The 57178-nt window shown below is 41.5% G+C and overlaps 1 protein-coding gene across 3 annotated transcripts; it reads right to left on the reverse strand.

The window, feature by feature from the left end:
* Positions 1–248: 248 nt before the first annotated feature.
* Positions 249–53586, reverse strand: plcb3 (phospholipase C, beta 3 (phosphatidylinositol-specific)). 3 transcript variants are annotated; one of them, XM_056369235.1, is made up of 34 exons: positions 52906–53586; positions 37332–37418; positions 21737–21805; positions 19457–19594; positions 18989–19068; positions 18845–18898; positions 18480–18552; positions 16468–16568; positions 16098–16264; positions 15028–15174; positions 14745–14902; positions 14030–14112; positions 13673–13757; positions 12533–12680; positions 12310–12411; positions 12143–12216; positions 11963–12059; positions 11652–11736; positions 11300–11424; positions 10621–10775; positions 10354–10515; positions 10174–10273; positions 9865–9969; positions 9105–9199; positions 8850–8988; positions 8168–8209; positions 7878–7987; positions 7522–7622; positions 7084–7243; positions 6739–6815; positions 6398–6487; positions 6239–6296; positions 5742–5828; positions 249–5321 (listed from the first exon to the last, which is right to left on the reverse strand). In XM_056369235.1, the coding sequence occupies exons 1-34, from the start codon at positions 53002–53004 to the stop codon at positions 5007–5009; spliced, it is 3768 nt and encodes a 1255-aa protein (XP_056225210.1). In that variant the 5' UTR covers positions 53005–53586; the 3' UTR covers positions 249–5006. The 3 variants fall into 3 exon arrangements, with proteins under 3 accessions (XP_056225210.1, XP_056225209.1, XP_056225211.1); XM_056369234.1 differs by having other exon boundaries at positions 7522–7631; XM_056369236.1 differs by lacking the exon at positions 8168–8209 and having other exon boundaries at positions 7522–7631.
* Between the last annotated feature and the right edge of the window lie 3592 nt (positions 53587–57178).

A 57178-nucleotide genomic window follows, 5' to 3' on the forward strand; every position in this document is an offset into this window, starting at 1 on the left:
GCCTTTAAACCTAGTCTGTCAAATTTAGTTAACTCAAAACACATTACATAGCAAAAAGTGTTAAATAATAGACACTTTTCATTACAAATGAATGGGAGATAAGCACTCAAAAAGTCTGAAACTCTAAAAAAAAAAAACAACATATTACCCAGAAAGCACAGTCCTGACAAATAAACCTGAAGATAAAGATGTAGAAGATCTACTTAACAAACTGTCATCATCACAAAAGAAAAACCAAAAAACAGCAGTTTCAGCACTGAAAGAGGATGTTGGAAGTTTATTACTGAATTTTCACTCATATACTTATATTAATTATGAAGGAACAATAAAATATTACATCTGGATCATTGTATAGTATTCCCTTTGTATCCAACAATCATATATTCTACAGATACAGTGTCAACAAATGTCACTACATACCTTTTCTAATGTATATCGCATGCTGTCTTCACTATCTGAAGTGTACAAACACGGCTGCTGCTTTTTATTTATTTAACTAGTCCAACAGTAAAAGATGGGCTCATTATTGGGTGAAACTGGAGGCAAGGAAATGGGACAGTGGGGAAGAAAGAGGGAGAAAAAAGAGGGAGAGAAGACATGACAGCCAGAGGCCTCAGGGTGGGCCCGGGGGAGACTAGTCACACCAAATGTCTAATAAGAGTAAAGTCAAGGAGAGCTCGTGTGCATGATGCTGAAGTGAGCCTGGTGTCTAATGGTACACTGCTGTGTTTGTGTCAGAGTATGATGTTGTGCGTGGCTGTTTAAATGTGTGTTTTCAACATAAACAGGACAGAAATAACAGAGGTTAAAGCTCATGGCTGACAAGAAACAACCCCCAGGCTCCTTCTGGTGGGTAGGAAACTAGCTAACGGCGTTAGCATACCGACTTCTCTCTCCTCTCTCTGTGTGCCATGGCAGCACAGGCCAACGTCTGAACATGCACTCAAGGAAATACAACTAAAGCTGCCCTTATTAGTGTCATGGGTTTGGAGTGAAAATCATTAAAGATTGATTCACAAGCTAATGTCCAATAATTTTGCCTCAGTGGCTATATTGACCTTTTGGGAGTTTGAATTAACTCAGGTGGACAGTAATACATCAGTGCACATGCTAACCATTTAGCATGTAGTTTAAGTAATGCTAGAGCTAGAACTTATTATTCCAAATTTCCCGGTGATATTTCCTGCTCAGCAACAATTGCATATTGTATATCCACATCCAACAGACACAGTGACATTAGCATTCATTTGAAGTCATGTTTTCAGCCACAACACGTGAGCAGAATAGTAACTCATCTTTTAGCTCTGTTTTGGTCTCCACCAACTCATTAGGACAAAGTCTGCATATTAAGTTGATAATTCTCTGTGGGGTTTTCATTATAACACAGTCATTTGTTCCATCATCAATATAGAGATTTTGATTTGTGCAGTTTTACGTCTAATATTAATTAACAGTTCTGTCATTTTAAAGGTCAAACTCCCAAAATGTTATTGCAGTCCACTTACATGAAACAATATTAGACCGTCACCAAGTGACCACAAAGTACCTCTGGTAGGCTACATACAGTTCATCTGAACATATCCAGCAGTTCCACCTGTAAACTGTGCTGGCACCTTTATTCTTTCCAGACCTACGAAGACTGTATGTCTACATTTAAAGCCACTGACAGCTAGAACCAAGAATATATACCTGTATGGTGGAGTAAGAGTCTACAGGTCAAGAGTTACTTGAAAAAGCCATTTTTAAATGTGAAATACATGTGGTTTGAGTATTTTTCATATGCAATATATATATTACACTATCTAAAGGTTGGTCATGTTCGTCTTTTTGTCTTCTAACAGACTTTTCATCACATTAGCACCTGTGGAAATGGTCTGAAACTGATGCACTACACAACACTAATACTGGCTATCTGTACTATAGGTGCAGTTATTGTATTGGACAAGGGTAGGGTACTTAGTAGTTTAGTTAAACAGTTAAATTTATGGAGAGGTTACCACAGGTTTTGGCGAAGATGTTTTATCCTATTTATCTCATCATCCAGTATCAAAAAAACCTTTCCCTAATGAAACAAGAACCAAAAAATCCAAGCTCAAAGTGCAAAGAATAAAAACCTTCCTTGTGCCTTGTTGAATATTTAAAATGCGCTCAACGACTCTCTTGCTAAAAGCACTCGACCTCCAGTGACCAACTAGTGGTACAAGTGCATTTAAAAATACATTTAAAACTGAAAGATGAAACAAGATCTTTCACCTCAAAAATGAGAGTAAAAAAAACCCTTGTGGTAATAAGTACGTGGTAATAACGAACAAACTCGTCTTTAAAAACAGCAGAATATGTGAGTTTGAATACTTGCCACTAGATCTGGAATGGCTTGGACCAGCTCGACCCTAAACGCAGACAGCCTGTGAGGAATGTGTCGACTTTTTTTTGGCAAATAAACCTTTGGGTTTGAGAAGACTGGAGGCAGTTTCACCTCCGAGTCCACTGCTCATCCTCTGACTCTGCAGCACAGTGTATACATTAGTGTCCAAAATGAGATAGGTGAGCAAAAACATTTACATACTGTATGCAGCGTGGCACGGTGGGAGCAGGACAGCCAGAGGTGAACAGGCTGGTAATCTATGGCTGTTTCATCAGAGATCAAGAGGTCAGTGTATTCATTTCAAGAAAGTGCAGAACCCAGCAAGTGTATGGTGGCGTTGTTGTCCTCTTAATGACCAATTAAACTATTTATTAACTGTTATTGGATTCAAGCTTCTTTCCTTATGGTGCCCAACTTAAAATACCCTGTTGTATTGTATGTATCTCCATGATGATTTCAGGCACATCAAAATACTAAATGCACATTGAACTTGCAAGGGCGAAAACCTTTTACACTCTGCAAACTGTTAAAGCAGCCTGAACCTTCATCCATCAATAAACACAACATTAAATAACCACAAAAGAAAAAGTTGTTAAAATTCAATTTAAATAGATAATAGTTTACAAAGGTGTGGGTGTGTATGGGTGTGTGTGTGTGTGTGTGCGCGTGTGTGTGTGTGTATGTGTGTATGTGTGTGTGTGTGTGTGTGTGTGTGTGTGTGAGGGGGGATAATCAGACAGACAGGCAGCCAGTGCTCATCGAAGGAGGGAGACAGGAGAGGACGAGAAAGGACTCACTACAGCTCTCGACTTTCCTCAACCTCTCCCATCCTCCGTCTCTCCAGCACTTGTGGTCAGTAGTAAAATTCACGTACAGCTAAACATATACACAGAATAAACATACAGAGTGCCAACATTTTACCCCTCAAAGTGGACAAGACAAGAACAAAAAAACATCAACATTTTTCTGTTTAAAAAAAAAAAAAAAAACGGCAAGAAAACAAAGAGCGAAGAAGCTTTGATGCAGACGCTGTTTAAATTAAAGTACCGTTTAGTTTGGGCACCAAAATGCTACATTCAGTATTTCAATCTAACATGCGGTGTGGGATGTTTTAAAGGTAAAATAAAACGTACATAAGCTGTTCCTGTCTGATGCCAATTCTGGAAAGCAGAGAACTGAACTACACATGAAGGCAAGAGGAGGTAATGCTTTAGATTTTGAAACTTCAGCGAAGTTAAAGCATCAGAAAACTGCAGACTTAGCTAAAAATACACAATAATGATTTCTCAAATTGAGTAAATCAGTGTTTCAATTAGAAGAGGAGGGAAAACCCTGGTGTGTTTTCTTCAAATGGTGATTTAAACTTAAAAGGCATTTTTACATTAAAATGTCACAGTGCAGCTGTACATCATCATCTGAAGACTGTCTCCTACAGTGGTGTCCCTCCGTAGGCTGCCAAAGTAGCAAAATATCTGCACCAACACACATGGACGCATGGACACACACACACACACACACACACACACACACACACACACAAAAAATGCTAAATCAGTGCAAAATAGAGCATCAAGAGTGTGTTATGTCACTTAAACCCTTCCTCATTTACACTGAAACCTACACACACACACACACACACACACACACACACACACACACACACACACACACACACACACACACACACACACACACACACACACACACACACACACGTTTTCTAGCTAGACGGATGTCTGCTCACCATCCCTTCTGCAACCTTGATTGGATTCTGACTGGAGGTTAAAGGCCAGAAACTTTATCCCAATCAATGATGCAAATCCTGGAGACAGGTGCAGGTGTGTGTGTGTGTGTGTGTGTGTGTGTGTGTGTGTCGAGGTGCAGTATATGAAGATAAGCAGGCTACATGAATGGGCAGCTAAAAACCACAAACTGGAAAAAAAAAAAAAAAAACAGTGAGGCTGCAGCACCACTTACTGGTCAGCTACTGACATTACAGTTAAAACTTCAGATCTGAAACCTTTTTTAAAATCAGGTTAACAATTGAGTCCTCTTTTCCTCCATATTCCCTCTCGATGCTCATTTCTGGAACATACATGTGGAAAGTGGAATATATTGCACTTATTGTAGCACAGACAGTAAAATCACTGGTCAAATGTTGCTAAAAACAAAATATCAAAAATTTGTCGTGAGAATTATATTTCTTTCCTCGACAAAGGCCTTTTCTGACCCTCTTCATCTCCCTACAGTTTGAATCTTTGCATCAAAAAAGAGGATAAAGCTGTTACAAACAGAAAGTAGGTGTGAACAGAAAGCTGGGGGTGTCACAAGACTGTACCAAAGCTTACTGACCAGACCAAAATGAAAAAGATGCAAAGAAAAAGGTATGAAAGGACAAAAAAATGTAAAAAAAACAAATGTAAAAACAAATGTTTGGTTATGATTCTTATGAAATCATCATGTGTCATCTGACAAAAACTGCAAAATAAAAAATAATATAGCTCTGTAGACATGAACAAAACAGTCTGTAATAAAAAAAAGGAATAAAATTAGTAAATAATCTATATCATTACTATCCCACATATTAATCATTATAAACCCCAGTTGAATGTATGTTTTTTCCTTTTTACAAGAAATAATTTTAACTGAACGACATCTCTGCTTCTGACAGGACGGGAGTGGACGAGGAAGTGGAATCAGCCAATGAGGCAATGCTATTGTCCATGCTCCTGTTCCAGGTGCTCCGATTGGGCGTTGACGGGAAAGAGGGCGTGGAGCAGTTGGACGGCGGGCCCGACCCCGAGCTGGGGCTGGAGCTGCTGTGATTGGAGAAGGGCGAGAACAGGGCGTCCTGTCGGAGACCTTTGTTCTGGAGCTCCAACTGTAGGTGTTGGCAGATTTCTTCCGGTAGTCGCTGATGCTCTTCCTCCAGTTCCCTCTCCAACTGAGCCTTCAGCTGGACAGGAAACACCAGGAAAACATGAAGAAATGTTCAAGTGTTCAAGTAACAGTTGGCGATTTCAGGAAATTCACTTCATTTGTTTTCTTGCCAAGAGTTAGACACATAATTGTACAGACATGAGAGTGGTACCAATTTTCACTTCTCCTTTTCGAGCATATATATATATATATATATATATACATACACACACACATACATACATACATAAAGTAAAGTTAGTTTTACTTTTTACTGAGGCTGGCTGTTGCTATCTCATCAGCTAGCTTTAGCTTGGTGTGGCTCCAGCTGGCTGACAGAGAGAGCAGTAAGTGCAACAGTGGTGTGTTTTTCCTTTAGGGCAGAGTGGAGTACAACAGAACAGTTTCTGCCCTTGAATGGGTTAGTTTGTGTGTGAGTCAGTGTGCGCTGCCTCACCAGGGGAAGTTCCTCGTCTATGTGCTGCAGCAACTCCCGCTGCCTCAATATCAGCTTCTCTTGTCTCCTGCTCTGAGCCTCCTCCAGCTGCGGTGCGAGGAAAGAGAGGTGACAGGAGAGGAAGATTTGGGAAGGAGGTAACGGAGGATGGGAGGAAAATTTGATGAAAATGTGGGGGAAGAAGGAGGAAAGCAGGGAAGAAGAAACAGATAGTACATAAGGGACAAGGAATACAATGCAAGAAGAGAAGAATTGAGGGTTTTAAGTGAAAACAGCAAAAAAACAGAAATTATACAGATGAGGGAAGGAAGGATGGCAACATTGGATTAGGAGGCAAAAAGATAGGCAAGTAAGAGAGGAAGGGAAAAGAAGATAATGTGAGAGAAGATTGGAGTAAAGTTGATGACAACAGCAGAAAAATGTACTATAAAGTAGATAAATGGACATTCTCAAGGACTGCTGGTGATAAGAGTGCATGTGCTAATGTGGACTCTTACCCCGCGGATTAAGGCGACAGAATCTTGAATATGTTTCCTGTTGATCTCATTCAGCTCCCTACAGAGTGAGACAGGAAGATGAAGAAAAAAGGTCTGACCGCCCAAATATCCAATAATCATATCAACGTCTGTGCATGAACACAGAAACGAGTTTATTACGTTTCAGCCTTGTCTTTGTCGCGGGTCTTGGCTTCGCTGATGCTATTTTGTCGCTTCCTGTCCAGGATCTTCTGGAGCTCTTTCTTCTCCCTGCAGATGCAGTTACACATCACCATTACATCCAAAGAAAGAGCAAGATTTAGAGAAACATTTTATATTTTTGTAGATGTTATTGAAAAAACCCAGATGCTTGTGGTGAATTCAATGTCTGGGAAAAAAGGGACAAAGGCTGTTTTAAAATCTATAGAACCGTCACTGTGACATAAACTAATGCAGAAAGTCATTTTGGGGTCCAAGTTCCTCTTCTCCAAACTATTGCAAGGTGAAACAGCCACACTTACTTCTCACACAGTTCCTTGAGCTTCTTCAGCTGAACTGCTTGGCATTCATAGGCCGTCTCCTTTAACTTCTGGAAGGCCTAAAAACACACCACAGCAGACGACCACCTGTCAGAGAATCACTGTGCAGATGTACGGAGGTCCCACAAAGTTTCTTGGAGGTCACTTAGAGATGAACTCTGTGTTAATGTTTGTGTGTGTTTGTTTGTGTGTGTGTGTGTGTGTGTGTGTGTGTGTGTGTGTGTTGTGTGTGTATTTAAGAATTCAAAGGAGGAAGCCAAATGTTGTTCCAAGTGTCACCTTGACTGTGCATAAGTGTGCAAAGACTGGGGTGTGCGTTGTTGTTACCTCTTGTAGGTGTGTTTGTTGCTTCTCTCTCTCCAGTGAGTGAAGCTCTTGTCGAAGTTTCAGCAGCTCCTGCATCTGCCATTCCCTCAGCTGGACCGTCTGCTTCTCCAGCTCCTGATCCAACGCTGTCAGCTCGCGCTGCACCGGCTCCTGGGGCTCGCTGAGCACACACACACGCACACACACACACACACACACACAATGACACAGATAATTAGGCCAGGTGCAACTTCAACACAAGTGTGTATTTAAGAGACCTTTTCGCCCTCTGTCATCAGCTTTTTCTTCCTCTTCTGAAGTCTATTACCTTAGTCTACCTATTTCCATCATCATCATTCTATCCAGGTATTTTATAAGATTAGTTTTCCTCGTTTCCTCCTCCCGCATTAATTGATATTTACATTTATTTATACTCCCCATATATCCATCCATCCTTACTTTTTCTTGATGCTTAGTTTGAGATGTTTCTCCATCCTACTGCGTCTCCTCTGGGAGTCAGATTGAAGCTGGCTACTCCGATTCTTCTGCTCCTTACTCAGCTGCCACACCTGTGTGTACACACACACACACACACACACACACACACACACACACACACACACACACACACACACACACACACAGACACACACAAATTTGTTTTGCGGCACACAAGCAAAAGAAAGTGATTTTTCTGTATCTGAAGCAAGGAGTGAAAAATTAAATATAATATAATATATATGGCTTTAAATATCAGTGTTTCCGTTCTGTTAGACATATATTGTGGGTGTGTGTGTGTGTGTGTGTGTGTCTACCTTCTTGAGGTGTTTCTTGCGCATGTCTTTGAGCTCTTTGCTCTGTTTCTTCAGCAGCTTCATATAGCTCTTCTGCTGCTTCAGCTCCTCTATAGAGTGGACCTGGACGTCTGAGGGACAGACACACACACACAGACAGAATTATAGCAAATCGCCAGTGCAAATCTTCAGGTCAACCAGCCACTTAAAAGAATGACAGAAGACATTTTCTACATGCAGCTCGACACTGTATGTGACACACAAGTCATTTCACTCATTTCTGTGTGGAAACAGATGCGCTGGGACCTTACCTGTCAGAACAGCGGCTATTAGGTCCTCCTTCTGACTTTGTGCTACACACGCGCACACACACACGCACACACACACAAATACATACAGTAGGATAAGCACACAGACAGTATGCATGAAATGAATGAAGGAACATTTAAAAAAATTCAATGAAATACTAAGATCCCTCATGAAAACCTGACATTTTGGGAGATGAATATTGTGTCACTTGTTTCTAGTGAAAAATATAAAAAAAAAATGCTCATAGTTTTCACACACTGCACAAAATCATTACATTAAAAATATGACAGACATGGACATTTTACATTAGCTAGCAGCTCCTTGAAGCAGGTTGGTACAAATACACTGCACATGGGAGGGAGACAGACATACAATGCAGCAACTTTTTCACTGTTAAACTTGCTCTGTAACCAAACTGGCAACCCACCACACTACTGCAAGTCTAAAACAGATGATGGGAGTTGTCTTACACAGTACTAACACAGTCTAGCAGACTGTTTTCTGTGCTGTCAGAGAGTAAATGAACTAGTAGTGTTACTGCAAAGTGTCTGATTATGTATTCATTTAGGATAACAAGTGAGGATTAATGCAGATAAACGACAGGTGTAGGTATTCATAAAGTATTCACACGTCTTACACGTAGACATTAAGACAATGTTTGTGGCAGCTTGTGGATGTGTCTACCTGGTGGGGCTAATTTCATCTCACTGGCTTCATCCAATGGGTAGGGAGGGGGGTTGTGGAAGGGGGAAGGATGTCGAACTCCTGGAATGATGTCACTCTCTTTCTTGGTCTCGCCATTGTTGGGCTGGTCGGGGACATGCTGCAACAAAAGCATCAGACAACGCATAGTGAATAACTAACTACTGACTCAGTGGGGTACAGATATTTCAAAAATGGGGGGGTGTGGGAAACGTTTGGGTCACAGATGTGGCTCACCTCACTGTTGTCCTCGAGGAGAACAGCCAGCTGTGTCTCTCTCTTGTGCAGCTGACTGATATGCTTAATGGGGTTGGTCAGAGCCTCTGCGTACTCTGAGAATAAACAGACACAAAACAAAACAAATAGTATCTTAATGTCATGGATACCATCAGGTTCATACTTCATACCAAGTTAAAGACCAGAGTCACATCTATTGAAGCCTTGAGCCTGTCAGAGCAAGCATCAAGTATTCAAGTACATCGCAAAGTGAAAGTGTGGGACTCCTTCAGCTCGCCTTTTCATGGCAGTGCGCTGGTTGGTGAGGCTGCAACTTGTTGTTTTTACACAGATGTGCCTAATAATCAAAGTAGATTAATGGTGTTAATGAGCTTTAGAAGAACTGGCAGGTGAATGTTAATACTGCTGGACAGAGGCTAGCCGTTTCCCCCTGTTCCCAGTCTATGTGCTAAGCTAAGCTAACCGGCTGTTTCATATTTACCATACAGACATGAGCGTGGTATTGATCTTGGCTTCATAAGATTCCATTTAGCCAATCTGCAAATTATTTCAACTGTTTATCCATTACTTTTAAACTAAATAAATAAATAAATAATCAAACATTAAAAAACATAACGGATAAGCAGTTGAAATAGATAGATAAAAGTAATAGTATTTCCCAAACTATTGTGTAATGGTGGGAAGTTTACAGTAAGTCCAGACTGAGTTACGTAAAGCGGCCTGAGTGGGTCGTGTGCTGTTGTTAATGTGATGTTCTTACCCTGGTGTTCATTGGGGATGTAGTCCTGGGCCTCAGTGTAAACCAGCAGGGAGGACAGGAGCAGGGACTGGTTCAGCTCAGTCTTCAGGTTGATGTAGTGGTAGCCTGGAAGGAAGGAAGAAACAAATAAATGAATAACTCCTGCAGAGTGGTGCTGGGTACAGCAGCATGTAAATGAATGGAGGTTTCCACTGAGTGTTAACAGGCAGTGCATCAGTGGTTGGTTCTTCTTCAACTTAAAAAAAATGGACCTCTCTAAATGCTTAAAAGTATGAGTGTGTTTATGAGTGTTTGTGTGTGTGTACTGACCAGGTCTAATAGCCGACACAGGGAGGATGCGGTGGCCAATGAACTTGCCGTTTTCTTCAAACACTGCTATCCTCAGAGAGGCCAGGGTGGGGAGGACCACCTGTAGGGGGAGGTGGTAATGTTCACGCCACATTTATGTCCATTTAACAACAGAAAATGATGTGAGAAAGACAGAGTTACCTTATTGAAGACAAACATTTCATCATCCCACACGGGGTCCAGAGAGTTCCCATTGGATGTTTTGGTTCTGTACTTCCTCTTTGTATCAGCGGGAAGTCCGAATATGTCCACTTCCACATACACGCCCACCTTTTTGTCTGTCAGAAACTGGCCTGAGATCACCTGGTGGTATTTAAATGATAAATGTTTATTATGGCAACTTTTGCAAACGTCCAAACGATCCCTTTAAACACACAGTTACACACATCAAGCGCGCTTTGCTCTCACCCTGATTTTGACTGTATTGGCGACGATCCCGTCCACTATGTTCTCCGTAAAAGGGTCAAAGTGTTTGTCTGTCCTCCTCATGAACTCTGGTTTCAGCAGGTAGCCGCTGCGGCCGTTGTACTCAAACACCCCCACGTTGAGCTGCATAGGAAGGTCTGGGAGAGAGGAATGAAGGGATGAAGAAGAGAGGGGGAGAAAGAGGGATGAGAATACGATAGAGGACGGTGCGAGAACGCCAATAAAAAAGAGGAATGGAGGGATTTAGAGAGATAAAGATGAGTTGAGAAGCTTTAAGTTGGCCTCTCTGAGTGTTAAATTATTTATAAGGCTGAGGAGACTTTATATTATCATTATTTACCACAGCATCTGCCAGCTTTAGAAAGCCAGACTGTTCATTATAAAGACCCTGTTTATGTCTTGGAATTCAATCAGATAGTTAATCTAAAAGCAATTTAAAAATGAAAACGTGGAAAGAGAAACACGGTGGAACAAGTCTGTTTATCATTTTATGTAATGTGGGAGTGTTCTGAAAATATAAAAGGAAAACACAGACAAGTGAAATATTTATACTTAGCACAAACATTTAAAAGATCCTGTGGATATTTAAAGTTACACTGTTCACCAAACTGCTGAGGCCGTCTAGTTCCTTGCTGTCTGAGAATAAAATAACAGGACTTACCAAGAGTCTGAAAGTTAAGCGCCACCATCTGGCAACCGACGTTCCAGAAGAGCTGAGGCATGTAGTTGGAGCTGTCCACCCTCGTGCCTTTAGGGTAGATTCGGCTCAGCTGGTTCTTATTGTACCTAGAGGAGTGTTGTTAAGGAATCGCGCTGCACATAGATGTAGGGTGGCGTGTGTCTGCCCACGCGGTTTCTTACAAGTTGGAAATTGCAGCAGATAAAAGGCAAACATCACTTTTCCAGATTTTTAGGTCAGAGGTCAAGAGGTCAAGAGCCTGCATCCTGATTATCCACATACACACAAGCTGTATCCCTCAGGTTCTCAATTAATCACAAGCCTCCAAGGATACTCGACGAACTCAATAGGTGAGCTCTTCAGGGTGTCCATGCCTTTGGTCTCCACAAATGATGACATCTCAAAGAACTTCTTCCTCTCTGGAGGACGGGAGAGGAGAGAGAAAATGAAGAAAAGAAAGAGTGGAGATCAACACAGGTACAGGGATTGATTAAGATCATTTATGTGAGACAAGACGGATCATTAACCACAAACGAGTCCATGCAGGCAACCTGTCCGACTAATGAGCTCCACACGAGAGTCATTTAGAGCTAACAAGGCTGCAAGGTCTCCGTCTCTCTCTGCGTCACTCCCACACACACTTACTGGTTGCCACCTCGAAGCTCTTGAATTTGACAGGTTCAATGTAGTTGACAAGAGTTGACATCTCCTCGGTGGCGTTCACCTCACTGCTGGCTGTACCCTGAGGGAGGCATATACTACTGATCAATCAATCAGCCCATCAGCCAGTCAAACATTATCAGTGCTGCTCCTGATGCATCTTACCTCATCAGTGTTTGGCTTTTTCAGATCTGTCACTGGTTCATCCTCCTCATCCTCCTCGCTTTCTCCCTCACCTCCTGGATGGATGTGACAAAAACAAATAATACAAAATCAGCCGTGCACTTGCAGCCTCCGTAAACCATCCAGTGCATTCTTCTTCTTCAACCCACCAAGGGATTTGCGAGGCTCCAAGTCTTTGACCATCCTTTCAGCTAGCTTCTCCTCCCCGTTGGACAGGAGCTGGCTCCCCTCAATGTCTGTCAGAGGACAGTCTACAACAAACACAGCACATCGATGTGTAGTAGCTATATATAGTCGAACTTTACAGATTTTCATTCCTCCAAACAGAAGCTGATTTTTACCAGTTATTACAACCAGAGAAGTTGAACCTACCGTTGTGGGGCGACGACTGCTCCTCCAGCTCTCTGCGTCGTATGCTGCCGCCACTCGAGGGCCGGTGGTGGTGGTGCTTCTTCTTGTTTTTAATGAGAATCTTCCCCAGCATCTCCTGAGGTGATGGGAGAGCCTGACCGGGGACCAGCTAAAGCCACGTAGGAGATACAGTAGAAAACAGATTTTGAAAAAGAGGAAAAATAAAGTAGATCTTTAATGGTGCGAGAGCTGAGCAGGGACAGGTCAGCAACTCTGGAATGTGACAAGAACATCAGAAACCTTTGAACAGAAGAGATCAAGGGATGAAAGAAAAAACACAGACTGACAGAGGAACAACTTGTTTTGGTCTGTGAGTAATCATGAGGCCCTGTGATAAAGGTCACAGTAGACTAGCAGCCACAACATATTATCCAAATTTAATACTGCGACATCACAGGACTCACAGAACCACAGTGTTTCATAAATCTAAATAAACACAACCCAAACTCATTCCAAATCAACAACAACTTTGCTGTTTTTTTAAAACTGTGAATGATTGTGTTTAGTTTAACAGTCGTATCGCTCGCCCACATGGAGGATGACTCCTGAAACACAAAGATATAATTGCTTCAGACACAAAACAGCACATCTTGTACATGTGCCCACAAATCTCTATTTAGCCCGTGTAGCCAAGCTCTAAACACTAGAGTGAAACATATATGTCCCGTCACATCATGACATGTAACATCAATCCCCTGTCACCAGTAGAAATTAAAGTATCTATTAAACTGTCTCAGAGCCGCGACACTCAGTCTGGGTCATCGGTCAGGTGTCGTTTTGATGAGCCTTTTATTTCATGAACTTTGTTTTGTGCTGTGAGGTGAAACGCTTTGCTTCACATGTTGTGTTTTGGTATAAAAGGATCAAGATCATAAGCCAATCTGCATATCACACGCAGTTTGATCGTATTTGATGGTGGTAAGTTGGTTAACGCCACGACTGTGGAGTAAAAGGATATTAGTGTGTAGTGAATCTTCTTTGAGCAAGGGCAGTGAGAATCACTCTCAATGCGTGTAATGCAGACTAAAGTTGTAAATGGTATTTATGTTAATAAAGTATAAAGTATATTGAAAGTGAAGTATAACACAGGATCTGTCTTACCGGATATTTCTCCAGTGGATCAATGAGCAGAGCGTCTCCAAAGATGGTCCTGCAGTATTCTGCCATCTTGGCCTGCTGCTTGGCTCTGACAGGACAACACACATGTTAGTTCCTGATTTTCTCTGAACTGCCAAAATGAGACACGTCAGTTAAACTACACTCATCAACTGCCATTTTAACATCACGTTTTCAAGAAAACATTTCATCAAAAGCTTTGAATTTTAGCATCTGGTCTGGTTATCAGTACATCAGACTAAACTGCAAACTGTAAAAAAGAATGGATGAACCAAAATACACAAGAGTCTGGAGCAAACTAGTTGATCTGAATCCATGCACATACACACTGACGTGACTTACGAATCCACGTGGTTTTCAAAGGAAAGGATGACGGGGTACGGCGAGGTCTTGAACGCACTCTCTGCTATCGCTTCAATCACCTCCTGCGGTCGTGGAGAGAATCAGACAATTAAAAACTAACCTAAATTTCTCATTGAAATGAACATTTCCTCAGATTGTTGGGCACTTCATGAGTGCCAATAACCAAAACATACCAACTCATAGCTTAAAAATTGATCAGCAGAACTTTGCATTGTTCACAGTTATAAAACAAGGGGTTGTTAACTTTCTGTGATAGACGGTGGAAATGTAATTATCTGAATAAAACGGCAACATACTCCACAGAGTTTTGTTTCAATTTAACAGTCTGTGGTCGCTGCCTTCACATCCAGTATCTCTGCATAAAGAATTTGCAGCACACAGCAAATTTCTGTATATATTTCTATATTTTCAGAGAAATTGCTTGTCAGGGCTTTTTAATGTGTATATAAAAGTCAATAAACAATCAACTAAATTTAAAGAGTAGGCATAAAAATAAGATGAAATCTGTGATTTATTGAATCATTTTTATATGGTGCCAGAGATAAGATAAAAAAAATAAAAAGACATTTACATAAAGGGAAAACTCACATAAACATTTCATACCCTTAGTAAACACCCAGAGTAAATGTTACATCAGAGCAAGAACCTAAACAAACTCAACCTGATCAAACCGTCAAAACGTAGTGACTCCCACCTTGAAGGGGATCTCTGTGGTCATGGTGAACCCGTGGGTGATGTAGGGCTCCTCATCTTGCGGTCGACCCTTCCAGCAGTCCAGCTCGACGCAGCGACAGCCGGTCAGAAGCACCTGCCTGTACATCTCCACTGAGGATAGACCAGTCAGCTGACCCACTGAGAGCGGAAACACAAACGGGAGGGAAATGTGGTTTCACATCCGAAAGATTAAGTATAAAGCTAGATACCACTATGTGTGTCATTAGATGTGATGTACGTGTGTTGTGTGACTGTGCTTTTACCTGTGAGGTATGTGTTGTGTGAGGAGTTGATAAAGTAGTGAGACAACGGTTGGTTCATATCGTCGATGATGTCCAGCCTCTCCGGAGGAACGATGCTGTTTTCCTCTCCCCCCAGGTACCGACTGAAAGCCTGTAAACTGATCTGGTCTGCAGGAGAGACGGAGGGGACAGAGCTCACATACTTCAATAATAAAACAGTCAAACTGGTTTCTGACAGCTGGTTCAATTGGTCTGACCAGCATCCATCTGCTGAATGACTGATTTGATTTGAAGGGCAAGGACTGGAAGATTTGAATTTACGTCATCCGATCTAACAGACAGTAAAACTACCTATAACCGAAGAAAGCTCCTGTTTTTAGGACAGACAGTCAACAGACTCGGAGGGCAGCTTCAGGTTGGGTCTGTGCCCTGGATAGTGGATCATCTTACAGATTTTGGCTTAACTGTGTCCTCGCAGAGTTGCCTACGGTTGCCATGACTCCAATTCTCCCCAAGTTTTGTACATTTTATCAACAGATGACATGTAGAGGGACAATTAATCAGATTTGTGAATGACTCCCACATTCTGGATGTTTTACAACGGATGCAAAGTGGGAAACAGCCTTGGTCAGTCCATGGCCTAGATTTTTGGAAGAGGGCGACCTCTGCTCCTCGTTGCTGTAATAAAAGTCAAGGATTTAATGATAGCTATAAAGCTGTAATTATCTAAAGGACTGCTGCTGCTGCTGATAAACCTCACTTCAGGACAAACAGATACAATCGACAAGACGACACAGCAACACGTACTTAAAATTATTCTTATCTAGCAAAATGACATGATTTAATTAGTCTGGAGTCTTCTTAAGGCTAAGGTTATTTGAGGAGGTCCTGGTCACTTCCTTAGAGAGAACCGGATGATCTTTTGGGATCACAATGAAGGCAAAAGAACCAGAAACTGATTCTTCTCTGCAATAATTCACAGCAAATGAAATCCACATGTTTTAAACTGCTGTGGATATGAGCATATAAATGCCTGAAATGTAAATAGAAAGATGACTTTAAGCAAAACGCACACACACACGCTTACTAACCCCTCTCCAACTGGCTGGTGTTGGTCTCATATTTCTCCATGATCTGTCGGACCTGCTCTCTTTTCAGCGGGGGGTACAGCACCTCGTTCAGTCTGGAGTCTCGCTGCCTGCGGTTGATGAAGTCCATGAGCTGGTCCAGAGAGATGAACGGTTTCCTTTTGGAGCCACTGGAGCAAAGAGAGAAGTGTATTGAAAAGAGTGTGTGTGTATATAGGCTGCAAGTATCACTGAGAAACTGAAAAATAAAAGTCATCATGAAAGGACTGAAGGTGGAAGTCGAAATTTTATTCTGGCAAAAGGGAATGGGGAAAAAACCTAAATGGAAAATCTCAGCATGTGTTTGTTAAAGCGTTATTTATGTGTCACATACCTTTCCTCAAAGATGCTTTGTATCTCAGGCCGCAGACAGAGGCTGTCGAGAAACTTCTGGAAGGCCTCCCATGAGAAATCATCTGGCTTTATTCCCTCTGACTGCAGGAAGAGAACATAGAGGGCCATGTACAAAGGTAATGGAGGGAGAGAGAAAATAACCACACTGAGGATACAATGCAAAGTTTAACACATGTAAATGTTGGATCCAACAAGCCACTGTGTCTGTGAAAATAATTCAGGTCTTCACTGCTGATCCCAAAGACATTAAACCCCTGCTTTGTTGCTGGATTTCCTCAAAAACAAGAGGGGCATTTTGCTGCTATTTCCTGTCTTCGTTTATAGACTTCTCATTTTTGTTAGATTTACAGATTTAAAGTCTCTGTGGGACAGTGAAGAGGTCGACACACTAACACAGAGGCATAGTAGCTGCAGAGACAGTTAGATCCTGTTGACAGTCAGTCAGCCTCTCAGCAGCCATCTGCCTTCAACTACACCCTGACATCCAACTTACTCCAACTGGAAGTTTAAAAAAAAAACAAAAGACATACGTACACTAAACTGTTAAGTATTGTAAACTCTATAGCCTCTATTTGCTTTCTAAAGCACCATGATTTTAGGTCGTGGCTCAGATCCTTCTCTTCCCACTGCATGTCTTCTTCTATGTAACCAGCCGAGGGCGCAATAGCTGAACACTATATGGAGAAATGCTGACAGTGCAGTTTGCACAATCTGGTCTCTTATTCTAAAAGAAATGTCTTGTGACTCCAAACTGATTTTTGGGAAAGATTGCAATGACTGATCAAAACACAAGAAACCTTGTTTTACCTACCAAACCACAGGCCTGTGGTACCTTACACTGCAAACACGAGCAAAGATTTTGACAATGCAGACGATGTAGAGCACAGAACTAATATTTTCATTGGACTCTCATGTTTGAAAGAATGAATGAAGTTATAAACCACCTTTGCTCTTTCTGGGAAGTCAAAACTTTGGAAAAACTGATTGATCATTCTGATTTTCTTTTTTTGTGCTTAAAACTAATTAAATTCATCTTGCAGGAGTCTCAGTTTAAACAATGAACTTGTTTAAGGAGCCAGATTTGACTGTTTTCCCCTGATCCTCAACTTTGACAGACAAGACAAAAATATCTGACCCTTGTTGACACATAAACCTGATGAAAAGTATCAGTGAGGCCAGATATCAGTGGAGATAAGTTTGTCTTACATCCCACATCCCTATCAGAGGAGCCCATCTCTCATGTTCCAAATGTGTTCAATTGAACAGATTTTTAAGTGGATGTTATAATATTATTACCTTTTGTTTCATACAATTAAATATGTATTGATGTCAGTATCAGTGTTCAGTTGCTTTAGTCAAGTGTGCATTTCTAGCTTAAAACTAGCTTAAAAAAACAGTTGAAACTCTGAATTTCAGCTGTTTTAAACTAATATGTTTATAAATTACTTCTAAGTAACTAAAAATCCATTCATTCATTCATTAGTTTTAGCTAACAATGTTAACTTCTCTGCTTGTTTGCTTACTAGCTTTTATGCAATCTCAGAGTCAACAAGTAGCTTTGAAGGAATAGAATGAAATTTTGTGAAATATGCTTATTTTTGCTTTCCTGCCAAAAGTTAGAGGATAAGACTGATATCACATTCATGTCTGCACAGTGATCGTGACGCTGCAGCCAGGAGACAGTTAGCTTAGCTTAGCTTAGCCTTTGTCAGTCTTAAGGTAGCCAGTGCCTCTAAAGCCCATGAACTAAGGTGCACAAAAATCAAAAATCAAAACTTGTCACTTTCGTTGGCAGTTAATTAAAATGCAATTTTCTCATTTTATTTTATTTTTTACCTTTCTTGCAAAGGCATTCAAGGAATGCTCTGTAACACCCTAGAGTGAAAGACTTGGTTGCATCTTTTTCGACCTGTTGTTGTCATGAATGAACCAACACAATACACACACATATCTTGAGTAGCTCTGTGGTCAGTGATTGCTTTTGATGATTACCCTGTTATTGACGAGAATGCACTGCTCCAGAGCCGTCTCCACTCTCTTTTTATCTGAAAACATCTTGAGAATACTGAAAGACAGAGAGAGTTTGGAGAGATAAGGGTAAGAGTTAAAACCTCTCATCATGCTGAGGATATCTCATCATAAAAATCAGGTCAGAAGAGTCTGAGAGGATCAGATTTGTATGTGTCAGCATCAAGTGTCAGACAGTGTGAACAGAGATAAATTAGAGGTGAACTTAAGAAGAGCCGAGAGAAAGTGAAAGAGAGACAGAGAAGAGGAAAAGAAAGCAGAAGTGAAGGGCACTGGTGTTTAAAATTATGTATAGAGTTTAATAAGTGGTTGGTGTGCGTGTTTCTCACTTCTTCACTGGAATCTTCCCATCCTGATTCACCTGCAGCTTTAACTTAGTGTATCTGAAACAGACAGAAAACGTGAGCATAGAAAAATACTGATCCCAAATCTAACAGCTGCCTAAGGTCAAGATAAGGCACACAACGTCTTACGCTTTCAGGAGGAAGGTGTTCCGTGATGCATTCTGGGAAAGTATGTTTGTGGCCAAAGTGAACAGCTCATCAGTCCAAATCTGGAAACACACACACAAACACATACACATACACACACACACAGAGGCAGGAATGAGAAGATAAAACAGGCTTGTTTGACTGTTCGTCTGATGTCAAAACTACGTGAAACAGTTTCTATATACAATATACAACACACATGCTCACACACACACACACACAGAGGAAATAATCCCTCTTTACAACTCCTAAACATGTACGCCTCTGTGTCAACATCGTAAATGGAGTAATCAGCATATGGCCTGAGGAAAGAAAGTCAACTAGAGGGGGGAAACAAGGAAGAAAGGACATGAAAGGAAGAAAATAAGGAAGGAAGAGAAAAAGGAAGAAATATAATATGCAAATATAAGTAAAATGAGTAGATTATAGAATAGTGGCTTCCATGGTTACCTTGGCTGTATCTTCCTGCATGGCCTGGAAGTTGAGGAAGGAGATGTTGACCAGGTCGTTGCCATGGACGACGGTTACCAGTTTCCCTTCTACATTGTCGCCCTTACCAAAGCCCAGCACCTCTCGCAGCTTCGGTTCCTTACACACACAAACACACACACCGGTATTTTTATGTACGTTTTGGGACATTTTATTACACTGAATTTAAAGATGACGCACACTCTTCATTGACCTTAACCTGGTTTGACTCATGCATACGAATTCTACATCCTTCATTCTACATCCGATCTTCGCCCATCTCTCTGTCTCCTGAGAACAGTAAATGTGATGCATGTGGTGTAGCACTCTGATCTAATTAACCAAACGACTCTTTCCTCCCTTTTAGACGACTCTCTCTCTCTACCACCAAGTCGCTTGAACACTCAATGTCTCCCTATCAATTATGCATTCTCTCCATCACACCCTCTCTATCATGTCTCTCTTTCATTTCAATTAAATAAATTAACATGGATGACTGCCAGAGCAGTGTACAAAATGTACAGTGTCATTAAACAGCAAGCAAGAGTTTAAAGGATCCGTTTACCCAAAATGACTAAATAAAAAAAAATTAAAAACATCAACAGTGACCTGTCTTTCCAGAAAATGTCTGTTACTGAAGATAATCCACAGGCTTCATTATGAACAATTTTCTTTGGAACTACTTTCCACCAAACAAATCATCCTCGTAAAACTGTTGACAGTGTTCTTGGGATTTTCCAGAGTGACAGGAACCCCTGCTTCTGGATGTAAATGTTGCTTTTGAACTTTTTGAACCTGTATTAACTGACTGAAGACCAAAGAGCTGAAAATACAACAATGAAATATCATCATCTTACAAAAGCTGACATGGTGAACTTAGTGAACACTTGCTAATTTACACAACCAGCAGTTATGAAACAACATAAGAAATTAATTCTGCTCAATATTCACTCTGATCTCTACCGGCTCCTGAGGGAAAAGTCTGGCTCTTTAGCTGCTAAATGCTCCACTACCTCCATCAGCTCATCGCCAGTGTCTGTCTGCTGTTTGCTGCTGGGCTGGCAGCATACAGTCAATTTATGAGAGCTTTTTTCAGCTGTGGCTTTAAACAATGCTAATGAGAGCGGTGAAGTTGCACACCATACAACCAAAACAATGAGTTAAAGAGCTAAGGCTCAACATAACTGTTATGATCCATTGTGAACATAAAAATATTGATTATAGCAGCATAAAACTTATTTTTTAATGCTGTGAATATAGAAAAAGTTGCATTTGGGTGGAGGCAGAAATCTCATCTGATAACCTGGGCAAACCAAAACCAAAGGGATCTGCAGAGCCAGATATCACTAGTGATAGGTGAGGGGTTTTTTTTACTTGGGTAAATATGTTTAATTTTTTTGCCGTAGCTCTCCTGAATGCTGCCTTTTAACATTACTCAGCCGTTTACTCAGTAACATTTCATCACCATATTACAGCCATAAACTTCACTTTTTACACAACACCCTTAAGTGTCACACAGTCGCTACCTAAAGTCCTGAACATGCAGTTTTTCATACATAATAAAAGGCTTCTACCCTTTTATATGCTGACTGAAAGCAAAACAAGATTTTAGTGTTTATTCCTTTAATTACAGATTCATAAAATGGAATTAAAGTAATAATGTAAAAGCACTTTGTTATATCTTTTCCCAAACAAATCCACGAGCCTGCACTATGTCAACACATCCATGTTTGAACTGTTTACCACTAATTTATATCAGTGTCCCTGTCAGCCAGTTCTACGCTCTTACACAATGACTTCCTCGTCAACAGTCCCTGGTTATATCACTTCCTGTCTGACAGTCCATCTGTCAGCAGGCTCATTAGCACTCTGTCACCTTTGCACCATCAGCTGAGAGAGGAAACATACACATACAGTGGACACACACACACATCTTTTGGTGACAGTGACACTTGAGCATTACATTGCTGGTCAGAGCACAAAGTTATCCACAGCAGGAGGTGACAGCTTCCGTCCCTCTCTCTCTCCCTCTCTCTCTCTCACACACTCTCTCACACACTCTCACACACACTCTCTCACACACACACACACACACACACACACACTCTCACACTCTCACACTCTCACACACACACACACACACACACACACACACACACACACACACACACACACACACACACACACACACACACACACACACACACACACACACACACACACACACACACACACACACACACACACACACACACAACCAACCTTTGGTTGTTTGGCGTACTTTCCTGTTCTGGTGTCTCTGATGTTGCTGATGTCCAGAATCTCCACCTCCTAAAAGACAGATGACAGAAGATGTTATCACTTGTGGAGTAGAAGAGTTTGTGGAGGACAGAAAACCACCATTAGCATTAGTAATCTCTAAATATATGAATATGTTACTAGGGCGTATTATTCATGTCCCTGGGTGACAATAAAGGGAAGAGGAAGAAGTGAGAGTATGCTCAGGGGAAGAGTGGTTCATTTCCTTTTTAAAATCATACTGTACGTACACCATATTTTAGCCATGCTGCTGTAGGGATGGTAGTGTCAGTCAGTTGGTCCACCACTTTGGTCCTGACATAAATATCTCAGTTACATACATTCATGGTTCCAAGACCAGGTACTATTCAGACTTTGGTGATCCCCGTTTTTCTCTTTTTCGCACCACTATGAGGTTGATTTTATGGTTTTAAGTGAAATGTCTCAACAATTATTGGATTGACTGCCATGAAATTTGTCACCGACCTTCATGTCCCGCTCAAGATGAATTGTCACTGTGGTGATCACTAAACTTATAGCATCAGCATCAGGTGAAAATTTGACCAAATACCTACAAAACTAGGGGCATTCCCACCGGCCTCAGGTGTGCAGTATGTCAAGTACTAATTGGCACGTTTGTAAAGATAGTCACCGCGGTAACAGTATACAGTGCCTGCTAAACAGGTTAGCACTGTCATTATGAACATGTTAGCATGCTGATGTTGGCATTTTGCTCCAAGCACTGCTGACCTGAAATGCTAACTTCTTTAATGTTCCCATTATCATTAAAGTGACACTGAAACAAGTGAGCAGTTTACAGGTATGATAGCATTTAGCTCAAAGGCAACACTGTGCCTATGTACAGCTTCATGGCGCTGCTAGCGTGGCTGTAGATGCTTGAGTCTAATCTATTTGTATGAGATAAAGACTGAGCTGGAGGCTATTTGCTCCAAACTTCAGATAATTTATGAAACATTTACAAAAAAAGGAACAGAGGACTTATAATGGGGGCAAGCATGTTTATGCAGCATGCTGGTGTGAGATGCCAGTTTTATGCTGATTTGTGTGAGAAGCAGAAAATGCCAGTGGAGTCTGTTTTTAGATGGATGGGCAAAAGAAGAAAACTTGAATAAAAGTCTGTGTTGAAATTAATTCCTCAGGCTAAAAGCTAATGCTCTGTCTAGCCTTTCTCCTCCCTCCATAAAATCCTCTTTTATTTATCTTTTATCAGACTTCCCTGGTTCTCTAGACATAAAACACAACCACTGACATATGAACTCTGTGTGTGTGTTTGTGTGAGACAGTTGAAAACAGACAGAGAAATAGTTGATATTTATAGAGAACATTTGGAGAACTCTGCGCACACACGAGAGCAAATCTGCATGACTGATGCTGCAACAAAAATGTTCACACATGCAAACAGGCCAAAAAGACACACACACACACACACACACACACACACACACACACACACACACACACACACACACACACACACACACACACACACACACACACACACACACACACACACACACACACACACACACAACTGCCCGTTCAACCTGTGAGGATAATGCTGTCTGGTAGTAGAGAGGAAGAGAGAGACGAAAATGGCAGGGATGGACAGGAGGTGTGGTGAGTGTGGTCATAAACCTAGCCATAAACACAGAGCAGGATGCACTGTAAATATTTGTTTAGCCCTGCACTCACTCCCTGAGCTGTCTTACTTCATCCATATCACTCATCTTCTATTTTCTTTCTCTCCTCATCTTCCTCTCCATCTCTGTGTGGCCTTGCTGTGGGATTCAGTGCATCTTTAGGACATAATTGATTTTTTTTCATGTATAATAACATGTTTCATTAATGAAAAAGAAACCATTAAATGTTTACGCCCGTCTTCCTGTTATTCTTTATCTGAGTGTGACTGTTTGTCACTTTGTCAAACTTGTTTTATCCATGTTCTACCCATATTTTCTTTCCAAAAACAACAACAAAGACAAACTCATAAAGTCACTTTCCTTGGCTGAAGTATTGCAATTCACGTCTTCCTCATTCCTTCTTTCGTTATTTCACTCTAGGCGTGACGTCATCGCCCTGCAGGCGCTCTGCTCCCCTGGGGTTGGCGAGTAATAAAGGTCAGAAGTGTTGGACCAATTGCATTAAACTCTGTACTTTGATTGGCCTATCGAGAGTAACTTACTTCCTGGGGGAATAAAGTGCTTCTGGGTCTGAAGGACGCACGCACACACACACACGTGCGCACACACACGCGTGCGCACACACACACACACACACACACACACACACCTCCTCTCCCACAGGCCGTGGTTTCATTCTGCTATTGCCATAGTGACTCCTTGGAGACCACAGTAATGAGACTACAACTTTGACTGCGGCCTGTGTGTGTGTGTTTGACAGTTAACATTTTCTCAGAGGCTAGTAATGTACTCACAGACACATACAGATGCAGCAATATGCACACAGGCATATCCTCGAAATGCAGGTCCTGACTTGTGAAACATCCTGACCCGTTGAGCAAGATAGGGTGTGTGTGTGTGTGTGTGTGTGTGTGTGTGTGTGTGTGTGTGTGTGTGTGTGTGTGTGTGTGTGTGGAAAAGCCTTGTCAGTGCACAATAGATAGTGACACAGAAGTGTGAGCAATTCTTCATGAGCAAATCTTCACCCAAGACGAGAACAAATGTGTCAGCATGTGATCAGAAAAGTGTGTGAATGTGAAGTGGAATGTGTGTGTTTTTGCACATAGCTGTGTATCTGAGCACAGGGTGTGTGTGCATGTGTCCGTGTGAAGGTCGGTCATCACCGAGAGCACATTCCTAACATATTCCGGCCTTCTGCTCAGTTAGCGTGTGTGTATCTGTGTGTTTCACTGTGTAATATTTAGCTAGTCATGGCAGCTGTAGCGCTCCATTCATCTCTCAGTGCAAAGCCCAAACACAACTCGCTCCATTTATCACTTCAGACTCGGCTGCAGGCTCATTATTGCTCCAAATGAGTCTGGGTGAGAGTTTTCCAGGAGTCACGTCGTGATAAAGTGCTATAATTTACTTTAATTTACTGTTTTTGTGGACCAACTTTCCCTCAGCATGCCTCGTGGACTTCTGTCTCAGTTAGTGGTTTCCTACATTTCCCAGAATGCACTCCCACACCCCTTCTGCAGATTGTTGTGAACTTGTTGCACCAAGCTGTGGATTACAGGGACAGGTTAGCTGATAAAGGAGTTTTTCCAGCTGAGAAAAGCTGAGTCACACCCTTTGCTCGAAACAAAGTGCGTCTTGCTGCAGAGCATTCAGCTCTTACTGAGTCCAGAAGAAGTTCAGTCTCCCTCTTTGATTCTCAGGATGTGATATCAAAACCATCACTGCTGATGTTTTTACATTATTGAATTATTTAAATATACCACTCCTCTGATCCACTCAGACTGTTTTTGCAATTGCTGTTTCAAAGAATAAGAATGAACTGAGTCTTAATGACATGAAGACATTTCAAGTAATCAACATTCACCCAGTGTCCCTCACTCGTATAAGTTTGAGTACAGACGTTCACTGATTTGCACTGAAATTAAATAATAAATACCAGATGAGCACACTGAACATTTAATATTTAATAGCGTTTAAAGTGCCAGACGAGAGATAAAATGCTCCAACCTCTAGAAACATTAATCCCACCATGACACTCAAAGGAATAGCTTTACATTTTGGCAGGTATGCTTATTCCCTTTCTTACTGAGTTAGATGAGACGATCGGTACTACTCTGATGTCTGTGCAGTAAATATGGAGCTGACGATTAGCTTAGCGTAGGATAAAGACTGGAAACAGCCTGGCTCTAACGGTAATGAAAATTCACCCAAAAAAATTCCTGTAGTTCTCCGCTAAACTATCTTGTTTGTTTAATCCGTAGAAAAATCAAAGTGTAAAAACAGCAAGTTGAGATTTCCTTCCTCCCAGAGGTCACTGCACACCGCCAAGAAATAGTCCCACAAATACCCTCCTGGTAAAAATGCAACTCTTTATTTTTACACTTTGGTTTTTATATGGATTAAATAAACAAGATATGTAACATGTAATGTCGCGAGTGAGCTTGAGACGTGCTCCAGTCATGATACTGTGCTAACCGGCTGTTGGCTGTAGCCTCATGTTTATCCGGATTAATCCTCTCATTTCACTCTCTACAAGAAAGTGAATAAGCGTATTTCCCAAAATGTTGGACCGTTGCTTTGGATAACAATTTCTCACACGGTATCTTCCAAAGTATCTAACTTGTTGTTGTTCAAAAGTTTCATGCATGGGTGGTTTTGATCCAGCAATTGTTATTAGGTTAGTCTATATTTAGGCACTAAACACAAGTACGGTAAATGTTACTGCACTTTGATTAGGCCTTCACTCACTAACTCTTTTCCTTCCTTCATTTCTTTGATTGACTTTCCACTTCCCCTCCTCCCTCCTGCCCTGCCACTCTACTCCATTCATTTTCCCAAGATTAGAAAAATATGAAAGGGCAACTAAACAATCAAGAGAGCACCACTCCTTTCCTGTGACGCGCCAGTGTGAGTGTGTGTGTGTGTGTGTGTGTGTGTGTGTGTGTGTGTGTTTGTGTGTGTGTTTGAAAGATGACCACAGCTAAATATGTCTTGAATGACCAATCACGGCACTTATCAAATGGCACATGATGACGGCATACAGAAAACTGATCCTTGTGAACAGACACACACACACACACACACACACACACACACACACACACACACACACGGTGCCAGGACAACATACGTCTCCACCCTGTACCACTTGGCTGCGACCCAACCGGCCAATCAGTGCAGAGGAGAGGAGAGGGGAGGGGAGGGGAGGGGAGGAGAGGAGAGGGGAGGAGAGGAGAGGAGAGGAGAGGAGAGGACTTTAAAGAACACAGAAACATCGTAGAACTAGAACAAAGAGAACTGTTTTATGGCTGCGATGGGAGAGTTGGCAAGGTGTTTAGAGAAGGAGAAGGATGGAGACACTTAATACCCCTGTGAAGCATGGGACAGCTCTATAACTCTGTCTCTGTCACCTTGTAATATTTCCTCTGTGTATATCAATAGGATGTCACTCTCCCCCTCTGCCCCTCCTCCTCTATCGCTCCTTCCTTTATCTGTTTATCTCTCTCTCTTGCTCTTTGTCTCTCTTCCTCACTCAGTTGTTTCATACTTCTGTGGTCTGGAGAGAGCGAAAATGAAGAGAGTGAACAAGTGAGAGTACATTAATGTTCACATTTTAACCACTCATTTGACAAACTGACCCAGAGTGATTTGTAATCAGTGAAATATTAGAGTCTACACAGAGAAGAAGACAGAGAGAGAGAGACAATAAAACATGAAAGAGAGGTGACATCTAAATATATGAGGATGGAAAAACATCACCATTTATGAGAAGAAAGGCAAAAACAAGTTGAACATCAATAGAATGAGCGCACACATAAACAAAACAGTCATTCCAAATGTCTAAAATGCAAATAAATACAAGCTGAACTGGGTTTCTCTCTCACACACACACACACACACACACACCAAAAATAGTTGCAAGAATCATAAATCATTCACAAAGCACAAACACACATAGATCAGTAGGGGTGAAGTAACTACACAAACCTGAGTGTGCTGCTGCCTGCAGCCCACTAACACACATACACAGACACACACAGACGCACACACAAAAGCAAAACATGAAAAGTAGTCAGAGAAGGCGGGAAGAAAGCACAGCTATGTGCGAGTGTGTGAAGTTAAAAGGAATAGCTCAGCATTTAAGGAAATACGCTTATTTTCTTTCTTGCCTAGAGACGGATGAGAAAACTGATGCTCGCAAGCTGAATATGAAGCCGGAGATAGCAGCCAGCTAGCTTAGCTAAGCACAGACACTGGAAGCAGCGAGTGACGAGAAGACTCCAGAAGTCACTGTCCCAGCGAGAAACAGCCCCAGCAGCATGTGGAAACTATGACTTGTTGTTTTTACACTTTGGTTTTTGTACAAATTTGGAGGAAAAAAACAAGATATATTTTCTCAATTAATGAGCTCTGGTGTATTCAGACAGAACACATATAGCCCTCCAGTGCATGGTACCGGCTACTTGCCTTTTTTGGTTTTCCATCGGGCAAAAGTTGTGGATAGTAGCTGGTGTAGCTGTTTTTTTTTTTTTGTTTGTTTGTTGAACCTCCACCACGGTTCCAAGCGAGCTGAGGCGATACCAAAGAGTGGCATGTAAACACTGCAGCTAGTAAGGATTGTCAATGTTGAGCCAATTTGGTCTGTATACTGTGATTAATGTTTACAACAGATACATACCAAGTTCACCTAATAATTTACATAATCATTTTTTATATTGTTACCAATGATACAGATCTCATCAGTAAACTTTGTGAGTGACCTGTTATTAGTTTTGACAGAAATTATCATCAAAACTATGAAAATAAAACCAAAGTTGTCAAAAAACTGAAATACACTTTAAAGTTGTGTAATTTTCAGCCATGCCACTGACACACACATTGTCACAGCTTCATTAGCTAGGCAGAGATAAAAACAGGACACTGTGCACACACCCACACAGAAACACAAATTTTGGAGGAAGCATCTGCTTAAACAATGGATTCGATACCATGCAGTGTGTCTCAGTTCATCATACAGTGAAGAAGTGAATTTTCATGCTGTTTGTGTGAGCTTGTGTGTGTGTGCGTGCGTGCGTGCATGTGTGAGGAAGAGAGAGAGTGAAAATGAGGACCGCTCTGCCATGTGCACTGACAGATAATGTCAACAGAAAATAAAACGTGACCAAGCGAAAGTAAAGAAACCAAAAGGAGTTTGGAGAAAGAGGGAGGAAGCTGTCACATTATCGACTGACACACTCAACTTCCCCTGCAAACTGCTCCCTGGGTGTCTGCGCAAGAATGACCTCCTGCGTGTGTGTGTGTGTGCATGTGTGTTATGTAAACCCTTGTTCCAAGTTAATTCCTTCTGGATGTTTGACTTGAGCCAGGGAGATAATCTCTAGTAGATCTCTACTTCTACCTGCCAACAATCATCCTAACAATTCAGCTGACTTATTTATACACACACACACACACACACACACACACACACACACAAAACACACACGGTTCAGACTATCAGAAGAAGAGTAAGATGCCGACACTACATTAAAAACACAAGTCACATTTCAGATTTTGGATACGCTAACGAGAACTAACGAGATATAACACAAACTAACGAGATATAACATGTTAATTAGTTAGCTTTAGAGGTGAGACTAACATCCCCTCTGCCTCCATTCTTCACGCAAAGGCTTCACGTTGTACAGCAGCTTCATATTCAACAGACAGATCTGAGAGTGGTATCGACCCTCTCCTCTAGCCCTCAGCAAGAAAGTGAATTTAGATTTGGTGCTATTCAATCAATCAATCAGAAAATAAATGTACACATTAATCAATACAGAAAATCAAATAAAGCTGTTCTTTAATCCCAGTATAAAACCCACAACAATCACTTCTTCTCGTATTGGATTGACACAGGTCAAATCACTTTCACACCTCAAGCAACTCCAGTTACAGAAACTGTGGTGACACCCGAGCAGCACCCTGGGGTGTTTGTTAAAATCATGTCACAGCTAACATCTCCACACACTAGAGTAAGTGTTTGCGGTGTGCGTGTGCGTGTGTGTGTGTGTGTGTGTGTGTGTGTGTGTGTGTGTGTGTGTGTGTGTGTGTGTGTGTGTGTGTGTCTTAATCTGGCCAAGGTATGTGAAATCAATTCTACACCATTAGAGGTTAAATTGCAGTTGTGTGGCGACTCAATTACATCCCTGGGGGCAAGTGTCTAAAAGCACAGGTGCTATTGACATGACCTGCACACCTCAAGGGAAGGAGGGAGGGGCAGGAAGGAGGTCAGAGGGAGAGAGCAGTATTCAAGGAAAAGGGGAAGAGGACTGGGAGGAGTGGTAGGAGGAGGGAGAAGAGGGGGCGACGAAATTCCCCAAGACCCCCATCTCTCAGTCTGAGCAACTTCCTGCCCACTTTCCCACGCCAAGAGAGAGAATGAAGGAGATTACAACTGTTGTTGCAAGAAATTAAGGAGCAATAACTCTGGAGAGAAAGGACCATGTGAGAAAGGGCATTGATGAGAGGGAGAGGAGGAAGAGGATGGGGGCAGAGGGAGAGGGAGAGATGGGAAAGGGCGAGACGGAGAAGGAGATAGAGGTGGAAGAAGAGTAAGAGAGGATGGAGAGCAGAGAGGGAGGAAATGTCATCCTTCAGTTTATATTAGAGGAACTACTTTTGCCTCATCTCTCTGACGGCTACCAGCTGCCCCGAAACGGAGAGACACGGGGAAGGAAAAGGCGGGAGAGGAAGACAAATTGAAGGTGGATTAGCAACATAGAAACACGGCAACAGCAAATAGCGAAAGTGTGAAAGAGGCGATAGCCAAAGTAAAACAGAGCGCAGGGGAGGATTATCCGTGGTGCCAGGTGCATTTCAAGTCATCCCGCTGTGGCAGTCGAGGCCCCAATCCGCCAGGATCAGCTCAACACCACTAAATCAAACGCTCCACTTCGTTTATTGGAAACTACAGTTTAGCTGACAAATCATCTGTGCTGGCAGCGACAGTGCGGATAATTATTGCAGAAATGTTCTTAAACAAGGAAACAAGGTGCCATGAATAACATCTGGCCCGGTTAGCACTGTTTGACAGCGCAGTGGAGACCAGGCTTTACATGGTGTTGGTTTTTTAAAAACCACATGAATCATCAAATCCCACCACATTCTCACATCCTGTGTCGATCCTCTCTAACCCAGATATTTGATTCCCAGTCAAGGAAGTGGGAGATGGAAATTTGACTGACAAGAACAAATTGGAAACCCCCAAATCATTGCGAGCACGTTGAGGCAGCACTATAATCTACGATAGGGAGCCAGTTAAAACAGACAGTAATGAAACTGAAATTCCCTCTCTCCACACGCTGAGGGAGCTAGGGAAGATTTTTTGAAAAGATGTTGACCTTCCTTCTTCTTCTTTTTCTTTTTTTTTTTAGATTTTGTGTTTTTATAAATGTTATGTTTTGTTAATTAACTTGTCTGTGCTCAAGGTCTGACAGCTGGTAGGGCCACACGGGGCTCAGAACAGGCAACCACTTCATTACAATATTTTCCTGTCACAACACGTGAAGAAAATCCACAAATATTAAATGAAAACTACACAGGAAAGCTACAGATGGGCGACAAATTAAAGGGAAGCCCATACAGATGTGTGGGAACATTATAAATGTAAATATTTCTATCAATCAGGAGTGCTGCATTACACAATTAACATCCCATCATGCTCTCTGATATGTATTAAGATGTTGAGCAGACCCAGTTTACGCCCAGTTTGGAACAAGATGGCAAGAAGCGATGATCTAAAAGAAGAGATGCCCTCATTCACAAGGCATGATGGGTCACTTATTGGCTCTGAGTATAAAGATGACATAAACCTGGCCTTCACAGGCTGCACTGAACAGCTAAAGGAGCTTTTGGACGGACGTGTTAGTGATGCATGATGCAACACAATTCGTCCAAAAGATTTTCCTTCATTTTGGTGTTTTTTTGATGATGTTAATTCAAAGACATTAATCCCTCAGACCCCAGCCACGTCCACGCAACACCTCAAATGGCTAATTTGGGTTGCAAATGTAAAAAGGAGGTGGAAGAGAGTTTGGCCCAAGGACAGAGAAAGGACACACACAGCAGGATTAGCAGGAGGGTGCAAGCATATGTTGTAACAGATGTGTGGAGTTTGGATGTGCATGTGGAACTTGTGTAACCCACAGCCACTGGCACTTTGCTCTCCACCAACACGTCCCAGACAAAGGGATTTTTACTGCTGATGAGCACAGTAAGAGACTGCATGTTAAGGTCTACAGTGGTGCGTGTATGGGTTAATGCATGTCTACACTGGGCTCCTCCTGGACATAAAAGTTTGGGAACCGGTGAATTATGCACTGTTTAATTAAAGCTACCACTTGGAAGAAAGCTCTCTTTGCACTGCATAAATTAGCAGTGAAGGAGTGCAGCTCTCCAAGGCGCCACATCAAACACTATCAGCCATGTTACACTAACACCCGACCTGGCCTGCATGTTCTGTTATTGAGTCCTTCTGTCGTTACGTTTCAATATTTTTATAAAATGTAACCCCTGTGTACCCGACTCAATTTATGCTCGCAGAACACCCATAATAACGCGTGTAAATCACAAGTGTAGCTGCGCCTCAGTTAGACAAACGAAGATGTGATCGTGTTCATAACAACTTTATCTCAAAGTGCAACTAGTGGACGGATTCAAAGAGTCGGGAATGACAGAGAGAAGAACAGAGAGTGGAAGGGAAAGAAAAACAGTGAAGGCTGGTGCGTGGTGGGGTGTGTCTCGGTTGTCTCACTGCCAAGCCACTGTGTGTGTGTGTGTGTCTGTCAGCGACAGTTGGTCGTTATCGCCACTGACTCAAGCATTATGGGAAACTCTGGGCTCTGAGCACACACACACAAACACACGTTAGAGGTCTTGTAAGAACCTCTGAGCATTACAGAAAGATAGTGAGAGGGAAACAACAGAGAAAACGGGGGAGGTGAAGATGGAGGAAGGAGCGAGAGGAAGAGAGAGAGAGAGATTTGGAAGATTATGATAGAAGAACGGACCAAGAAAATATCAGCTCTCTGGTAGAGCAGGAAGAATATTGTTTAAGAAAAGGTTGGGAAAATTGTGCTCTTAAGAAAAGGACAGATAGACAAATGACACACTGGAAAAAAGGAGGGAGAGGTAAAGAGATATTTAAAGGAAAATGTTAAACAAAGTGAGGCCTCGGGGGAAGGTGACACGAAACAGATGAAGAAAAGTGAACAGAAAGAAAATGGATGGAGGATATGAATAAGGATGAGAAAAGGTGAAAGGTGTATGTTCAGATTGATATACACGGGGGGGGGGGGGGGTGAGACAAACCAGATTCAAGGAGGAAAAGTTATGAAACAAGTGTAAAAGAAAAGGTGAAAGGAGGGAGACAGGTGAGCAAAATAAAGTCAGAGGGGAATAAAATGAGGCGAATAGACCAATGATAGATGGAGCAAGAGAAAAGGCCGAAACATAGGTAAAAATCCAAGGGGGTTGGTTGAAAATGGCATCACGACTGGAGCTGGACCAACCCAACCAATCAGCCGACAACTTCCTGCAATAATATTGAACTCAACTCGGTCCCGTACAGCAAGTGCATCGTTTGTTTACTGTATGATTACAGCAGAACCTGAGGGCAAACATTTTATTACTTCTTTGGAAATTATATTGCATCCTAGTTATTGATGATACTCCGTTTCCTCATCGATACAATGCAGATTTCTCTACAGGTGCAGTTGGGGAAAAGAGTGTGCGTTTCAAAAGTTGTCCATGTGCTGAGTCCCTCTGAACTCAAATCCACAGGGGCTGAGCTTTAATGCATGTGTGTGTCCGTTCTATATATAAAATGCAATGTCGGTGCTGCGTCCTTCTCCCCTTCATACGGTGAGTGGTACTTTCTATTCTCTTTTCTCAAGTTGAATATTGTTAGAAAAATGCTTCTGACATTTTTGGGTTGCAGACTTTCGGACGTCCTTGCATGTCTTTGCTGAGGTACTTTAGCGAGCGCGATCCAGTTCTGCTCACTGACCACAGGGCACCCTGAATTTCACAAAGCAAATGCGTTTTCCTCTTCAAATTAAATGTGGGAGGTGTCTTTAATTGAAACTCTGAGTGGTTTGACATCTGAAGTAATAAGAGCAGAGCAGCAAAAATAAAAACTGCACTGGAGATCAAATATTTTGGGTACCTCTATTCAGAGAAATGGGTTCCATCCAGAATACCCTTGTCATCTGTGTAAAAGTGTATTAACTGCTCTCATTAATAATAGCTGGATATCTGTGTTGCCATGTCCTCTTTCTTTTCAGCTCTGGTTCAAAATCTCCTGGGGAGCCACAACGCTGATTTAAAGCTTCACTCTGGGATCGCTGGAATCAAAATCCTGTCACTTTGAAACAGGACTTCTGTAAAACCACGGTTACTTGGGTGCACTCGTGTTCGCCTTAGAGCAGTGCAGAGAAGTCTCATTAGACCAAAAGGAGGTTTGCAGAGGAGCAGAGGGCATGTTTCCATGTCTACTGTCCAGATTTAAACCTGCGTCACTGTAGAAACTTAATACAGAGAAAAATTGAAGAAGCAGACATCATGGCACTGGTCACACAGTTTGACTGACAGGTGATCTCTGGGAAGTACAGTTCAAAAACACCACAGTAAAAATATTCCCAAAAAGCAGCAATATACAGTAAATCTTTCTGAGCATTTGAATAAGATAAATGAACCAGTATTAGTTACTGACAGTCTGTTTTTTCATCTCTAAATACCCATATTTCCCTGTAATTGGCCTCAGAGGTCTGGATGTTTTGAGGCACATTTCATTTTTTATGGCGGTGACCGGCAGCGAGCCGCGTTCCTGCTACTGAAGTAAGAATAGTGGCCACAGTCCAACTCAGTCATGCCAACATTAACAAAGATGAAAAGCAGTAAGTAAGTCATGAAAAAGAAAGCCAAATATTATGGCGCATAAGGCAAATGAGGTGGCATTAAGGTAGGCGGAAGTTGCTTTGCCTTAGGAATTGGGAGTCTCAAGATAAAATCTTTACAGGCTAGTATGAAAATAAATCATTCACATGGCTCATTCCAAGTGACTAAACATATCGGAGCCGGTGATACTCCTAGATTCCTGTAATCACACTCACTGAGGTCCAGAAAGGGCAAAGCTGCCTTCTAGTCTGTCTCTCATTCCATTTATTGTCCACCCCCACCACATGTAAAGTGGCGTCAAAGCAACTTCTTTTTCTCTATCATATCATCTTTGTCTCCTTTTCTAGATTAGTCTGACTAAAACATTACTAACTGCTCATGTTTCAGACCTGACTTCCTTTTAGCAGTGTTGAAGAAATTCATTTGGTGAATACAATGTGTGTCCTTATAGGCAGGTCTCGCCACTCGGAAGACATCTCGGCAACAGCCCCGGGCAGCTGCAAGACCGGGCTCCTATCCTCCTATAAATGATTGGGAGGGGGCCATAACTCTACTTTCAAAGGTCTCCAGGATGTAAAAACTTTGCCCCAATCAATCAAGCTCAATCAATAGTGCTGTGACGCGACAGCCAGTTCACCCCACAAGAGTGAGTTCACGTCTGATGTTTATATCCATCTGCACCTGCTCCTTTCTGCCACGGACTGTTACCGACTTTTCTATAAGAGGTTTGGCTCCTCCCTTATAATGTCTCTGCTGACTCTTATTCAATATGTAGATAATTCAAAAATCAGAACGAGGGGCATGTTGTGACCCATTAGATGCCCTGACGCCTTATCAGTAAACCAAAATAAGATGGAGAAAAGTAGTGACCATGACACAAAGCCTTATGAGAAATAAAGCTAGGAGATCCAACACCAGTGATGGAAAAATCGTGGATTAAGATGAGGCTGTTTGCAGACTTTGTAAAATGCAGTTGTCAAACATTAGCTCTACAGTAGAGTTAAAAGCAGGGATTCCTGAGTTCTATTTATTGAAATAGTGATGCTGCCAGCAGGAATATGGTCATGCAAGCCGTCTTTACAACAAAGGCGACTGACTAACCTGCTACAGAACCAGGCAGGTTTTACAGTTTACCACTGAATGATGACTTAGAGGGGAACTCCTCCAGTTTTACACATCAAAGCCTGTTTACAGGTCATAGGCATCACCACTGCATATGTGAAAACTGTTGTATAAAGTCTTTTGTGGCACTCTGTTTGTGGCTCGAGGCTACATTAGTCACTACAAACACGCCCAAATAGCTGACTGAACTGGTTGTGTTGAATTGTGGGGAATGTAGGCGCCAGGTTTTGACAAGGAACAAGGACACGTGTAATAAAAAAATAAAGCATATCTGGTCTGAGCTGTGAATTGAGAGTGAACATTGTGAGAAGAGATTAGTGTTCAGGTGGTGGAGTACTCTTTTCAGGATGATGGGATGTGACAACTGAACAACATTTTGTTTCTAGTTGTGTGCCTCAATAAAACTGATCGCAGGCGGAGTGTAGAGAGGTTTTACCATCATGTTGGAAAGACGATCTGACTCTTTGCTAAACAGTGTCACTACTGCACCTCAGGCAACAAATGGCCTATTATCTTAATACCCCCCCCACACACACACACACCAACACACACACACACACCCACATACACATACATATATGTATGCAGGCACATGCACAAAGCAAGACATCAGGATAAAATGAGTATTTAAAGACTGTGTATTATGTGAATGCATGAACACATTCTGACACACGTGCAGACGGACAGGATGACGTGTGCTCTGGCCCAGATATGCAGACACTGAGACACTTGCACCGCGCACACACTGCAAAACATGCGGACACAACACAGTGATAATATTGGCTATCAACAGGTCATTCCTTACGTGCCTCTTGGATAAATAGACAGCCAGAAATAAAGAGAGAGATGGTGTGTGTAAGGGAGAGAGAAAGGGAAAAACATAGACAGAGATTATGATGGGGGGTGGTGGTGGGGGGGTGTTAATTGAGCTGCTCTGTAATGTCATTCGATCTGACTAGGACCAACATCACACTGATATATGTATACACACACTTACCACTTTCCCATTCAAGTGATTGGCGAAAGTGGTTTCAGACTTTGGGACTCCACTGTATACTATATATAAACATATGGTAGATGAGTGGAAGGAGAACAGAGAGATAACCACAGATAAAAAGGTAAAGGTGGAGATGAAACAGAAAGAACAAAGGGTAGATGAGCGTTGCTTTGTGTGTGGGATTTGTTTATGGAAATTTGCACCACAGAGCCACAATGTAATTCTCAAAATGCTACATCCTGCTGACTCACTGTTCCTTTTGGCTAATTATGTCACCTAAATGCTTAAAATGTTACATCCAATATTATTTAACTAATGGTTTAAGCACAGGAAGAAAGGATAAGGAGGAGAGGATGGTTGCTGGAAATGACACATGTATGGACGGAGTGAAAGAGCTGGAGGACTAAAAGGATGAAGACCACAAAGACAACAGGGAGAAGGAGGAACAAGAGGACGAGAAAAACAAGATGAGGCAAATTGATGAAAGCCATTCTGGCTGAACTAATGGACTGAATAAAACCACAATAAGAGACCAAGGGACACAAAGAGAGAGGAGGAAGAAACAACTATTTAAAAAGACATTTAAAATGAACTAAGAGGGAGTGTTGGTATGTGGTAGAGTTAAAGTAATCCACATTTGCACTTATGTTGGCACATTAAAAATCCATTGTGGTCTGCTTTAGAGCGGCCCATTTGTATTTGATCTTCTCTACTCTGTGAGATAAGAGACAGTGTATTTGGCCTACTTTGAGACCAAGCAGCGTGTGTGTGTGTGTGTGTGTGTGTGTGTGGGTGTGTGTGTGTGTGTGTGTGTGTGTGCGTGCGTGTGTATGTGTCTTACCAGGTTGGAACCTCCAGTCCAGTAGAGGAAGAAGCCATCTGGGTCAACTTTCAGGGTTACCAGTGTGGGAGGCCCACTGTTGGGCTCCTAGACAACAACAGAAATAGAGCTGTTAGAAGGACACACACAATATACATTTCTCACTCTCTCACACACGCATACACACACACACGCATACATACATACACACACACACACACACACACAGATGAATGTGAAGAGATAAAGTGAGCTCCATAACCAGAAGCCACTGAGCACTTAAAGGATAATCTGTTTATTACAAAATGGGTCTTATTTGGGGGTCATTTACATCGGTTATGATAACAGTCAACCCAAAGTTACTGTTGAGATCTGGAAACACAGCAACATTACTATGACAAGGACAGATGAGGCAGGAAACAGACAATACTCCATTGGGAAGTAAACTGAAGAGGGAGCACACTAGAAATATCAGTAATAAACCATTGTACGAGTGTACAAGAAAACAGTGTGCACACAAACTTCAGTAAGTAAGGCAGGTTACAGTTGGACCAAGAAGTAAAGTGCGATGGATGTTTGCAACAGACGGTTTGGGTAAAAATCTTATCGTTCACTTTTGTTCTCTCTTCCAAATATGATCCTGGCTGATCGTCTGACTGCTCATGCTTCTTTCCAGACTGTCTACTTTTTTTTTGTTTTAAGCAATGTTGCTGTGTTCCCACACTTTAGCAGTTAACTTATTGAATACAATGTAGAACTTTATTCAAAATGTAATAATAATATGTAATTATTTGTTCAAGCACAACAGGCCGTTCATGGAACTTCAGAAGCAAAAAGCACTGTTGTCTTATCAGTAGAGCAGCCTGTTGTTGTTCTCTGTGCTGATGCTAAATGGAGAAAACTATGGAAGGTGCTCTGAGGGGATAAGAAAGACACCAAACCATCTGAGAAGAACATTCAGTTATGTTGGCATGTCAGTCAATCTACAGCAGACGTTAGGATTAAGATCATGTTGGCTGCACTTCAAGTAAATCAAAGAATCACGTGTTTTAATCAATTCGAAAAGGTTTCTATTTCATTTTAAAGTGACACTACTGGCATTAATATTAGTAATTAGTAAAACTAAAATAAGACCCACATTGTATGAAACCATAATTTTATTATGAGCACTGAATCTCTTTACTACAGATTAGGTTTCTCAATCGGTGGGCTCACTTCTGCTTTAGAGCTTTAAAATGAAAATGAAATGTAATCTTCATGTGCAGCAAGTTCATTGAGGAGCCCCAAAAAGACACAGGCCCTTTGTCTTTTGAAATCTCAACCTACTCTCTGGTGCAGTTATTATCTTTAAATCTCATGACTATAGAAAGACTGAGTGGTGTGAAATAAGCCCTTTATGGCAGCAGCGGCTACACCTGCTGCTTTATGGTGCCTTGCCATTATTGTGGACGGACAGAAAGACAGAGATAGATATTGTGTTTGTGCGCACGTGTTGTGCAACAGCTGTTTTGACGCTGGAAACCACACAGTTTGGCCAACATGAAGTTCTCATTCATGTGCAGCATAATGATGGCACAGGAGCCTGCATCAACATGTCATTAGCATCATCATTATGGAGCCATACGCAAGATACCATGACCGTGCACACACATATACATACACACACACACACACACATAGCTACTGGCTCTGTAATTACAGTGGTAAGTGGTTATATTCTTCTCCAACAAACACATCGTCCAGACATCCTGGGAAACGACGATGATGATCCAGATTGTTTGTTATTACAGTGACAGATGACTCATGTACACATGTCGTCATGAGCATCATCATCATCATCACCATCAGATGGGAAAAGTGAGAAAGGTCAGCGTGGGAACCCACAGAAAACTTTGCCACAAACATACTATCAGAGGAAATAGGCTTGCATCAACGCATCACGCAAACAGTTTACCACTGACCACATACAGAAGGTATTTTGTAATGTGGGGTATTAACAAATAAAATGCCTACAGCATGATTCACACAAAGCTGATGTAGTATGGCCATAGTTTCATGTTTTAACACATAAATGTGCAAACATGAACTGAAAGGCTGAACGTTGAACATTTGAATAATCATCTGCATAAAACAGATAATAATAGCATAAAATAATTTATGCAAATCAATTTCACAGTTACTTCAGTAAACAGATACTAAAGGGACAAACAAATTCTACAGGACTTCATAGAAGACTAGCCTATATTCATTTAATAATCATAAATGGAGGGATAACCCCTCAGTAGTTATAAAACTAGTAGTCTATAAAGCAAACAAAAAAGCATGCTGTGAACTTAGTTTTATAACACAGTTAAAATTTCAAGTAAATAGTAAAAGTAAAAAATAATTACACCTAACTATGAAACTGAAATTATTTGATGTTTAATACATCTTGTTAAAGAGATTAATACTTTACTATTCATTTGATATTTTGGGAAATACACTTAATTGCTTTCTTGCTGAGAATTAAATAAGAGGCTCCTAATCACTCAGGCCTGTATGTTAATTATAAACTACAGTCGGTTAGCTTAAAAGAAACTGCATAAACACTGAAAACAAGGTGAAAGCGCTAACTTGTTTCTGTCTAAAGATAACAAAATGTGCCTACAGCACCTCTAAAGCTAACACGTTATATCTCACTTGTTTCATTCTTACGAAAAACTAATTGTAAAAAGAAAAATATATAATCTGGTCATTTGTTTGCTAGTGAGACAGGCTAGCCATTTCCTTGCTTACAAGTCTTTATGCTAATGTTAACGCACACATGAAACACATATATTTCTCAACAAGAAAACAAATAAACATATGTCCAAAAATGTCAAACTATTACTTAAAGAAGTCTCTGTAGTTTTAACTTTTGGCCCATTTCCTGGGAAAAGCTGAACATACCTTAAGTTTAGGCTCCAAGGTTGGCTAACGCAGAAAGGGTTAGCGGGTGAGGTAGAAGTTTGGATTGGGACGAGGAAAGAGAAAGAAAGAGGAAAAAAAGAGATGGTTAAAAAAGGAAAGGATGGGACGAAGACGGGCAGGAATGGGGTTAGAGGAAAGGGTGAGGGTTGAAAAGAAAAAGAAACAAAAGGTCAGGAATAGAAGAAGAGAGCATGCAATTAAAGTCAAGTGTTCAACCTCATCATGAGGCCTTAATAAAAGAACAGTATATTTAGTCTTTATAAAGTGTACATCCTTAAGAGTTAAGTAATTATGAGATTACTTTGATACAAGACATGTCACTCTGAAGCATCAACAGCAGTGAAGTTACCAGGTCTTGTTACAATGCTTTCATATTTGAATTTAACTTCAAACATGTAGCTGACTGTGGACAGTAAATTGCTGAACTTGTGACGTGTGTTTACTCACTGGAACCTGTGGAAAACTGTACAACTCCAATTTCATGCTGTGATTATCTCAAGGCTGTGACCTGATGTCAGATGCTCTTTTGCAAATGTCAGCACTGAACCGTTCTTTAACTTGCAGTGAAATCTGATCTTGCAAATCTGAAGCCATAATGGCTCGTTTGTTTATCTTTTGTCTGCTAGGTTTAATTCACTGAGACAACAGAACTGAATACAGTACAAACGGCAAACAACCCAGATGTTCCCACTTCCAAAGTACTACAAACATACCCAACTAGAAACCTTATAAGCAGAGATAACTGTGCTTTCGATCAAAAGCGTGTACAGCAAAAATATTTGCAAATCAAAACACCTGGCATGGGTATTGGAGGCAAATGAGCCTATTGTTTAAAATTCCTAGGTACTCCATGCTGCAGCTCCTCAACATGCGCAAAAAGATATGGGCCACATTACACACATTCCTCTGGTAAATTTAACTTTAATCCATTTCAGAAAGTGCTCCACTCTACTTGAAAAGACGTCAGTCAGATTTAAGGTTTTTTCCAAACTTTCCATTCAACTTCGCTGACTTTAATTTAAAATTACGATGACAGCTTGAGAGTAGAACAGCATGAGCAATCTCACGTTACATTTTTACAGCTGTTTCATGCTCCATTACTTGTGCTGAGCAACATTAAAATATATAAAAACTGATTGTTATCATTGGGGATGAATATACATTACGGACGCATTGCTACTTTGCAGCAAACCATTCTTATATGTGAAGTAAAATTGATTGCTGTATGTGGTGCCTAGCTGTACAGTCGATGTAAACAAACTATAGAGAGGAAACAGTAGGAACAGAGAACAAGGGAGAGAAGAACATCCATCAAGGTCTTAACGTCATGTTGTGCAGAAAAAAACATAACATAAACCCTGTGTTAACTTTGTGATAATGACTATGTTTTCAACCTGAGTTTGACCCATTCATACCAGACATTTGGTCATAGGTAAATACCCGGTCACTGCCAAGACCAGCCTCTGTAACTGCTATATCCTATAACTAAACCCAGTCTAAAACTGGCTGCGACAATATTGAGGCCTCACTAGAGATTCATGTTCAAGTTTATTTTAGGGTGATAAGAGCACAATTTATGGTTACAAGAAGTCATCACACATTTTGTTCTGCTATTGTAAACCCACAATAATAATCTGATCACATCAAATCAGTTTTATTTCAGTAAAACCTAAACAGAGAATTACACACTGTGGTCTCGACATCTTTTCCAGAACCCGGTACTTCTACAATACTACTTCTATCCTATATTTGATGTTCACGACAAAATGCATTAGCAACAGATAAATTACACATCAAAAGAGTGTCAGTATTCTTTATGAATTTATATTGGTTGTGTTGGTGTGCAAGAGCATATGAAAAGAAGTCATGGAGATAATCCCAGAGTGTTGACATTGGCAGCTGTCATGTAGTGTTTGCTATGACTGGTGTAATACGGTTGTCAGATATGGCTTGGTTGAGCTGTGGGGTTGCAACACATGGGACTGGAAATTGGCTAAAATAGGCTAAAAGCTATCCTTAGTTTCTGCTAAATGAGAGTGGTACTGGTTGGTACATGCAAGTACAATGTTTTATATATCCTCAGTGTTTGATTGGACTCTTAAGTCTTAACTCCTTTCTTGTTGATTTTGTTTATTTGGATGACACACTTAACAGTGCATATTAACCTCTGTACAACAGGCTCAGTTCCTGTCCCTATTTCCCCTCCTCTTTCTACCTTTGTTTCCTTTCCCCCTCCTCCTATAAATCGACTGGGTACATCCAGTGTCAATACACACTTCGCCGTAGATGGGGAATTCCAATGGGACCAGACTCACAAACATCCTCACATACATTCACCCAGAGGAATGTGATCTATGGGCTCATGTGACCAGTAATATAACAACTTCTCCCATACAGCTTTCTAGCTGGCACTGGCTGCAGGGATGAACACACACACACCATTGTGATCCGATTCATTTGCATGCCTGCTGAGTTTTACATACCTGCCAGTTGCTTTCGAGTGCTGCCTTCCACCGAGACACACAGATGTCTATGTTATATTCACCTCTGTCTTTCTATCCTGTTTCTTACATGTAATCCACTCTTTCAATTTGCTGGCCTCATTCTTTTGTTCAGTTACAATTGATTAAATACTTAAACCAACAAAACATTTGCTGAGTGAGGAACTGATGCTTTCACTCTAAATTTGGATATCTTTGGGTTTTTTTTTTTTTAAACTGATTAGACAAAAAAAAAAAACTATTTTACCAAACAATTAATCAGAGATAATCAACAGTTTAATAGATGATGAAAATAATCCTCCACTTACTCTTTTCATTGACTTTTTTTTGTTCAAAGTGCTGACTGCTGTGTTTGAGTGTATTTCTGTGAACACACCAGTTTCCAGTTGAAATTGAGGGTAAAATGTTAGAAACCTAACCAGGAAATCATTAGTGCCCACCCTCCACTCACACACACACACACACACACACACACACACACACACACACACACACACACACAAGACACATTGTTTACCATAAACATGCACCCTACAGTGTGTTTTCTGTGTGAGAGTGGGTAAGGTCTGTAATTGGACCTCACCCCTCTCCCTAATTAACCACCATATGTTGTAAAAACCTTCTGAAGTCTCACTTCCTTCTTCTCTTTTTCATTCTTTCATGCCTGTGTCTTTCTCTCTGTGTCAATCATCACTTCACGACACTCTATCCATCCTCCATTTTCTTCCTTAATTGATTAAAGATCACGTCTCTCTCTCCAGACCCCCTCCAGACGCCCTGACTCTCTGACAAACACCTTCATTAACTGACCGTAATGTCAAACTCAAACACACACACACACACACACACACACACACACACACACACCACACACACACACACACACACACACACACACACACACACACACAAAGTGGATGGACCACCCTCTGAAGCTGAGGTCAGACAGGCACCAGCTAATGAGCCCCTGTAAGGGCATACACTGGCTAACACACAGCTATTCTGTCTCTCTTCTGTCCTCACCATACTTTGTGTGTGTGTGTGTGTGTGTGTGTGTGTGTGTGTGTGTATCTGTGTGCGCATGTATGTGTGCGTCTGTGTGCGTGTGTGTGTGTGTGTGTGTGTGTGTTGTGTAATATCAGTCAGGAGAAAGCCATTAGTGAGAAACTGATAAAAGTGGCTGCTCCAAGTGCACCTTTGCTCGGCCACACTGTGTGTGTGCTCAGCGGCAGCTTGCAGGAGTGGTGTGAGAAAGAGGGCCAGTGCACACTCAGTGTGTGTTTGAGCTGCTGCTTTGGCAACATGGTTAAAGTTGATGACAGTAGGTAACCTTTGGACTCCGCGGTGAGGAGAGCAAAGAGGGAGGAGCAGGGCCAGAGAGGGAAAAGAGCTATAAAATATAATACAGAAAAAATGAAACTAGCAGGTCGGTCAGGATCATATTCAGTATTACATCGTTAAGTGTAAACATGTTCAGCATTTGAGGGCAAGATTTTTTATGGAGTATGATTTAATTGTATTACCCTAAGTACGTGTTATGTGTCCTATTCTTATCCTGCACTTTAATTTCTCCACAGGTGTCATTTAACTTTCTTCTGATCAGACCACCAACCCTGCCAGTGATAGAGCCATGTTCTTCCTACTGAACAATACCCCAGTATATATACATGCAGTTTATGTCAAGATCTTTTCCCCCTGCTTTATCTGTCTTGGGAATGCCATATTGCACTCCACTGCCGGCCTAAAGATTACTGTAGTTAGCTGGTATGTGGCTTCACCAGCCACTTCTTTTTCTACTACTACCCCAAGCATGATGTCTCCAATTCCAGTATAGGACTAGCATTTTGTCTGCAGAGAATTGATTAGTACAAGTGACATTTGAGATTTAAACAAACTAATTTGTACAAAGTGCCGTCTGACCACATCTAAAAGTTCTTGTAGCTGCTCCAAACGCTCGAGCCAAAAAACTGTCATAGAAAGAAGTCAGATGTAATGAATCATATAATTCAGGATAACTGGCCACACTATCAGACAGCCTCTCCTTGGAGTTCAAATACTGTCTAACCTCAGCACACCTGTCCAGTCACTCAGTGTGGGCATGAATATCGCATTGTCAATTTCAAAAAGTTGCAAACATTGTTGGATTCAAAGCAGATTTCAACCAGTGTTAGATGTTGTGACGAGCACTTTGTCTGACGCAAATTGAGTTCAGCAATTCAAAATCTCCTTTTGATCCCATTTCTTACAGCAATACATGGATTTCTGATGAGTGTCCAAAGTCACAATAGGGCAAAAAGAAAAAGAAAAGAAACACATTTACCTGCTTTGAATTTCAAATGACATTTTAAGGATAACTGGATAGTGTAATAAAATTGACTGTTAAGAATGAATGAGAGTAAATAAATAGTTGCTGGTCTAACAAAAGCTGAAACTTTGATTTTGATTTGAACTGGTTCTTCATGTTTTGATAAAATTCTCCTACATTTTCTATGTTATGAGGAAATGAAATGAATGAAAACAGAGGCGACAGAATGTCTGTGCATCTGCCAAGTATAAACTGAAACAGTTTTACTCCAACGAAGAAGCGCTTTATGAAAAAATGTTGCTGCACCTTATTTTGAAGCTCTCACTGTGATCAAGATCTCATCTTTCCGCATCCTAAAAAACAAGGGTTGTTTTCTCACAGAAACTAGCTAGATACTTTCCCCCCCCCACAGTACAGCCACAAAGAGCAGGTCAGAGCAAGCCAGACCAGGCAGTCATCAGAAGTGGAGACAAGATAGAAAGACGGGAAGAAAGTAGAGGACGCAGGCGAAACAAAAGTAAAAGCCAATGAGGGAACAAAACAAAAAAGACAGGAAGCAGACAGAGACAAACAAAAGGAGGAAGAGAAAGTGATGGAGGGATGACAAAGGATCACATGTAAGCTATAGAGATGCCACGCTGTCGCTGCATGCGTGCTTGTGTAGCGAATGGAGGTAAAAGTATGAACAGAGTGAGAGAGGGGGCGTAGAGATGGAGCAGTCCAGATGTCAGGCCCACACTTCACATGTGGCTGTGGTTGACCTTCCACCCCTCTCCTCTCCTTACTCTCCATCTCTCTCCCCTCTGTCCATCCATCCCTCGTTTCTCACCACTCTGCCAGGATGTCAGCGGTGTTTCTCAGCACGGCGTCACAACTTCACACAAGCCTGCGTTTCCTCCTCCTCTTTCCCCGCTCTCATCTCCTAAACATCTTCCCCTTCACTAATCTTATAACAACAGTTTGTGGCTTGTTGCTTCCGTGTATATATCTAATGCTGAACCAACATATCTACTTTCTGATGAAACATGACACACAGGAGCAATTGGAGGGAAAGTAGAGCCTATTGTGTTTTCCTGTAAGTTCTATTTTTTAAGAAGAGAAACATTTTCATTTTGAAAAATAGGCTGTCACATTTGTAAAACGCTTTCCAAGCTGTTTTGAAATCTTCTTGCCTCGTGTTAGGACTCTCGTATATCAAATGTAGTGCGTGTTTTGTGAGCAGTAAATGCTGACACATGAACAGCACACAGTTGGTTAGGATGTTCTGAAAATATCTCTCTCATTTATCTCATTTAGGAGGCGCAATGATTGGTCAAGGCCGCTACAGTGGATCTTTTTCCTCAGAGCTGTGGCATCATAAGAACCCAAAGCCAAGCAGGAGAACAACATAAGACAACAAAAGGAGCTGCTCTACGAGTCCCAACATGCTGGGGATAAAAGTATACAGGAGGAAGAGGATTCAACTGATATGTGTTTTGCTCTGAAAAGATGTTTTCAGTCAACTCCTAAATACATTTTTGCTGTTTCATGGAGTGATGAGAGTTCAAGGATAACTATGATACAAATGGTAGAAAGTCATTTTGAAACAATTCCCGCACTAATAGAGTCACTAATTTTGTTGAGAACTTAATTATCAAAAAAAAAATATCTTGTCATCCCAAGCAATGTAATTACTTAAAATCACAGCAACATATGCTTTTATTCTGAAATTATACAGAATAAAAAAATAATCACAAACAAGCTTTAGAATAAAATTTAAATCAGTACTGAATTTATTAACTGAAAGAAATTCTTCTTGCTTCTCACCAAAATTTTGATCACATCGATAACGCACTTTAGTGGTAATAGTTTGCTGCAGGGGTGACGTATTTTTGTAGGCCAACATGGAAGTTGGTATCACCCTGGTTCCCTCGACAAAATGCTAATGGGATATTTCCATTTTCGCTGAGGCATATAACTTCCCCAGCAACCTCTGTAGTCTCATTTAGCCACTTTTTAGCAATCAACCTGTTTAAGAGACGTGAAAGCTGACTTATTTTATGTTTTGCGCTCATTTTCAACTAAAAACCCATTAACTTCAGGACGAGGGAACTGGAGGTGCTAAAATGCTAATTTCCAGTTTTTAGGACTCCCTCCTGCAGCACTCCACAGGTTTTACACTTGGGTTTTTAAGCAGACCAAACAAACAAGATACATCAGATTAAGTAGTGAGCTTTAGAAGTGTTGGTAGGCAGATTTTTGTTACCTTTGGGACGGAGCCGGCTTAGCTGTTCCCTCATATCCAGGTGCTGCTAAGCTAACAGGCTGCTGGCTGTGGCTTTGTATTTAGCATATAAAGCCGAAAGTGGTATCAATCTTCCCATCAAATTGTTGGCAAGAAAGCAAATGAGAGCATTAAAGGCTTTAGTTTCTTTTAAGTTGTCTTAAGGATATCAAATGCTGGATGGAAAAACTTATTCTCCAGCTTAATGAGAATAAGACACTTAAAGTTATCGGCCTTGAAAATTTCACTGGTGGTTTAGCCACTTCTCTCAGGCCTGTGTCTTTTTGTATTTATGCTAATCTGAGTCGTATCAATTTTCTCATCCATCTCTAGTCCAAGACAGCCTGAAAACCAACATCTAAGGTGTCTGAAAGTTATAGACATTTGGCTGTTTTATACTTTCAGGTGTTTTAAACTTTAAGGCGTGGATCATTCAAAATCCATCACGCAGGCATCCACAGTTTTTCAGTTGAAATATGCTCCAAAACATATCTTCATGTGGAGAGGTGCTGTCAGAGGCCGCTGTGACGGCCTGGCAGCAGCGCAGAGATATTCTCTTCTAAAGTTTTTCAACGAGCCTCGCCATCAGAGAAGGTCAAAGTTCTGGGTGGGAACTCACAGCTGTCAGTCAACACATGAACACACTTCATCCTCAGATTAGATGGGGATGATTAAAACAGATCCAAAAGTGCCTTGTCAGGATACATATGAGTGGGGAACAAGTGTCTGCTGTCAGTCTGGTTTGACAACACAGCACAGATAAACAATAACAGTTTTAAACTGTCCTCAGCTGTTGCCAAGATTTTAAGTTGTGAGCTCCTCTACGAGAACTGCCGCGCAGCCCATAGAATCTTACAAAAATAATCCCTGCCAAATTGCAGGAAACAAACCCTGAAATGCAACATTTTACGGCCCATCATGTTTTGCTCAAGTTACAGGGATTTGAAGTGGACCCAAAACCCCTAATCTCAAAAGGATGTCACATTCCCGAAACTCTGTCCAATTTATGGACCACTTGTGATCCCATGCGACTTTGTTTGCAAGCCCTGGTTTTCTTGTGAATGTGAATATAAACAAAAGAAGTTTGGAAAGAAATGTGCACCTTTCTCACACGGCTCTGACCAAAGAAAACACATAGGAGTTTTTGCACACTGAGATTAAGTCTCCTTTTGTATTTCTAAATTCAAAAACAGGTGCACATACAGTGCTTGGTTTGAAAGAATATACATGCCCAGGCACATAACGTACAGGGAAGCGGTGCAGCAGAAGTGTATTTGAATACCAGGTTTACATATAATGATATAATCCAGTGGAATGAAACCTGCAACCACTCCACAAAAGGAGGCAAAAGATAGTGTTATGTGTTGAGATGATTATTTATTTGACCTCTGTGTACTTTTAAGATCCATATCAAGGCGCTCCATGGCACGCTGAAAGAGAGCCAAGCTGCTCTGTAGACAAACTGTCTGTCTGTGTTTGTTTAATTGGTTGTTTAGGAGGAATTTTAACTGAATTCCAGTTGGAATTTGTCTAAATTGAATTGTGGCCGGGCTGCAGAGGGCGGAGCAGCAGCAGCGGCTGAGGCAAAGGCAGAGAGAGGGAGAGAGAAGGAAAATGGCTTGGCTCTGGAGCCTTACAACAAGCTCGAACAGGAAGTCATTCAACGTGAAACACACACCCAGAACAAAACAACCACACACGCACACACGCATAGGAGCGCACATGTGTACACAAGCCGAAGCGCAGACGAAAGAGGGTCAATTTGGAATGCATTCCTCCTCCTCCCCCCTGCATGAGTCAGTGTGTGTGTGTGTGTGTGTGTGTGTGTGTGTGTGTGTGTGTGTGTGTGTGTGTGTGTGTGTGTGTGTGTGTAAGTGTGTGTGTGCGTGTCATTTGATGGGCCTACAGTAGAATTCCCAAAGCCATTGAGAAACAGAGGTTTTGTTGTGAGACCAAAAGATTGAAGTGGCACTAGGAAAAGAGATAGAAAAGATGAAGATGTGAGCCATGTGGGAAAGAAGGACACAGTGATGAGGAGGAGGGGGAAAGAGAGGGATGGGGTCAAAAGTGGGGTTTTCATGTAAACAAACTGCACTGCCCTCGGGCACTTTCTGGTCTGTGTGTGTCTGTCCTAATTCTTTTCTCACTTCGCTAAGTCCTTAAAGGAAAACGCCAAGTTTTTGGGACAGTAGCCCATTGGTCAACTTTCCTAATAGAGCGCAGACAGACACTAAAATAACCACTCTGTCCCCATTAGACCATTCACTTCTCAGATCCAACTTCAAACTTCCACAAACACTGCTCTGAGTCGACGAGTTAGATCACAGCTGGATATATCATACGGCCAGGTAATCAAAAGATCTGAAATAGTAACCTCAATAACATCTAAACAAATCCCTGTGGAAACAAAACCAACTGCTACTAGTTGTTTAATTATTTTTGTAGCACAATTTGGCTGAATTGTATTCGTTTCCTGCACAACAGAGCCAGACTGAGTCATGCTTAATTTGAAAAGGATAACCTTCAGTGTCCCCAGAGTCTTTTCTGAAGTTGGGGAAAAAAAACATATTTTCGTGCTACACACCACAGATTTGGAATAATTTACAAAACAAACTTCATTTGGAAACACTGCCTTCATACCAGTCACATTCAAAAGCTGCTTCCTGGAGAATCTGACTGTTTCAGCTCTCTGCTTCACATGTGAAAGTTGTAAATTAATTTCTTACGTCTCTGTATGATAACTGCTCGACAGGTCCTTCTTTTTGTTTAAATGAAGGTTAAATAAAAGAAAAATAACCACAACATTTCGCTGTTTCACTGCAACAAGCTTTCTCATTACTGAGATAATGGTATGCTTAAGTGTTTGGATGGACCCCAGCAGCAAAAGATCTACTTTTAAATTAAAAAGTACTTGCTTTAGCTACAAGTCAGTCATTGATTGGTTGATTTTAAATGAATGATCATGATTAAAGTGAGCAAAAAATACTGATACTTAATTAACTCTCCTTAACACCATATTTACATCGTGATTTTGGCAGGAAATCCACTCGGGTGCCTTACAGGATGAAACGGGAAGAAATGCTGTTTCTTGAATGAGCATCTGACACGTTGGGGACAAACAGGGGTTTTTTGGGACAGTTGAAAGAGGACTAATGGTGGCTGCAGAGCACTTTCCAAGTTACTTAATTAACTGTTTAGTCCATAAATGTCAGAACAGAGCTTGTTGCTTGCTTGTTTTCCCGGCTTAAAGCGCAAAACTCAAAGATATTCAGAGAACTGAAACGCAGCTGATTCTCACATTTGTGAGACTGGAACCAGAGTCTGTTTAGCATTGCACTTTGATAAATATCTTAAATGATTAATCAATTATAAAAGTTGTTGATGATAAATTTAATTCCTTAAGTTATTAATTAATTCTTTCAGCACTACCTGGGTGTACAGAGACAATGCCAGAGTCCAGACGACAACTTGTTATCAACTTAATAACAATATAGTGTTTTTTCCCAAGTCAACAGAGAAATCTGGCACGTAAATATGGTAAAGTGAGCAGACTTTTATGTGCCTTAGTTTCTTCTAAGTTCAGGCCACGTACAAAGCATCATTTTGGCAACAGTCGCTATCAGAGTTTATGTAAGATGACAACCCCATCTCATGAAGCAGGATTACTGCATTGGCTGATAAACTGCACTGAATAAACAGGACTTTATACTTTAGTTGAGTGTTTCTGTTAAAGATTTAAAAGGGGTCCTGGGATTTTGCTCAGTTTCAGTCTTCATAATCCTAAATTATGAGACGGCTCCTGGAGTTAATTTGAGGAGTAGTTGGAGATCAAACATGTTTAGCCTCAACCATGGTCTAATTTATGATACTGATGTTTAACAATGGAGCATCAAGTCCATGCACAAAAGCGTTCCTCTAATTATTTTAGGAACGCTGCATATTAAAGACTAGCTCTTTTTCCCCACGAACGCCTTCTCTCTCCATTTCTTCTCCATAGCACATTTGTTGATTCTAAGGGGAAGTGGCAAATAGAGGGGAAGAATGGATGAAAGACAGACAAGAAGAAAACTTGCATATGTTTTCGAGTGTTCACACACTTAATCACCAGCATAACCATTTCCTGGGAATTCCCTTTGAGATGGAGGGAGACGGAGAGAGTTAGTGTGTGTGTGTGTGTGTGTGTGTTTGAGAGAGAGAGATAGAGAGAGAGAGAAAGAAAGAGAAAAGAAAAAAAAGGAAATCAAAAGGACATGGCATTCACTGTTTGCGTGACAAGACCCTTATTCGGAGGCCAGACATACACACCAGTTCACACGCAGGCACATCACGTCATTATTACAGTGTGTGTGAGGCTCTGTTGCTGATAACTTGTTTACTTTCAACTGCTTATGTTGTCCATTTTTTTTTCTTTTTAATGGCCCTTAGCCCTTGTATGTACAAGTGTCAACACCACACCTGACCTCATATCTGCACACTGACACACACAGCTTGTATGCAATTCTGCTGAGAATCCAAGACAGGGGTTTCCAAGTGGAAGACACAGGCCTGCAGTCAGAGTGGATCAGTCAACCTCTCAGTTAATCATTGATGGCCGCTCAGACACATGGACACACACACCTACTTTCTCTGTGGAGAAGATTACAGAATGGCCCTACACCCTGTCACACACACACACTATCTCTCCCTCTCTCTCTCTCACTCACACACACAGTAATTATGGTCAATGACACAGGCAAGTTCATACCAGGGTTGCTATACAGGAAAAATAGAGCAGGAGAAACAATTAAAACCTCTGCAGACGGGAATTAGAGACTTAAAAACAAACGTAAAACAAACACGTTAATGAGTTAAAGAATGTATACATCAAGGTGACATTTCTGTGCGTGCTTTGCGACTTTATGTGCACTCAAAGCTCCCAAATCCCTTCAAACAGAGGCAACTTCTCCCGATTCCCAGCTGGACAGGTGCTCTCTGCTGTAAGCCGCCGGGGAGCAGAGGGAGAAGCTCAGAGCGCCAGAGGAGAGAAGAGGGTGTAGAAGGGCGTCTGAACTGAACATGAGCCCGAAGAAAACCGGCTTGACAAGAATTCACACAACAAAAAGCACAACACACACATTCAAGCACTGCCTGCCTGCTGGCGAATGCAGGGGAATTTTTTACTAGATTCTCTGATTCACACGCACACGCACCTTTAGTGGGTTTCTGTGTTCACTGCGGGACTGTGACGGCGTGCACACACCTGCACACTGCATACACACATGATCTAGTGTCTGTACCTTACTAACACACAAACACCCCCCCCCCACACACACACACCACACACACACACACACACACACACACACACACACACACACACACACACACACACACACACACACTTCAGTTTCATGTGTCACTTCACAACACTGGGCCTACTGTCAAAAAACAGGCTGTCATGTCTCATGTTGTCTGTCCCTCGTCTTGAGTTGATCACATCAGGAACACTTTCTTTTACAGGCTGTTACAGCGACACATGTAGCAGTCGGAAAGCTGTGTGCATGGGCTGAAGCCAAGTTTCAAACATTTCATTCTCACCTCGTCCCATTTGATGAATTTGCCCCCCTTCTTCAGCGCTTCGTGGACGGACACGGGTTTGAGCTGCAGCGCGTGGACTCCCGGCTTGGCCCCGGCCATGGCGAGGGACTGCCTGCCCGGGTGCCAACGCCTAAACCCCGGCTGCGGCGAACTGGACTCCTCGGAAGGAACAAAACGCTCTTCCTTCCTCCACTTCCAGCCCGGAGATTCTTTTTTCTTTGCCGGGGAGAAAGCTGGGTGGAAGGCCGAGGCGAGGGAAAGTTTTTCAGGCACTGACTTCAGAAGTTAGTGAACCTCACCGAGAGTTTGAGGAACATGAGGAGTAAAATCCAGAGAGAGAGAAAGACAGGACTTGGCTGTTTCAGCGCGCACCGCCGCTGTCTTGTCCGCGTCCACGCAACGCGGTGGCGCGCCTATAATTCCCCCTTTTATTATATGCTTTGATTCATATATTTGTTTATTTATGCAGAATCCTTTAATCTCGCACTTGAGCGCGCATAGAAATCATTTCCTTCCTTCCTTCCTCCCATCTGGTCGACCCCTCTCCTCTCCTCTCGCCCTCTCGCTCCTCTACCAACTTTCTCTGCTTCCTCTCTGTCTTGTCTCCTCCGACGCGTTGCTTCTTTTCTCCTCCTCCTCTCCTCCCTGCATGTTTTCTGTTGGGGAAAAAAGAGAAGATTCCAAGAGGAGAGGCAGAGGGAGAAGGACGGCGTCAGATAGAGCTGAGTGAATGAGAAATGGGGGGGGGGGGTCAGTGTGAAAGGGGTGTGTTTTAATTTAGTTCCTCTCCCTGCCTGCTTGTTTGCCTGTCCAAATTTACAGCAAATGGCAAGTTATATGAACGTGATCCTGCAGTGTGCATATACTTTCTCTTTCTGAAATAATTTCTCTGTAGTGACCATTGCTCAACACCCTTTGTGTTTACTTCTCCAGATCTCTCCAAATGCACTCCAATTTTTCTTCTTGAACTTAAAGGTTCAGTCCAGTGATTTCAAATTTTACTTACATAAAGTTAAGGGATTTACCAAGAACAGATTTAAAACAGAATCGTTGAAATCAAAGCAGCAGAGGTCGAGATATTCTGACTTCTTGGTCCCTAGCATGAGGTCAAGCCCTAAAAAATGCTGGATCCTACACCGCCCATAATGCAACTTTATGGCATCTTTCATTAAACCCCTACTTGTTTGGTAAATACCCACATCTTTTACCAGTCTGTAAAGTGGGTTTTTCCATCAAAAATTTGTATTCTCCAAGCTCAAGCTATGATAACCCTGATGACATCACGAGGGTCATTTTTTTAAACTTTGAAAATCTTCCTTAAGAGCTACAGAAGTCCTTATACAACTGTTTTTACATGCTGAGTAACGCTCCCCATCAACCATAATCTGACTTTGATGTGTAAAATCTGTGTATTGCCTCTTTGATGAGTACTTGAGCACCACAGCCTTCAGCAGAACAGGAGTGAAACTCGAATGTTTTCGGTGCAATGACAAACCTGTCATAAAGTGCAGCTCAGTGTTAGTATAAAACCACACAGAAAGCCGTTGTGCCCTCAAGAGAGCACAGACTAATCTATGGGGCATAAGATGATAAAAAGGAAAGGATTTGTTGAGCATGTTTACTTTGTATCTTGTTTGTTTAATCTGTGCAAAAAGTGCAAAAAACAGACAGATATAAGATATAAAATGTTGGGAGCCACTGAAGCGTATCATAAATAAAAATGTAAGGTCCATCTCTGTTTAATATCACAGGAAACACGTTCCCTATCGACTAGTTTTAGCTGCAAAGAGCTCTCTTGATTCTTGGAATTAGCATTTAATTGCTTTAAATCATTTTCCTTGGTGCTGACAGTGACAGATTACTAATGTGATCAGTAATTTTATTAAAAACATGTTAGAAGTTATCACAGTTATTGGAAACCAGTAATCAGCTTAGAGTTCATTTTTAAAGCACCAGGGGATAAGTGGCAGTGCTACTCTGGCAGTCAGATTGTGAGATTAAAGATATATTTTATGAATCATGATGTTAAATCTGCATTACATAAACAGGAAATAATTTAGAGGATGTGGAGGTACGGCAATTGGAGCCACTGTGAGTCATCAGGTAACTTTCCCCTGCCTCCTCCAGATCAGTGGCATCGTATCATGTTTTAGGAAGCATGAGAGCAAAGGAGGCTGCACAGTTACGTCCAAATCCCGCTGCCAGGCAACATTACAACTTGGGTTCCTCATTAAAAAAAAAAAACATTATGGAGCAACAGATTTTTTGGCAACCATTCTCGTTCTCCAACTCCCTAACTACACCCAGCAGGAATGTCTGCTATGCTGCAGCCTGCTGACTGAGTGATGGAGTGACTTACTGTTGGTGTGTTTTTCCTTGACCACAACCAAAGAGCGGAGGAGGAAGTCAAAAAAAAAAAAACAAGCCCATGAGAATCGATCAGAAATAATCTATCATGAACACGCAAGCTCATATTTGTGTGTAGAAAGTGCTGGTGTCAGTGATACATGACCCTCAAGAGGAAGACAGACGTTGTTTAACAATTCAGCAGCTAGACAGGTTGGCATTGGTGTGTGTGTGTGTGTGTGTGTGTGTGGTCAGGTAAACCTGTTGATTAATCTGATCGTGAACCACCACACGCACAGACACACAAATCCAACCTCTCAGATGACGACAAACAAAAACAAGATGGACACATGCATATGCATTCTTTCAGCAGCGCAGCACGCATGCATAAGCTGGGATATTGTGTTTCTCTGGTGCATAATAAGATCCACACCGATCACACACACTATCTCTCCCTCCCTCAAACGCACAAATAAACTTCTTTTTTTAGACAGGCAATGTTGTGTGGAACGCTGTATGTGAAGTGCAGGCACCTGTGGTGTCAATAGACCGCCTCTGCCCTCCAATCACCCCACTCTTTGTTTCCTCCTGCTCTCTCTCTCTCTCTCTCTCTCTCTCTCTCTGTTTTTACAAATACATTCATTCTTTACGTCTCTCTATTTTTCTCTCCATTGCATTTAAACACACTCCCTCCCTTCCTCATCTCTCATTCCAACAGGTGTCCTGCTCCCATTGGTCACTGGGACCTATAGTACATGGTTGCTCATCCGAATAAATGTGCAGTCGGGCAACAAAAGATTTTCTATTCTGCAACGGCAGTAAATGTAGATCAGCAGGCTGCTCTCGGTTTGTCTCTCCCCTCAGAATCAACTTCATATTTTTATCGAATGGTTTGGCTTCCCAGTGCATTTCTGACAACAGTCCAGTCAGGTCTCTCGTGCTTGCAGATGTTGGTTTTGTAACTGTAACAGAATAAGATCAAGATCTCATGAGGATGCTTTGGTCCTGTGTTTTATGACCGGAGATCTATCACAGCTGCGTTCACGTCAAAACTTAGTTACTGTGTATGTCTGTGTTTGCATGACGGGGGGTTTTAGTCATGATAACAGAATGGCTCTGTGGATAACAATGTCAGTCGGTCGGTTCACCACTTTGGTCCAGACTGAATGATTACTGGATGGATTGCCATGACATTTTGTACAGACAATCATGGTCCCAAGAGAATGAACCTACATGACTTTTGTGATTCTCTAGCGCCACCAGCAGTTAGCAGTTCAAAGATTTCACTTAATCTGAGAAAAATCTCATCATCCACTTGATTTGATTTTATCAACATCCACTTGATTTAATTTTATCAACATCCACTTGATGTAAAGAGATTCATGATTTCCGGAGGATGAACTCTAATCAGCTTGAAGATTGCTTTTTCTGTAGCGTCAGCAGCAGGTCAACATTTCTGAGTCATATGTACTGAAAACCATTCCCATCAGCCTTAGCTTTACTTTGTGTTTAGTGCTTTTTAGCAAATGTAGCAAAATAGTTAGCATGCTAACATGCTAAACTAAGAGGGGGAACATGATAAACATTATGCCTGCTAAACATGCTGATGTTAGCATTTAGCTCAAAGCACCGCTGTGCATAACAAATGCAGCATCACAGAGCTGCTAGCAGAACATTGCATGTTACTTATTGCCGATTGCATTTTAATATCATGAGTTTACCCGCCCACTTCCCCCTTTCATAGGACCACAAAAGAAGGAGACAAAGCTGAGAGAAGAAAGGGAGCAAAAGAGGACTAGCAGAGCTAAAGGAAGTATCGTTTAATAATAACAAAAAGATACACAAAAAGATAGGTAGAAGAGAATGAAAGGAACAGAGATAGTTTACATTCATGGGAAAATAAAATTAACTGGAATGAATGTGAGAT

This window comes from Seriola aureovittata, chromosome 23 (assembly GCF_021018895.1).
Source record: "Seriola aureovittata isolate HTS-2021-v1 ecotype China chromosome 23, ASM2101889v1, whole genome shotgun sequence".
Taxonomy (NCBI): Eukaryota; Metazoa; Chordata; class Actinopteri; order Carangiformes; family Carangidae; genus Seriola; species Seriola aureovittata.

Coding starts and splice junctions, on each gene's coding strand:
- plcb3 (XM_056369234.1), bottom strand. CDS start 53,004: ATGGCCGGGGCCAAGCCGGGAGTCCACGCGCTGCAGCTCAAACCCGTG. Junction 14,113..14,744: donor CCACAGAGATCCCCTTCAAG/GTGGGAGTCACT, acceptor CCACGACCGCAG/GAGGTGATTGAAGCGATAGC. Junction 6,297..6,397: donor GACAAAGACAAGGCTGAAAC/GTAATAAACTCG, acceptor CTCACTCTGTAG/GGAGCTGAATGAGATCAACA.